At 50.6% G+C, this 71226-nt stretch overlaps 2 protein-coding genes across 2 annotated transcripts; both read left to right on the top strand.

Moving 5' to 3' along the window:
* Nucleotides 1-22375: 22375 nt before the first annotated feature.
* On the top strand, nucleotides 22376-27551 carry CCT3 (chaperonin containing TCP1 subunit 3). Its single transcript, XM_073566930.1, has 14 exons — nucleotides 22376-22538; nucleotides 24431-24492; nucleotides 24563-24613; nucleotides 24684-24746; nucleotides 24833-24929; nucleotides 25006-25123; nucleotides 25228-25414; nucleotides 25490-25639; nucleotides 25840-25972; nucleotides 26210-26291; nucleotides 26362-26542; nucleotides 26671-26916; nucleotides 26993-27124; nucleotides 27208-27551. The coding sequence occupies exons 1-14, from the start codon at nucleotides 22511-22513 to the stop codon at nucleotides 27313-27315; spliced, it is 1638 nt and encodes a 545-aa protein (XP_073423031.1). The 5' UTR covers nucleotides 22376-22510; the 3' UTR covers nucleotides 27316-27551.
* Nucleotides 27552-52710: 25159 nt separating this feature from the next.
* On the top strand, nucleotides 52711-57203 carry GLMP (glycosylated lysosomal membrane protein). Its single transcript, XM_073566928.1, has 6 exons — nucleotides 52711-52890; nucleotides 54841-55098; nucleotides 55186-55389; nucleotides 55482-55700; nucleotides 55799-56076; nucleotides 56248-57203. Exons 1-6 carry the CDS (start codon nucleotides 52810-52812, stop codon nucleotides 56414-56416), a joined length of 1209 nt encoding a protein of 402 aa, XP_073423029.1. The 5' UTR covers nucleotides 52711-52809; the 3' UTR covers nucleotides 56417-57203.
* The last annotated feature ends 14023 nt before the right edge of the window (nucleotides 57204-71226 follow it).

Here is a 71226-nt window from a genome sequence, read left to right as displayed (position 1 = left end):
ATACATTTTTTTACTTTTATTATTTTTCCCTAACTAAGGTGGTGGTAAAAGGGGTTTGACTTACTATTTATGGTGGTTTTTATGTTTGGCAGCTGTCACACGCTAAAAGACGCTTTTTATTGTAAAAATAGTTTTTGCATCACCACATTTTGAGAGCTATAATTTTTCCATATTTTGACTCACCGAGTCATGTGAGGTCTTATTTTTTGCGGGACGAGTTGACATTTTTTTTGGTACCATTTTCGGGCACGTGACATTTTTACAGTGCGTGGCAGACAATCACTGCATGTTGACTGGCGCTCTAAAGAGTGCCAAACTTGCAGGGCGGAGACCCAAGCTCCCGCTGAATAATCCCGGAAATGCTCGGCACTCGCCGAGTATCGCGAGTACAGCGATACTCGGGCGAGTAACATGCATTACCGAGCCTGGTCGGTCATCACTAGTGAAGACACAGTGAGTGGGGGGATAGGTGCAGACAGTATGGGGAGCGAACGGGGGAATGTAAGCAGACACAGTATGAGTAGCGATGGGAAAAATGTATGAGGACACAGTATGGGGAGTAAGGGTGATGGGATGTGTGCAGACATAGTATGGGGAGTCAGGGGTATGTGTGAGCAGGCAGTATAGAGAGTGAGGGGGTAAATATATGAGGAAACAATAAGGTGAACAGGGGGGATGTGAGAGGAGACAGTATGGGGGTGGGGGAATAGTGTGAGGTGACAGTATGCGGGGAGAAAAGTGAGTGGGCACAGAATAGAGACTGGGTAGTGGGGGTGTAGCATAGGGGGACAGTATAAGGGTACAGCCAGGAGGGGACAGTATACCAAGGAGGGGGAGTGTGATGAAAGGGTACAGTATAGAGACTGAGCCCTAAAGGAGAGAGACAGTATGAGATGACAGTGTGAAAAGGGGTCCAGTATGTAACGGAGAGGTCAGTGTGAAGAGCATGTACCATATGAGGGACAGCGTGGGGCCATATTTTGTGCAAACAATATAATGAGGGGTAATTATTTATTCATGGGCTCAGCGTAGGGCAAATATTTTTAATTCAGGAGCACTATAATAACACTGCAGTCTTTCAGAGCATCATGTGGAGATTTTCTACAGAAGACCGGAGAAGAAGTCTGCAGAGACAGCTGTGGATGAGAAAACTCATGACATTGACATTTACAGTATAAGGTACCTGGATGTAAATATTATTTGTGATACTGACTAATTTTCATGTTTTTATGTTAGGAGCATAAAAGGGGTTGTCCAGGTTTCTGCTGAGTCTACAGTCATTCTATATGACTGCAGACTTCTGAATTGTCACAGTGCACACTGCACGCTGTCAGTATTCTCTCGTGCCAGTGATTTACATAAATGCGGTCACATGCTGACTAGACGTGTGTGGCCTTACGCAATGAAAATGAACGGAGCGAGGCCGGGCACATCTAGTCAGAATGTGGCCAGTAGTATATAAATCACATGCTTGTGCTGACACGATTGTCCACTCTTGCCACCAGCAAGGTAAAATTCTAAAAGCGTGCTGTGCATTCATTGTGAGAGTTCAGAAGCCTGCTATGTCAGGATTCAACTCTGTAGGTTCCAGTAGTCATCATTCGGACACTTCACTCATATGCGATTTTCATACTTACGTTCCTGTGACAACAAGCTTCTCTTCTGCTTCCCTCAGTTTTTCACTGAACATTGACAGCATTAGGGAGTGCAGCTTGTCGGTACATGACTAAGTGTGCAAATCGAATATGTACTTGTGGGGGGGGCACCGAACTGAATTCTTGCCCTGGGTGCCAGAATGCCTAGATACATCTCTGCCCTCATCATTTCCCGCCTTGACTACTGCAACCTCCTGCTCTGTGGCCTCCCCTCTAACACTCTCGCACCCCTCCAATCTATTCTAAACTCTGCTGCCTGACTACACCTGTCCCCCCACTATTCCCCAGCCTCTCCCCTCTGTCAATCCCTGCACTGGCTCCCCTTTACCCAAAGACTCCAGTTCAAAACCCTAACCATGGCATACAAAGCCATCCACAACCTGTGTCCTCCATACATCTGTGACCTCATCTCCCGGTACTTACCTGCACGCAACCTCCGTTCCTCACAAGATTTCATTCTCTACTCCCCTTTTATCTCCTCTTCCTACAATCGTATACAAGATTTCTTCCGCTCATCACCCCTAATCTGGAACTCTCTACCCCAACACATCAAACTCTCGCCTACCATGGAAACTTTCAAAAGGAACCTGAAGACCTACCTCTTCTGACAAGCCTACAACCTGCAGTAACCACCAAACTGCTGCACGACCAGCTCTACCCTCGCCTACTGTATCCTCACCCATTCTTTGTAGATTGTGAGCCCTCATGGGCAGGGTCCTCTCTCCTCCTGTACCAGTTGTGACTTGTATTGTGTAAGATTACTGTACTTGTATTTATTATGTATACCCCTCCTCACGATTAGCGCCATGGAATAAATGGCGCTATAATAATGAATAATAATAATAGCGTGTAGCTGGCCAAGCTTGCACAGTGTGTAGCGTGGAGCTGGCCAAGCTTGCGCAGTGTGTAGCGTGGAGCTGGCCAAGCTTGCGCAGTGTGCAGCGTGGAGCTGGCCGAGCTTGCGCAGTGTGTAGCGTGGATGGACAAGCTTGCGCAGTGTGTAGCGTGGAGCTGGCCGTACTTGTGCAGCATGTAGCGTGGAGCTGGCCAAGCTTGCGCAGCGTGTAGCATGGAGCTGGCCGTGCTTGCGCAGCGTGTAGCTGGCCGAGCTTGTGCAGTGTGTAGCGTGGATCTGGCAGAGCTTGCGCAGTGTGTAGCGTGGAGCTGGCTGTACTTGCGCTGCGTGTAGCATGGAGCTGGCCGTGCTTGCGCAGCGTGTAGCTGGCCAAGCTTGTGCAATGTGTAGCATGGATCTGGCTGAGCTTGCGCAGCGTGTAGCTGGCCAAGCTTGTGCAGTGTGTAGCGTGGATCTGGCCGAGCTTGCGCAGTGTGTAGCGTAGAGTTGGCTGTACTTGCGCAGTATGTAGCGTGGAGCTGGCCGTACTTGTGCAGCGTGTAGCGTGGAGCTGGCCAAGCTTGCGCAGCGTGTAGCGTGGAGCTGGCCGAGCTTGCGCAGCGTGGAGCTGGCCGTGCTTGCGCAGCGTGTAGCTGGCCGAGCTTGTGCAGTGTGTAGCGTGGATCTGGCAGAGCTTGCGCAGTGTGTAGCGTGGAGCTGGCTGTACATGCGCAGCGTGTAGCGTGGAGCTGGCCGTGCTTGTGCAACGTGTAGCTGGCCAAGCTTGTGCAATGTGTAGCATGGATCTGGCTGAGCTTGCGCAGCTTGTAGCTGGCCAAGTTTGTGCAGTGTGTAGCGTGGATCTGGCAGAGCTTGCGCAGTGTGTAGCGTAGAGCTGGCTGTACTTGCGCAGCGTGTAGCGTGGAGCTGGCCGTGCTTGGCAGCGTGTAGCTGGCCAAGCTTGTGCAATGTGTAGCATGGATCTGGCCGAGCTTGCGCAGCGTGTAGCGTGGAGCTTGCCGTGCTTGCGCAGCGTGCAGCTGGCCGAGCTTGAGCAGTGTGTAGCGTGGATCTGGACGAGCTTGCGCAATGTGTAGCGTGGAGCTGGCCGAGCTTGTGCAGTGTGTAGCGTGGATCTGGCCGATCTTGTGCAGTGTGTAGCGTCAAGCTAGCCATGCTTGCGCAGCGTGTAGCTGGCCGAGCTTGTGCAGTGTGTAGCGTGGATCTGGCCGAGCTTGCGCAGTGTGTAGCGTGGAGCTGGCCGAGCTTGCGCTGCGTGTAGCATGGAGCTGGCCAAGCTTGCGCAGCGTGTAGCTGGCCGAGCTTGTGCAGTGTGTAGCGTGGATCTGGCCGAGCTTGCGCAGTGTGTAGCGTGGAGCTGGCCAAGCTTGTGCAGTGTGTAGCGTGAATCTGGCTGAGCTTGCGCAGTGTGTAGCATGGAGCTGGCCGTGCTTGCGCAGCGTGTAGCTGGCCGAGCTTGTGCAGTGTGTAGCGTGGATCTGGCCGAGCTTGCGCAGTGTGTATCGTGGAGCTGGCCGAGCTTGCGCAGCATGTAGTGTGGAGCTGGCCAAGCTTGCACAGTGTGTAGCTGGCTGAGCTTGTGCAGTGTGTAGCGTGGATCTGGCCGAGCTTGCGCAGTGTGTAGTGTGGAGCTGGCCGAGCTTGCGCTGCGTGTAGCATGGAGCTGGCCAAGCTTGCGCAGCGTGTAGCTGGCCGAGCTTGTGCAGTGTGTAGCGTGGATCTGGCCGAGCTTGCGCAGTGTGTAGCGTGGAGCTGGCCAAGCTTGTGCAGTGTGTAGCGTGAATCTGGCTGAGCTTGCGCAGTGTGTAGCATGGAGCTGGCCGTGCTTGCGCAGCGTGTAGCTGGCCGAGCTTGTGCAGTGTGTAGCGTGGATCTGGCAGAGCTTGTGCAGTGTGTAGCGTGGATCTGGCCGAGCTTGCGCAGTGTGTAGTGTGGAGCTGGCCGAGCTTGCGCTGCGTGTAGCATGGAGCTGGCCAAGCTTGCGCAGCGTGTAGCTGGCCGAGCTTGTGCAGTGTGTAGCGTGGATCTGGCCGAGCTTGCGCAGTGTGTAGCGTGGAGCTGGCCAAGCTTGTGCAGTGTGTAGCGTGAATCTGGCTGAGCTTGTGCAGTGTGTAGCGTGGATCTTGGCCGAGCTTGCGCAGTGTGTAGCATGGAGCTGGCCGAGCTTGTGCAGTGTGTAGCGTGAATCTGGACAAGCATGCGCAGTGTGTAGCGTGGAGCTGGCCGTACTTGCGCAGCGTGTAGCGAGGAGCTGGCCGAGCTTGCGCAGTGTGTAGCGTGGATCTGGCCGAGCTTGCGCAGTGTGTAGCGTGGAGCTGGCCGAGCTTGCGCTGCGTGTAGCATGGAGCTGGCCAAGCTTGCGCAGCGTGTAGCTGGCCGAGCTTGCGCAGTGTGTAGCGTGGAGCTGGCCGAGCTTGTGCAGTGTGTAGCGTGAATCTGGCTGAGCTTGCGCAGTGTGTAGCATGGAGCTGGCCGTGCTTGCGCAGCGTGTAGCTGGCCAAGCTTGTGCAGTGTGTAGCGTGGATCTGGCCGAGCTTGCGCAGTGTGTATCGTGGAGCTGGCCGAGCTTGCGCAGCATGTAGTGTGGAGCTGGCCAAGCTTGCACAGTGTGTAGCTGGCTGAGCTTGTGCAGTGTGTAGCGTGGATCTGGCCGAGCTTGCGCAGTGTGTAGCGTGGAGCTGGCCGAGCTTGCGCTGCGTGTAGCATGGAGCTGGCCAAGCTTGCGCAGCGTGTAGCTGGCCGAGCTTGTGCAGTGTGTAGCATGGATCTGGCCGAGCTTGCGCAGTGTGTAGCGTGGAGCTGGCCAAGCTTGTGCAGTGTGTAGCGTGAATCTGGCTGAGCTTGCGCAGTGTGTAGCATGGAGCTGGCCGTGCTTGCGCAGCATGTAGCTGGCCGAGCTTGTGCAGTGTGTAGCGTGGATCTGGCCGAGCTTGCGCAGTGTGTATCGTGGAGCTGGCCGAGCTTGCGCAGCATGTAGTGTGGAGCTGGCCAAGCTTGCACAGTGTGTAGCTGGCTGAGCTTGTGCAGTGTGTAGCGTGGATCTTGGCCGAGCTTGCGCAGTGTGTAGCATGGAGCTGGCCGAGCTTGTGCAGTGTGTAGCGTGAATCTGGACAAGCTTGCGCAGTGTGTAGTGTGGAGCTGGCCGTACTTGCGCAGCGTGTAGCGAGGAGCTGGCCGAGCTTGACCACGTCACGCATGCACATTGCATCGCTAAGGCTACTTTCACATTAGCGTTTTTTAGTGCTGCGCTTCGTGTGCAATAGAAACGCATGAAAAAACGCATCATGCGCTTTGCATGCATTTGCTTTTTTTAGGTGCATGCGTTTCTTGCCATGTTAATGTGGCGCCCCTGCGGGTCCAGTAGCCACAGAGGTACTGCAGCTCATCCAGAGGTGTGGTATCTCACGACCGGGTAAGATTGGGGCACTTTACCACACTCCTAACACTGCACCCAACACACACACTAGTTAGTCAGGGCATCTGGGTGTACCCTTCGGCAGGATGGCCTCATCCCAGACTGGCTAGGAAAGGGTGTTGGGGGGTTAGTGGGGAAGGTATGTAAAAGGGGAGGATGTTATGATTGTCACCGTAGGAGGCAAAAACAAAAATGCTAGCTAAGTCCAGAAAACCAGAGAGGTTGGCAGCTATCGGATTGCAGACCCCTGATCCTATCACAACAACTAACAGTAGCCGTGGGGGGTTCCTACGATGCCCTAGACCCCTCGATCACAGACGGAGAATTAAATAGGCCTAAAGAAAGAAAGGGGAAATCTAAACTGCCCCAGAGCAGACCCCAAAGCAATAGGCAGCCCCCAACATATAATGACGGTGAAGCAAGATGAAAACACTAACACAGACAGAAAGATAGACTGAGCAAAGACGGGGCCCAAACTACCTAGATAGGAAAGGACAGGAAGGCTGCTGTCTGCAATCCGTGAAAAACCCTATGAAAATAAGAGCCAACAGACTGACAGTGAAAAAGGCCCTGAAGACGCTAGGCTTCAAAAAAGCTATGTCAGTACTCAGGAATATTCTGAATACAGAGCAACCGGAAAAAGGAGATTCAGCTCATCCCAGCAGGGAATGGCAGAATCCAGAAAAGCAAGGAAAACAAACACAAAACATAAATGCAAACAGGCAAAACAGAAACTTAGCTTTAGGGAAGCAGGAATCAGACTGGTGTCTTAGAAGTCCACAGAGAAATCACCCGCAGGGCAGAAGGGCGTCGGCAGCCTTATATCCAGTCAGTGACTCCACTCAGCCAGTCATCCTCATTAGACTCAGGTGCCTGATAATTAGGCTCATTACCTTCCTTTACCAGAATAGGGAGTTCACCAGACCTCAGTGACGAAGGGGAAAATGAACTCACAACAGTACCTCCCCCTTGAGGAGGGGTCACCGAACCCTCAACCACGCCACCAGGGCGATCAGGGTGAGCCTGATGAAAGGCACGCACCAATCTTTTGGCATGAATATCAGAGGCAGAGACCCAGGAATTATCCTCCTGACCATAACCCTTCCACTTAACCAAATACTGGAGTCTCCGTCTAGCCAGACGGGAATCCAGTATTTTCTCTACCTCATATTCCATGTTACCTTCAACCAATACAGGGTCTGGAGGTGCCACCCCAGGAACAACTGGTTCAACAAACCTCTTCAACAAGGACTTATGGAACACATTATGGATTTTAAATGTGACAGGAAGAGCCAAACGAAAAGAGACCGGATTAATAATCTCCAAAATCTTGTAAGGTCCAATAAATCTAGGCTTAAACTTAGGAGAAGCCACCTTCATAGCAATATTTTTTGAAGATAACCACACCATATCACCAATCTTAAACTGGGGACCAATGGTCCTATGTCGATTGGAAAACCGCTGGGCCTTTTCCTGGGAGAGAGATAACTTATCCACCACTTGGTCCCAGATCTGGTGCATTCTCTCCACCACAGTGTCAACACCTGGGCAGGCAGAAGGCTCCACCTGCCCTGAAGAAAATCAAGGATGAAACCCAAAGTTACAAACAAAAGGTGACATCAAAGTGGCAGAACTAGCTCTATTATTTAAAGCAAATTCGGCCAAGGGCAAAAATGAAACCCAATCATCCTGATCAGCGGAAATAAAACATCTCAAATACGACTCCAAGGTCTGGTTTGTTCTCTCTGTCTGCCCATTGGTCTGAGGGTGAAAAGCAGAGGAGAAGAACAACTGAATTCCCAGCTTGGAACAGAAAGTCCTCCAAAATCTAGACACAAACTGAACTCCTCTGTCAGATACAATGTTCTCAGGAATCCCGTGCAAGCGAACCACCTGTTGAAAAAACAGGGGCACCAACTCAGAGGAAGATGGCAACTTAGGGAGTGGTACAAGATGAACCATCTTAGAGAACCTATCACAAATCACCCAAATAACAGTCATTCTTTGAGAGACCGGCATATCAGAGATGAAATCCATTGAAATATGGGTCCATGGCCTCCTGGGGACCGGCAAAGGCATCAACAACCCACTAGAGCGAGAACAAGATTTAGATCGGGAGCAAGTCCCACAGGACTGCACAAAATTCCTGACATCATGAGACAAGGTGGGCCACCAAAAAGAGCGACTCACCAGATCTCTAGTACCAAAAATACCTGGATGACCAGCCAATGCAGAGCAATGAACTTCAGACATCACTCTCTTCTTCCACTGGTCAGGAACATACAACTTTACACTGGGACAACGCTCAGGTTTGTCCTGGAACTCTTGCAGAGCAAGTCTCAAATCGGGCGAGATGGCAGAAAGAACTACCCCTTCGCCTAAGATGGTAGCAGGCTTGGTCACCACAGGAGAATCAGCAAAGAAAATCCTAGAGAGGGTGTCTGCCTTGACATTCTTAGTTCCAGGAAGAAAAGAGACCACAAAATCAAAACGTGTAAAAAACAAGGCCCACCTAGCCTGTATAGGGTTCAAGAGTTTAGCCGACTCTAGGTAAATCAAATTCTTGTGGTCAGTGAGGACCACAACTTGATGTTTAGCTCCCTCCAACCAATGTCTCCACTCCTCAAATGCCCATTTCATGGCCAACAGTTCCCGATTCCCCACATCATAGTTACGTTCAGATGGAGAGAACTTTCGGGAAAAGAAAGCACAGGGATTCATTTTAGATGTTACAGGATCCTTTTGGGACAAAAACAGCTCCTGCACCAATCTCAGAAGCATCCACCTCTACCTGGAACGGGAGTGAGACATCCGGTTGCCGCAAAACCGGGGCGGAGGTAAATCTTCGTTTCAGCTCCTGAAAGGAAGCAACCGCCTCCGGAGACCAATTCAACACATCAGCACCCTTCTTAGTCAGATCAGTCAATGGCTTGGCAATACTAGAAAATTTTGCTATAAATTTCCGATAAAAATTAGCAAACCCCAAAAACTTCTGGAGGGCCTTCAAAGAAGTGGGCTGAACCCAATCATAAATGGCCTGTACCTTGGCCGGGTCCATTTCAATAGTTGACGGAGACAAAATAAATCCCAAAAATGAAATCCTCTGTACTCCAAAAAGGCATTTCGATCCTTTGACATACAGGGAATTCTCCCTCAAGATCCGGAACACAGTCCGAATATGTTCCACATGAGAATCCCAATCCTTGGAGAAGATCAAAATATCATCCAGATAGATAATCAAAAATTTATCGACAAAGTCTCGGAAAATATCGTTCATGAAGCACTGGAAGACAGAAGGGGCATTAGTGAGCCCAAAAGGCATCACCAGGTACTCAAAATGTCCCTCCGGAGTATTAAACGCCGTCTTCCATTCATCCCCCTGCTTAATGCGGATAAGATTATACGCCCCCCTGAGGTCAAGCTTGGTAAACCAGCAAGCACCTCTAACTCTAGAGAATAGATCCGAAATCAGGGGTAACGGATACTGATATTTAATAGTAATTTTATTGAGGGCACGATAATCAATACAAGGCCTTAAAGAACCATCCTTTTTGGCCACAAAAAAAAAAAACGGCACCTAAGGGTGAAGAGGATGGTCTAATATGACCCTTCTCCAACACCTCCTTAATATAGGACCGCATAGCCTCGTGCTCGGGTACAGATAAATTGAAGAGCCGACCCTTGGGAAATTTACACCCCGGGCTTAGTTCAATTGCACAGTCATAACTCCTATGAGGAGGCAAGGACGCAGACTCATTCTCACTAAATACATCATAAAAGTCCGCCAAATAGTCAGGAACATCATGCGACTGAGGAGAGGTGGAAAAAAACGGAGCCTCACTAAAGGCACACCGACAACCCCAACTCACCACAGACACAGACTTCCAATCCAAAACTGGATTATGAATTTGCAACTAGGGAAACCCCAGAACAACGGCATCATGCAGACCATGCAACACCAAAAATCTGCAATTTTCTTGATGGTCTGGGGCGACCCGCATGACCACCTGGGTCCAAAACTGAGGTTTATTTTTAGCCAAAGGAGTAGCATCAATCCCCCTCAAAGGGATAGGTGTCTGCAGAGGTGTCATCGGAAATCCACAACGTTTAGCAAAATCCAAGTCCATTAGGTTTAGCGCTGCTCCCGAATCCACAAAAGCCTTGGCGGAAAATGTGGACAGGGAGCAGATCAGAGTAATTGCCAGAAGAAACTTAGGTTGAACACCACCAACAGAAAACGTGTGTGCAAAGCATTTCTCTCATTTAGGACAAACAGAAATAATATGCGAGGCATCTCCACAGAAAAAACACAGCTTATTACGCCTTCTGAACTCCTGACATTGCGCCTTAGACAAAACTCTATCACATTGCATAGGTTCAGACATTTGTTCAACAGGTGGCAACATCTCTCGTGTAATTTTGCTTTCACGTAAACGCCGATCCACCTGAATGGCTAATGACATAGAATCGTCAAGACCAGAAGGAACAGGAAATCCCACCATAGTATCTTTTACAGTTTCTGACAAACCCTTCCGAAAGAGGGCTGCCAAGGCACCATCATTCCAGGTAGTAAGGACCGCCCACTTTTGGAATTTTTGACAGTACAACTCGGCCGAATCCCGACCCTGGCTTAATGCCAACAGGGTCTTTTCAGCCTGATCAATAGCATTAGGTTCATCATACAACAACCCCAAAGCTTGAAAGAATGCGTTCACATTAGTCAGAATAGGATCATCTAGTTTCAAAGAAAACGCCCAATCCTGGGGATCGCCACGCAGCAAAGAGATGACAATTTTAACCTGCTGCGCGGAGCTCCCTGATGAGTTAGGCTTCAAGGCAAAAAATAATTTACAATTATTTTTGAAACTCAAAAATTTAGATCGATCCCCAAAAAATACATCAGGTGTAGGGATCTTTGGTTCAACAGCATGCGAACGAGCAAGGTAGGCGGAAATTCCCAGCACTTCCGCAGCGAGCTGCTCCACACGATCAGACAATTGCTTTATCTCCATTGAGAGAAAAAAAAATTCCCCCTACGGCCTCAGAGATATAGAGGAAAGAATATACACACACTTTTTTTTTTTAAACACAATTCTTTCCTGCTATTGAGTACCCTAGGATCTGCGGTATGGCGGGTGATTCTGTTATGATTGAGTCACCGTAGGAGGCAAAAACAAAAATGCTAGCTAAGTCCAGAAAACCAGAGAGGTTGGCAGCTATCGGATTGCAGACCCCTGATCCTATCACAACAACTAACAGTAGCCGTGGGGGGTTCCTACGATGCCCTAGACCCCTCGATCACAGCCGGAGAATTAAATAGGCCTAAAGAAAGAAAGGGGAAATCTAAACTGCCCCAGAGCAAACCCCAAAGCAATAGGCAGCCCCCAACATATAATGACGGTGAAGCAAGATGAAAACACTAACACAGACAGAAAGATAGACTGAGCAAAGACGGGGCCCAAACTACCTAGATAGGAAAGGACAGGAAGGCTGCTGTCTGCAATCCGTGAAAAACCCTATGAAAATAAGAGCCAACAGACTGACAGTGAAAAAGGCCCTGAAGACGCTAGGCTTCAAAAAAGCTATGTCAGTACTCAGGAATATTCTGAAGACAGAGCAATCGGCAAAAGGAGATTCAGCTCATCCTAGCAGGGAATGGCAGAATCCAGAAAAGCAAGGAAAACAAACACAAAACATAAATGCAAACAGGCAAAACAGAAACTTAGCTTTAGGGAAGCAGGAATCAGACTGGTGTCTTAGAAGTCCACAGAGAAATCACCCGCAGGGCAGAAGGGCGTCGGCAGCCTTATATCCAGTCAGTGACTCCACTCAGCCAGTCATCCTCATTAGACTCAGGTGCCTGATAATCAGGCTCATTACCTTCCTTTACCAGAATAGGGAGTTCACCAGACCTCAGTGACGAAGGGGAAAATGAACTCACAACAGGAGGAGCTTAGAAAGTGGAGTGATTTAGAGCAGCCAATGAGTGATAGCGAGTGAATGGAGCATAGAGAAAGAGTGGGAGATTTGAAGACTGTTGAGGGAGTTCCCTCAGGGGGAGAGCAGATGGAAAGATGCGCTTGGAGCAGCTCCTGACAGGAGCGGCTGCTAGATTGGTTTTGAAGGGAAACTCCCTGAAGGAAGGAGTGAAATTTCTAGAGTCCCACACTGATAGCCATCAGGTGGGGGAAGAAATTAGGTCACAGAAGGGTCTCAGCCCCTAGCCTAGCGAAGTGAACATCGAACTTAACTAGCAATCTGACAGTTGTGGTTGCTGTATGGGCCACAGCGAATCCCACAGTTACCTTCCCAGAAAGGCGGCCATATAGGAGCAAGAAGCCGCCTGAGTGACGAATTCTGACAGGAATATACTGACAGGGAGTGTTGGAGGGGTGTCTCATCTACCCGGGAGTTTACTGGACCCCTGACCTGGAGGACTCAGCACTGAAGTGGGCGTTTGTGTGCACCAGACAGTGAGTAAAGCCCTTTTGAACTGCATTCAACTGTGTCCTTGTCTCGTTTCCACATCCAGCACTCAGCACTGCTACATCCTCCACTCTAAAGATGGCCGCCAGAGCGGTGAAGAGGGGCGTGTCATCACAGGTGACACTCAAGGAAGTGCACGAAAAACCGTTACGTCCCCCTGCCTGTATTATTATGTGACTGTGCCATGGTCAACGCCCAGGGGAGTGCAGGCCCTAGCCTGGAATGGTGGAAAAGGGAAGTGACGCCGCCCCCAAGGGGAGGAGAGAAGCTCAGTGGCGGGAAAAGCCTTGAAGGAAGAATCAGGACACCAGGCAGCCATGATGGAGAAAGAGCAACCAGAGGAGTGTGGGGAAGCATGTCATCCTTTGCCCAGCCCTACGGTGCTTGGCTCCAGCCCAGAGGAGGAGTTGAATGTGGCCCAGCTGGAGCAGGAGATCCGCCGCTTACACCAAGATCTGCGGGACCGCCAGGCTCAGTTGGAGCTAATGAAACGGCAAGCCCAGGAGGGGTCTGGGTCCAATGTACCACCAATAACGGTACCCGATTCCAGCACTCCACCACCACCAGATCCGGAACCAGTGACCGCAATGACACCGGAGGTCACCACTGCCAGTCGGGAAGGCTCTGCGCCAGTTCCAGGAAGCAGCCCGCTTGCACCCTCCATCTTGGAACCAACTGCTGCTTCAGTGTCCCTGCCCAGGGAGTCTGAGGAGGATGCCAGCTGTGCAGCAATATCAGGTACCGCTGGCGCCCTTGTGTCCTGGGAGGCCCTACTAGGCCCGGTTAGGTCCCCATCACCCCCGAAGTCTGGCCAGGTGGTGTTAGATCTGGTCTGGGACCGGAAAGTGTCACAGGGCAGAAAACAACAAAACCAGCCCCCATACCACCAGCAGGTGGTGACGAGCCTGTGCAGGAGGCAGATGACTTTTGTACAAAACAGCTACGCCAGTATGCTAAAGAGTGAGGGGAGAGGAGACGGCATCTGGCACTGGAGGAAAAAGACCTCCAGATTAAGAGGTGGACCCGGAGTGTTACAATCAAAGACCCGGAACGAGTGGGCTGGGCTAAGGTCCTGGAGTTTGACAATAACCAGGGCTATGGGTTTGTCTCCAATTCCAGGGGCTCCCAGACCTCTTCGATAATCGCCGTGATGTGGAGGCCCACCTAGTAAAGGGACATCCAGGCCGCAATCTGACACCAGGTGACCTGGTTTCCTTCACCCGGCATCTGGGGCCATGAGGCTGGTACGCCCTCAATGTTAGGAGAATCCTACCAGAACTGGCCACTGCATATGAACAGCAGGAGGCAGCCAATAAGGTGGCAGCAGAGATCCACAGGCTGGTTACATTCTATCCTGGAGGGAAGATAATAACCACTCTAGCCCCTGCATCTGGAGCAGCTACACCCCAGGCTGCTATTGCCCCCACCACAGCAAGCACCAAACCAGCCCCACCAGGAGGGGCTCAATATGTCAGGCCGCCTATAAGGGGCCATCCAGATCATTTACCCTGGAAGCAGAAGGGTTATAAGGCTTCCATCACCCCAGGGGGTGAGTACAATTGAGGAGTTCTTTTAAAGTACTGAACAGTTACCCAGGAGGGTATAAGTACCGTTGTGCCACGTTGATTTTTCATGTTTACAGTTCTGCCCCAGTTAGGCATCAGTTCATTTGCAATCAGAAACTGAGAGATCTTATCTGGTCGAGACAAATTTCTCTACAAGACATGTCGAGGGGGAGTAGTCAGGTGAGTTTTGGGTCCGTAACTGTGGCTTCTTTTAACGTGAGAGGGCTTAATTCCCCTGCTAAATGAAACCAAATCCTTACGCTCTTAAAAAAAACAGCACTCACAAATTGTCTTTTTCCAAGAGACTCATTTCAAAGTAGGTAGAGTCCCCAACACTTCCTTTTCCGCATACCCTACATGGTTCAATAGTTGTAGTACTTCCTCCTCCAAGGGTGTCAGTATAGTCTTAAGGAAGGGTCTGCCTTTTTCTCTCAAGGATAGCTTAAGTGATCAAGAGGGCAGATATATTTTTGTTAAAGGGACTTTAGCTAACACAACAGTTACTTTTGCCAACTTATATGCTCCTAACAACCACCAGGTCCTTTGGATTGCCAAAACTCTTGAAGTATTACACTTATTTAAGGAGGGACTATTGATTGTGGGAGGTGATCTCAATTTGACTCTCAATCCTGAATTAGACGCATCTAGCGGCTCATCACCCATCTCCCAATGTCTAAGAAGGAGTCTTCTAAACAAGTTGAATTCTCTACACCTTGTCGATCCCTGGCGTATTCTCCATCCCACTACCGAGGACTACATATTCTTTTCTCCCCCGCACTTCTCTTACCACCGAATTTACCTCCTTCTAATACAATCCCAAGCCTTGCATTTAATCAAATCTGCTGATATAGGTTCGATCACGTTTTCTGACCACGCCCCAACCTTCATCGATATCATCATTAATACCTTACCCCACCCCGCAACATCCTGGAGATTAAATGAATCTTTATTGGACACTCCGCAGAATTATGAAAAAATAAAATCTAGCATTTCACATTATTTTGAGGAGAACATCACAGAAGGCACTCTCACATCTAATATTTGGGAAGCGCATAAGGCTGTAAGGCTGTACTTAGAGGAGAACTTATATCTATTGGTTCTTATACCAAGAAACAGAGGGAAAAAGAGATTATGTCCCTTTTACTTCAAATAAGTACCCTAGAGCGACTCCACTAAAAGTCTGGCGCACAAAGATTTCAGCTAGACCTCTCCTCCCTTCGTAGTAAGTTAAAAGACCTACTCAATGTCATTTCTGCAAAAATGTTTTTTCACTGTAAACACAGATGTTATGTCCATGGGAACGAGAGCAGTAAGCTCACTTCCCGATTGCTTAAAAAATCAATTTGGAAATAAATTTATAAACCATATACATAAAAATTCCAATACGAGGGTGGAGAGATCGGATGGGATTGCGGAGGCATTTAGACTTTATTATGAATCCCTTTATAATTTAGACCCACCTAAACTAATGAAAGATCCACTGTCTGCGGATGAAAGGATCCAGAAATTTTTGACCCCCCTCTCTCTTCCAAAAGTACAATCCGAAGATTTCCCAGCTTTACTTTCCCAAATCACTCCTCAAGAAATTTGTTAGCGTGGGTGATCTGGAGCAGGAAACTCCAGGAGTGGACCCTCTGGACCGTGGCACCGAGGGTCCCCGGGCGAGCTGCCAGGTGGAACCGACCCCTATACAGGGACTGTTAGGAGCAGGCCCAGGGGTTCGAGTACCACGGTAGCCGGTACCGAGAGGGGCGGCTCAGGATGGACCGGAGTAAGACTGAGCCTGGAGTAGGACGGCAGGAACACTGAAGGCAGGACTGGAGTAGGACAGCAGGAACACTGAAGGCAGGACTGGAGTAGGATGACAGGAACACTGGAGGCTGGACTGGAGTAGGACAGCAGGAACACTGAAGGCAGGACTGGAGTAGGACGGCAGGAACACTGAAGGCAAGACTGGAGTAGGATGGCAGGAACATTGAAGGCAGGACTGGAGTAGGATGGCAGGAACACTGAAGGCAGGACTGTAGCAGGATGGCAGGAACACTGGAGACAGAACTGCGGAAAAGAACAAGGAACACGGGTAGCAGGACTGAGAAGCTGCTGCGAGGAGCAGCCGACACTGGAACTGCCGGAGCAGAGTGCACACAATGAAGCGAGGCCAGAGTGTTAGGAAACACAACGATCAGGCGCCTCCCTCAGGGGGAAGCGGCCTGATATGGCCCCGTCTGGTCAGCCATTGGTCCAAAGGTGCTTCCGGGTCAGGGCACAGCCGGAGCATAAGAAGCAGGAAGGAGGCGCGGCCGCTGCCTATGGCGCATGCGCATAGCATGCAGGGAAGGCATCGGTCGCGAGCCCGTCTCAGGTGACCTCCGCGGCCGTCGGGTGGAGAGAGGCTGCGGTGTGGGAGCGGAGGCCGACTGCGGCGTGGGAGCGGAGGCCGGGTGAGTATGGCGGAATTGTGTAACAAAATTAAAGACACTATACAATCAATGGCAAACAATAAAACTCCAGGACCAGATGGTTTCCCTTTGAGTTACTATAAGAAATTCTTGGACTTGCTCCTCCCTCAGCTAGTATCTCTCTTTAATGCATTCCTGGCAGGAGACACTCCACCTAAACAGACTCTTGAGGCTCACATCACTGTTATCCCTAAGGAGGGGAGAGATGGCGATTTTTGTGGTAATTATAGACCTATCTCACTGCTTAACACGGATATAAAATTATGGGCAAAAATCCTTGCTTCCAGAATTAGCACTGTTCTAAACTCTTTGATCCACCCTGACCAAGTTGGCTTCGTCAGGGGTCGGGAGAGTAAAGATAATGCCACAAAAATTCTCTTAGCCATTTCCTAGGCGAGGCGCTCGGGTTCATCCCTGACCATTCTATCAACTGATGCCGAGAAGGCCTTTGATAGAGTCAGTTGGCATTACATGGTAAGCACCTTACGGAAATTTGAATTTCCCCCTCCTTTTATTGATGCCATAATGACTCTTTACTCAGCCCCGACTGCTAAGGTTAGAGTAAATGGTCTGCTCTCGGACTCCTTCACGATTGGAAATGGTACCAGACAGGGATGCCCTCTCTCCCCTACCCTTTTCGTGCTAGTGATGGAGACCCTGATTCAGAAGCTAAGACAGGAGACTGAGGTTAGAGGTATAGTAATAGACCATTCCAAATTTAACAGCAGCTTTTGCAGATGACCTCTTACTCCTTGTCTCGAATCCTGAGACAGCTTTCCCCAGTCTCCTAACCCTGCTTGAGGAGTTTGGAACTGTCTCTAACTTCAAGGTCAACATGGACAAATCCGAAGCCTTGAATGTCTCGTCCCCAGAGTCGGTGGTCTCTAGACTTAAACAAATAACCCCTTTTAAATGGCCTTCTGAAAAGCTGAAATACCTTGGAGTGTTCCTAACAACAGATCCATCTACACTATATGAACATAATTTCCCTCCTCTGTTAGATAAATTGCAATCATTACTCAAATCATATGATTTGCCCTACCTTTCATGGATCAGCAGGATCAATATAGTGAAATCTTATATTCTCCCTAAAATTTTCTATCCCATGAATATGATCCCCATTGCTGTCCCTGAGTTGTTCTTTTCCTTGTTAAATAAACTGATATCTAAATTCGTTTGGAGAGCTAAGAGAGCCAGACTCCCCTTCAAAATCCTCTCCTCACCTAAAAATGCTGGGGGTCTTGGCCTTCCCAATTTCAGGACATATTACCATGCAATACACATAGCCCATGGTTAAACCTGGTAAGACCTAGACCAGACAGCAAAGTACCCAATCTTGAACTTACTCAATTAGGTAAGAAAGCGGAGATCTATCTTTGGACCTTCTCTTCCCACCCTATTCAATAGATGCAATAACGAGCAATACTCTAGCCATTAGACGTAAACTTATCCCCAATGGACTACCACAGTGCCTATTTTTAGACAACATCCCTGTAAAAATTATCCCCTGGCTTACGGACTCGAGTTATGTAGATGTATTCGATTTGTGGGAATCCTTACCTAACCTACCTATCTCGCATCTTCTCTCCAGTCAGAATAAATGTGATGACGAGTGGCCACGAGGTGCTAAAAAAAGACCTTGTGACTTCCTACAAAAATACCACATACAACATATCATCTCTAAATTCAAGTCCGAAGTCACACATAACACCGATTGGCTCTGGCTAGAGCTTCTTCTTAGGTTAAAATCCCTACCTCCAAAACTTATCTCTAAAATATATGCCAACCTTGTTTCTCCTTCCCCTCATTTTAAACCGCTTTATCTATCCTCATGGGAAACACAACTTATCTTGTCTTTATCCCCTGCTGAGATGAAGCAGATTTTGAGTAAAGGGGGTTTAACACTAAGCAATATCGCTAGCAATATCGCTAAAACGTCACTGGTTTTGTGACGTTATAGCGATATTGCTAGCGATATCGCTATGTGTGATACTTACCAGCGACCGGCTCCCCCGCTGCTCATCGCTGATCGCGCGAGAATGTCCGGCTCCATTTCTCGTCGGGCGCTTCCTGCTGAGACTTCCTGCTGTGACGTCCAGCGACGCGTGGAGGCGGGCGGGAGGACGCAGGATCGCTGTGTGTGAATGGTAAGTATCGTGCGCTGCGTCGCTGCTGCATCGCTGTGAGATCTTTCTGTATGAAAGCTCACTAGCGATCATTTAGCGATGCACCAGCGATCCTGACCGGGTCGGATCGCTGGTTGGATCGCTGGTGCATCGCTAAATGTAAAAGGGCCTTAACTCTCATGGTTTTTCCAGATGTGTTCTGCTGCAGGAAAACGCCTTTAAAATTCTATCACGCTGGTATAAAACCCCTGAAAAACTATAGCATCTAGGCCTTTCAGAGTCCCCTCTATGTTGGAGATGTTTGAGTTCGGTGGGTTCCTTCCTCCACATCTTTTGGCAATGCCCAAGAATTGCTACTTATTGGGACGAAATATTCAAGTACATTCACCAGTTGGGTTTAATTAAAAAAAATGTAACTCCCCAGTAGGTTCTGTTATCACTCCCCACAAATTCCTAAAAAACATGACTTGCTCCCTCTTTTGGTAGCTGCAGCAAAACACCTGATCTCGTTACATTGGAGACAAACGTCCCCTCCATCTTTAGGGGAATGGATAGCTAAAGTACATGAAATCCGTAGGATGGAAGAACTGTCTAGCTGGGACTCTCATACACATGACAAGTTTATTACTACATGGCTTCCCTGGATAAGCTCTACTTCTCAACCTACATGATTCTTGTGCTCTCCTCCCCATTAGTCTGGTTACTCTCGTCTTTGGTGTTACCCCACAGCCACAGTGACTGGACCCGAACTCTTAGTTTAAGTTCTCTATCTCAACCTAGCTCACATTGTACTCTCCTTTACTCGCCATATGTCTATTCAGAATTTATGTGCCTTGATTGGGCTAACATGTCTCGGCCCTGTTAACGGTTCCGGGTTTCGTACTTCTGTTATCCGGAGCTATTGCTCTTAGATTATTCTAACATTACTAAATACCTGAACTGTTAATGATGTTGTGTTATGTTCTTTCATGGAACTACATCTGATGCTATCTATCTCATTGAGGGTTTGGATACCCTTTTACTTCATTTATTGTGATTGTTTACAGATGTGAGTACATGTTTGTTATATTTTCTGTAATTGAAAATTCAAAATAAAGAATTTAAAAAAAAAAAAGAAAGAAACTGAGAGATCTCGAACTGGAAGTGGTCTCAAACTTTTTGTAAATAGTTTGCATCTCTTCTGTTGCTCTCTCTTGGTTTTACTAGAACCTTTGATAAAAAGACCACCTTAGACCAAAACAAAAACCCATGGGTGTGGCCGAAAACTAGGTCTAAAAGAAAGGACAGCATCAAGTACGTCCTGCAGACCACCCAGGACCACCGTTGGAGGTTTAGAGCGGGTCCTCCACCAGCAAAAGAACACTTCAAGATACCCCAGCTGGAGTTACCAAGAATTCCGTTGGATTTATGATAAAATGTTGCTAGTATTTATATATTGATAGTATTTATTTATTGATAGCATTTATTAAAGATAGAATTAGAAGTATCTTAGTATAGAATGAATTGCAAAGATAGTATTATTATTAAACAGAAAAGAGAGAATAAAAATGTGAAGTTTTATAAATAAAAATTTGAACCAGGTGGCGAACCATAGCTAGTGGTTGTCACCAGTTAGCACTTTGAGTTATAGGTAGCTTAAATAAAGTTATAAAAAGATATTTTAGGTAATGTTAAAAGCAAAAGTACCTCTCTCTGGAGAAGTTTTATTGTGAAATGTATTGTTAATTACTGCAGTAATGTTTGCAAAATGACTTTTGTATGTTCCTCTGTAGCATCTGTGCTTTAATTTTCAGCCCGCGGACGTGCTGGGTTTAACAGGGGGGAATGTGGTGCCCCTGTGGGTCCAGTTGCCACAGAGGTACTGCAGCTCATCCAGAGGTGTGATATCTCATGACCGGGTAAGATGGGGGCACTTTACCACACTCCTAACACTGCACCCAACACACACACTAGGTAGTCTGGGCATCTGGGTGTACCCTTCGGGAGGATGGCCTCATCCCAGACTGGCTAGGAAAGGGTGTTGGGGGGTTAGTGGGGGAGGTAGGTAGAAGGGGAGAAGCTTAGAAAGTGGAGTGATTTAGAGCAGCCAATGAGTGATAGCGAGTGGGTGGAGCTTAGAGAAAGAGTGGGAGATTTGAAGGTTGTTGAGGGAGTTCCCTCAGGGGGAGAGCAGGTGGAAGGATGCGCTTGGAGCAGCTCCTGACAGGAGCAGCTGCTAGATAGGCTTTGAAGGGAAACTCCCTGAAGGAAGGAGTGAAATTTCTAGAGTCCCACACTGATAGCCATCAGGTGGGGGAAGAAATTAGGTCGCAGAAGGGTCTCAGTCCCTAGCCTAGCGAAGTGAACAATGAACTTAACTAGCAAGCTGACAGTTGTGGTTGCTGTATGGGCCACAGCGAATCCCACAGTTACCTTCCCAGAAAGGCGGCCACATAGGATCAAGAAGCCGTCTGAGTGACGAATTCTGACAGGATCCGCGGCAGCTAGCCTGGGACACTGACGGTGAAGGTGCTGGGTAGGAGAGTGGAAACCAGCACAGTGAGACGGCCTAGGAAGGAACATACTGAGGGAGTGTTGGAGGGGTGTACTCATCTACCAGGGAGTTTACTGGACCCCTGACCTGGAGGACTCAGCACTGAAGTGGGCGTTTGTGTGCACCAGACAGTGAGTGAAGCCCTTTTGAACTGCATTCAACTGTGTCCTTGTCTCGTTTCCACATCCAGCACTCAGCACTGCTACATCCTCCACTCCGCTTGACAACATCACCCCTAAAAACAACTCTCAACAGCCCTGGGACTATTGCTCTACCTGTAGAGAGCCATTGTCACCTGAGCTGCGTCACACCAACAGTCTCAGGGGAACAACATAGCAGCGCTGGTCACCTCTGACCAGAATACCACAGGTGGCGTCATGTATTTATCTATAAACCTTTATTCCCAATTTATTACACCCAAACAACTTCCTTTTTCATGACCACCTGGGGCCACGGACCGGGTCGCGGCCACTGTGACACCGTCCCCCATTGAAGTCGACGGACCCAGTAATGAGTACCCCACGGCCCCCGGGGCGCGTTATTAACTCTTAAAACGCATACAATTTTAAACGCAGGCGTGCGCATATCCATGTGCACGCCTGCGTTCCCATAGACTGTAATGTGTTATTTTGGCGCATTCCGTGCGCATGCGTTTTTTTGACACAGGTTGGACGGACCAAAAATGCAACAGGTTGCATCCGGTGAGCCTAGGCGCACACAAGTAAACGCATGCGCACGAAAACGCATACAAACACATGCAAACACTAGAACATGCTCCCCCATGTCAAACATAGGGGCGCATGGAGCATGGACGCGCACGATGTGCTGTGCAAGAAAACGCTAATGTGAAACCAGCTGATAATGTAGAAGATTGAATTGACGTTACAAGTTCCCTGCAGAGTCGCCAACACTGCATTTAACAATATCACCACTGAGTGTCGCTGCCCAGCTGCTATCTGTGCTTCTCTTCACACACTGATTCTGCAGCATGTTTACTTAATTTGGTCCTATCCTATGTACGAGTATCCAGAAAGAAAACTACCACTCCCACCATGCATCGCGAATGCCAATGGCTTCTCGCTTCGCGCTGTGTGACTATAGAACCAAGAGCATGGACTACATTTCCCGGAAAGCTGTGCGATGAAACAGGCACCGCCGCTCATGCGTACAACACCAAATGGCTACCATGTGGATTCAACGGTAGTGTTGCGCCAACCTAGCTTACGCAGCCTAGCCCTGTTCGCCCCGCCCTCTATGAGGGGATTGGTGGAGGCGCAGCGGCTACTTCCGCTATTGGCTGACGGTCTGCACCTTCCGTTTGTGTGCGCTCAGAAGGCCCTGCTCTTTCTTTCTCCAGAATCTTCTGAACCCTGTTGCCGGCTCCGTGGTCTCCGCTCGCCTTTGCTGCCGCCAGGATGATGGGCCGCCCGGTACTCGTGTTAAGTGAGTGATGGAGGCAGACAGAATCTGCTCAGTCATAGTCTGGGCCACAAACGCTGGCAGCGCTGTTTCTCCTGTCAATAATGATAATTAGTGCAGTTATCAGAGAGTGTACTTATGCAAATAGAGCTGAATATTAATTAGGTCACCAGTAATGACTGTGATACGTCAAAAAAGTTTCCTTTGTTACCTAGCAACTGCTGTCATGTGTGGCTGGTGACTCCTTGTGTGACTGGTGCACAATGGTGTAGCTAGTCTGATGGACCCCGGTGCCAGATTAGGACCGCCACCATCTTAATTATATATCTATATCTCCCTCATTCTGGTACATATATTCATTTTGCTGCCCCCTATCCTAGTGTATAGATATCCCTTATCCTGGTTTATATCTATCTCCTATCCTGGTACATGTCCCCCGTTCTGTCGCTGTACTTTAATGTACATAAGAAAATGAATTATTAAACTCACCAGGGTTGTACATGGAAGCTATGGGGCTCCTTAGCAGATGTATAATACACTCCCCATAGTCCTCCCTATAGCGTAATGCACTCCCCATAGTCCTCCCTATAGCGTACTGCACTCCCCATAGTCCTCCCTATAGCGTACTGCACTCCCCATAGTCCTCCCTATAGCGTACTGCACTCCCCGTATTCCTCCCTATAGCGTACTGCACTCCCCGTAGTCCTCCCTATAGCGTACTGCACTCCCCGTAGTCCTCCCTATAGCGTACTGCACTCCCCGTAGTCCTCCCTATAGCGTACTGCACTCCCCGTAGTCCTCCCTATAGCGTACTGCACTCCTCGTAGTCCTCCCTATAGCGTACTGCACTCCCCGTAGTCCTCCCTATAGCGTACTGCACTCCCCGTAGTCCTCCCTATAGCGTACTGCACTCCCCGTAGTCCTCCCTATAGCGTACTGCACTCCCCGTAGTCCTCCCTATAGCGTACTGCACTCCCCGTAGTCCTCCCTATAGCGTACTGCACTCCCCGTAGTCCTCCCTATAGCGTACTGCACTCCCCGTAGTCCTCCCTATAGCGTACTGCACTCCCCGTAGTCCTCCCTATAGCGTACTGCACTCCCCGTAGTCCTCCCTATAGCGTACTGCACTCCCCGTAGTCCTCCCTATAGCGTACTGCACTCCCCGTAGTCCTCCCTATAGCGTACTGCACTCCCCGTAGTCCTCCCTATAGCGTACTGCACTCCCCGTAGTCCTCCCTATAGCGTACTGCACTCCCCGTAGTCCTCCCTATAGTACAAGGCACACCCCCGACGGTCCTCCATGCAGTGCGAAGCACCCACCACCGATGGTCCTCCATGTAGTGCGAGGCACATCACCCCACGGTCCTCCATACAGTACGAGGCACCCCCCACAGTCATCCATGTAGTAGTATGGCCACCTGGTGCTTACTGATTTTAAAATAACTACACATCTTCCCTCCTCTCCCCGCCGCACGGTTTCCTCTTCTGAAGCCGGCAGTTGAATTTGGCGTGCAAGCAGTGGGAGTGCATAATGTCACGGCCATATAGCCCCAGTCACGTGCACATCGACGTCAATTGCTTGCCTCTGATTGGCCGGCAGCGTTTGTTGCTGTGCAAGGACCTGAGTAGTAGATTTCCGCAATACACTGTAACTGGATGTGCATCTGAGGACATACATCCAGTTGAAGTTTCTGCTGGCGTTGGTGGGCCCACGCTGTTTCGACCTCTGCAATCCCAGTCGTTAAACTTCTGCCACTGCAAGGAAAATATGTCTGCTAGGCTCTGCCAGGCTCTGCAGTGGAAGAACAAGTGATTTATTTGCTGTATTCTGGACAGTGGGTGAAATGGGAGGTGGGTAGACACATTTTTGGTCCGATCTTGCCCCAATAATTTTGAGTGTGATGTTTGTGCCTCAGGTCAGAACATGAAGCGAGAGTCTGGGAGAAAGGTCCAGGCCGGGAACATCAACGCGGCCAAGGTAAGTACGCAGAGGTGAGCGTGCCCTCCTCATCTCGGATTAGTTTCTGACTTATCTCCGTCCCTTTCAGACCATCGCAGACATTATCCGCACCTGCCTGGGCCCCCGTGCCATGATGAAGGTGAGTGATTTCCCCCTACTGTAGACTGTCAGCCCTTTTGACTCCGTAGTAAATGCTTCTTACTTTACAGATGTTACTGGATCCCATGGGAGGGATTGTGATGACCAATGACGGAAACGCTATCCTGCGAGAGGTGGGTGATGGGGCAAGACCCCCAGGGGACGTTATTCACATTGTGTGGGCAGAAATATATGACAATTCTTCCTCTGTTGCCTCTAGATCCAGGTGCAGCACCCAGCTGCCAAGTCCATGATTGAGATCAGCCGCACACAGGACGAGGAGGTTGGAGACGGCACCACATCAGTCATCATCCTGGGTGAGGCTTGCGGCTACCTTCCCAAGTATCGATAGTCCTTGCTTCCTGTCCTCGTTACTGGCTCCTGTCTCCACAGCCGGGGAGATGCTCTCCGTGGCCGAGCAGTTCCTGGAGCAGCAGATTCATCCCACCGTGGTGATCAGTGCCTACCGCAAGGCCCTGGATGACATGATCAGCATCCTGAAGGAGATCAGGTGACCACAGTGATAAATTTGATATATGTGGCCAAAACTGTAAAATGTCAGGAGAGATGAAGAGGGTGGGGAGTTTTAGACTGAATCCTTGTATCCTGTTGCAGCACTCCTGTGGACACAAGTGATCGGCAGCTCATGCTGAAGATAATTAACAGCGCCATCAACACCAAGGCCATCAAGCGCTGGGCGGACATGGCATGTAACATCGCCCTGGACGCCGTCAAGACAGTGGAGTTTGAGGAGAATGGCAGGAAGGAGTTTGACATAAAGAAGTATGCCAAAGTGGAGAAGGTGAGTCCCGGGGCCTCCATCAGATATATCCTTTCAGATACTCCGGTGCTGACTTGCGTTTCCTGACGTCACCAGATTCCAGGTGGGATCATCGAGGAATCCTGTGTCCTGAGAGGTGTCATGGTGAACAAGGACGTCACACACCCCAAGATGAAGAGATTAATTAAGAATCCACGCATCGTCCTCCTGGACTGCTCCTTGGAGTACAAGAAGGGAGAGAGCCAGGTATAGAGTATGATGCATGACACCAGGAGGGGCTTTTGGACTAACCTTCTACAGATTAGAAACTCATTGCCTATCCTGTTAATGGTGTGTGCTTCCTAGTGGTGGCTCTGGGTAACTGTTCAGTCATGAGTGATGAGATTGAGATTGGTAGGTCGGGTTTGGACACTGGCCAGTGACACCTCTCCTCACTGTTCCCGCAGACTGAGATCGAGATTACCCGGGAGGAAGACTTCGCTCGAATCCTGCAAATGGAAGAAGAATACATCCAGCAGATCTGTGAGGACATCATCAGACTCAAGCCTGACCTAGTGATCACAGAAAAGGGAATCTCCGGTACGATCAGGATCCCTACTAAAGGGACACTGCTTCTAGTGTTTTCTGTTATCAGGTTGACTGCACACTACGACTGGTGACTTGGACACCTTGGTCCAAGTTTATGAACTACTTAGAGGAGCTGTCTGCTTCTAGTGATTCTTATGATTGAGGCCGATTGTGTGTGGAGTCTGTTTAAAGTGATGCCCCCTTACTTCTTATAGTATATGTGAGCTCCTGTTATATCTTTTGTTCCAGATCTTGCTCAGCATTACCTGGTCAAAGCCAACATCACTGCCATCCGGAGAGTGCGCAAAACGGACAACAACAGAATAGCCAGGTAACGTTTGTGGTTGTGTAAGAACCTCCATGTGGGGGAGGTTTCTGGTGACATATTCTCTTCCCACCAGGGCTTGTGGAGCTCATATCGCCAGCCGCACAGATGAGCTCCGGGAGGAGGACGTTGGGACCGGTGCCGGGCTCTTCGAGGTCAAGAAGATCGGTGATGAGTATTTCACATTTATCACAGAATGCAAAGACCCCAAGGCCTGCACCATTATGCTGCGTGGGGCCAGTAAGGAGATCCTAGCGGTGAGTGTTGCAGGGGCCGGAGCGGCCATCATACTGCATCATAGTATGGTCACATCTTCTGTCGGTTCCAGAAAGGCTGAGTAATGAGCGTCGCCTGTAATCCTGACCATCCCTTATGATCCCTACAGGAAGTGGAGCGCAACCTCCAGGATGCCATGCAGGTGTGCCGTAATGTGATGATTGACCCATTCCTTGTGCCGGGAGGTGGAGCTGCCGAGATGAGCGTTGCCCACATCCTGACTGAGAAGTCCAAGACCATGACTGGGGTGGAGCAGTGGCCATACCGAGCCGTGGCCCAGGCCTTAGAGGTCATTCCAAGGACCCTGATTCAAAACTGTGGAGCTAGCACTATCCGGGTGCTGACATCGCTGCGGGTATGATGGCCAAGTCCTGGGGGTGGGCGACGACAGCCGAAAACCAAGCTAATCAACACTCATTATCCATCTACAGGCAAAACACACGCAGGACGGCTGCCAGACCTGGGGTGTGGACGGTGAGACCGGTGTGCTGGTGAACATGAAAGACCTAGGGATCTGGGAACCTTTAGCTGTCAAGCTGCAAACGTACAAGACGGCTGTGGAGGTAAGAAAAAAGCACTGCCTCGCCGAGGCCTCTGCTTATGAGAACGCTGCCTGTAGTGATGTGCTGTCCTCTGCCGCCCATAGACCGCCATCTTGCTGCTTCGCATCGATGACATCGTATCCGGTCACAAGAGGAAGGGAGACGATCAGGGGAAGGCACCGGCCGCAGCTCCGGGGAACCCCCAGGAGTGACTACCTCCCTGCTGGGAAGCAGGACACATGGTGTGCTGATCACCCAGGAAGCGCTTCCAGCATTCCAGACATATCGGCACTTGTCAAACACATTGGCGTGTTGTCTGTATGCCGCGCTTTGGCAGGGAGTCTAGTTTTTTTTATTTATTGCTGTCCAGGAGGATGAAGGGGAGCGGGGCCTCCATAAGTCGGCCATCTTCTGCTACCAAGAAAATAAAACTTTTCTTTCAAATCGATTCTGTCTGAGATCTGGTTCCTCTGCTGTAACCTCATTACTCCTGCAGGGGGTGCTGCTTCATAATGGCTCCTAATGCCAGCTCTTCTATTCTGTTATCAGCCACAGGAGGTGGATCTCTGACCTGTTAAAAAAAAAAAAAGTCTGATGCGAAGTGAACTCCATATTGAGCGTCCAAAAGCGGTAACCTCCAAGTACAACAAGGAGGATAGTAACCTACGGATAGCATGGTGGCTCAGTGGTCAGCACTGCTGCCGTGCTGCACTGGGGTTGTGTGTTAAAATCCCACCAAGGACAACATCTGCAAGGAGTTTGTATGTTCTCCCCGTGTTTGCGTGGGTTTCCTCCTACATTCCAGAGACCTACTGATAGGGAATGTAGATTGTGAGCCCCAATGGGGAAAGCAATGATAATGTCTGTAAAACAAAGTGGAAATAATGGTGCTATATAAGCAAAGCATAATAAATAAATCCCAGCGTGGGCATGATAAAGGTCCAACAAAGCCATGTGTATTAGGCCTGTTTCACACTTCCTTTTTTTCAAATCCGTCAAAATCCGTTGGTTTCCGTAAAAAAACGGATCCGCCATTTTTTTGCAGGATCCGTTTTTTTTGTCCCATAGACTTCCATTAGTGGTTACCGCGGATCCGTCAAAAAAACGGATCCGTTTTTTTAAAAACGGATCCGTTTGCATCAGTTTCCGTCAAAAAAACGGAAACGGATCCGTTTGGCGGACACAAAAACGGAAGTGTGAAACAGGCCTTAGGCAACAAGGAAAACTGAGTCCCCGTGAAATGTAATATCTTGTCCTCTGTCAGGAATAATAGCTTGTGGACGACTAGTCTGTCATTTTGTGCCAGGAATGATATTTCATGGTCTTCTAGTATTTGGTCCTGAGCCAGGAACGATATATCATAGTTGATCAGTCTGAAGATACATGTGGTTTTTCCTGAAGAAGAAATTATATACTTTGGAACGCGTTGCAATAGACCACCATCTTACTGTACCATACTGGGATATACATCTCCATTCTGTCAGCAGCACAGAATTTCTGCACGATGTCCCTTTACAGGCTGAGGAATATCTTGTCAGCGACCAGTCTGCCGTCCTGTGCCAGGAATGATATCTCGTCAGTGACCAGTCTGCCGTCCTGTGCCACCAATGATATCTCGTCAGCGACCAGTCTGCCGTCCTGTGCCAGGAATGATATCTCGTCAGGGACCAGTCTGCCGTCCTGTGCCACCAATGATATCTCGTCAGTGACCAGTCTGCCGTCCTGTGCCACCAATGATATCTCGTCAGGGACCAGTCTTATGTCCTGTGCCAGGAATGATATCTCGTCAGTGCCCAATCTGCCGTCCTGTGCCAGGAATGATATCTCGTCAGTGACCAGTCTGCCGTCCTGTGCCAGGAATGATATCTCGTCAGCGACCAGTCTGCCGTCCTGTGCCAGGAATGATATCTCGTCAGGGACCAGTCTGTTGTCCTGTGCCAGGAATGATATCTCGTCAGTGACCAGTCTGCCGTCCTGTGCCACCAATGATATCTCGTCAGTGACCAGTCTGCCGTCCTGTGCCACCAATGATATCTCGTCAGCGACCAGTCTGCCGTCCTGTGCCAGGAATGATATCTCGTCAGGGACCAGTCTGCCGTCCTGTGCCACCAATGATATCTCGTCAGTGACCAGTCTGCCGTCCTGTGCCACCAATGATATCTCGTCAGGGACCAGTCTTCCGTCCTGTGCCAGGAATGATATCTCGTCAGTGCCCAATCTGCCGTCCTGTGCCAGGAATGATATCTCGTCAGTGACCAGTCTGCCGTCCTGTGCCAGGAATGATATCTTGTCAGCGACCAGTCTGCCGTCCTGTGCCAGGAATGATATCTCGTCAGGGACCAGTCTGCCGTCCTGTGCCACCAATGATATCTCGTCAGTGCCCAATCTGCCATGCTGTGCCACGAATGATATCTCATCAATGACCAGTCTGCCGTGCTGTGCCACGAATGATATCTCGTCAGTGACCAATCTGCCATGCTGTGCCACGAATGATATCTCATCAATGACCAGTCTGCCATGCTGTGCCACGAATGATATCTCATCAATGACCAGTCTGCCGTCCTGTGCCAGGAATGATATCTCGTCAGGGACCAGTCTGCCGTCATGTGCCAGGAATGATATCTCGTCAGTGACCAGTCTGCCGTCCTGTGCCAGGAATGATATCTCGTCAGGGACCAGTCTGCCGTCATGTGCCAGGAATGATATCTCGTCAGTGACCAGTCTGCCGTCCTGTGCCAGGAATGATATCTCGTCAGGGACCAGTCTGCCGTCCTGTGCCATGAATGATATCTCGTCAGTGACCAGTCTGCCGTCCTGTGCCAGGAATGATATCTCGTCAGGGACCAGTCTGCCGTCCTGTGCCAGGAATGATATCTCGTCAGTGACCAGTCTGCCGTCCTGTGCCAGGAATTCTCTCGTCAGGGACCAGTCTGCCGTCCTGCGCCACCAATGATATCTCGTCAGGGACCAGTCTGCCGTCATGTGCCAGGAATGATATCTCGTCAGTGACCAGTCTGCCGTCCTGTGCCAGGAATGATATCTCGTCAGGGACCAGTCTGCCGTCCTGTGCCATGAATGATATCTCGTCAGTGACCAGTCTGCCGTCCTGTGCCAGGAATGATATCTCGTCAGGGACCAGTCTGCCGTCCTGTGCCATGAATGATATCTCGTCAGTGACCAGTCTGCCGTCCTGTGCCAGGAATGATATCTCGTCAGGGACCAGTCTGCCGTCATGTGCCAGGAATGATATCTCGTCAGTGACCAGTCTGCCGTCCTGTGCCAGGAATGATATCTCGTCAGGGACCAGTCTGCCGTCCTGTGCCAGGAGTGATATCTCGTCAGTGACCAGTCTGCCGTCCTGTGCCAGGAATGATATCTCGTCAGGGACCAGTCTGCCGTCCTGTGCCATGAATGATATCTCGTCAGTGACCAGTCTGCCGTCCTGTGCCAGGAATGATATCTCGTCAGGGACCAGTCTGCCGTCCTGTGCCACGAATGATATCTCGTCAGCGACCAGTCTGCCGTCCTGTGCCACGAATGATATCTCGTCAGCGACCAGTCTGCCGTCCTGTGCCAGGAATGATATCTCGTCAGCGACCAGTCTGCCGTCCTGTGCCAGGAATGATATCTCGTCAGCGACCAGTCTGCCGTCCTGTGCCAGGAATGATATCTCGTCAGCGACCAGTCTGCCGTCCTGTGCCAGGAATGATATCTCGTCAGCGACCAGTCTGCCGTCCTGTGCCAGGAATGATATCTCGTCAGCGACCAGTCTGCCGTCCTGTGCCAGGAATGATATCTCGTTAGTGACCAGTCTGCCGTCCTGTGCCAGGAATGATATCTCGTCAGTGACCAGTCTGCCGTCCTGTGCCAGGAATGATATCTCGTCAGGGACCAGTCTGCCGTCCTGTGCCAGGAATGATATCTCGTCAGGGACCAGTCTGCCGTCCTGTGCCAGGAATGATATCTCGTCAGGGACCAGTCTGCCGTCCTGTGCCACGAATGATGTTTTGTCAGGGACCAGTCTGCCGTCCTGTGCCAGGAATGATAACTCGTCAGGGACCAGTCTGCCGTCCTGTGCCAGGAATGATATCTCGTCAGGGACCAGTCTGCCGTCCTGTGCCAGGAATGATATCTCGTCAGGGACCAGTATGCCGTCCTGTGCCACGAATGATGTTTTGTCAGGGACCAGTCTACCGTCCTGTGCCAGGAATGATATCTCGTCAGTGACCAGTCTGCCGTCCTGTGCCAGGAATTCTCTCGTCAGGGACCAGTCTGCCATCCTGCGCCACCAATGATATCTCGTCAGTGCCCAATCTGCCATGCTGTGCCACGAATGATATCTCGTCAGCGACCAGTCTGCCGTCCTGTGCCACAAATGATATCTCGTCAGCGACCAGTCTGCCGTCCTGTGCCAGGAATGATATCTCGTCAGCGACCAGTCTGCCGTCCTGTGCCAGGAATGATATCTCGTCAGTGACCAGTCTGCCGTCCTGTGCCAGGAATGATAACTCGTCAGGGACCAGTCTGCCGTCCTGTGCCAGGAATGATATCTCATCAGGGACCAGTCTGCCGTCCTATGCCACGAATGATGTTTTGTCAGGGACCAGTCTGCCGTCCTGTGCCAGGAATGATAACTCGTCAGGGACCAGTCTGCCATCCTGTGCCAGGAATGATATCTCGTCAGGGACCAGTCTGCCGTCCTGTGTCAGGAATGATATCTCGTCAGTGACCAGTCTGCCGTCCTGGGCCAGGAATGATAACTCGTCAGGGACCAGTCTGCCGTCCTGTGCCAGGAATGATAACTCGTCAGGGACCAGTCTGCCGTCCTGTGCCAGGAATGATAACTCGTCAGGGACCAGTCTGCCGTCCTGTGCCAGGAATGATATCTCATCAGGGACCAGTCTGCCGTCCTATGCCACGAATGATGTTTTGTCAGGGACCAGTCTGCCGTCCTGTGCCAGGAATGATAACTCGTCAGGGACCAGTCTGCCATCCTGTGCCAGGAATGATATCTCGTCAGGGACCAGTCTGCCGTCCTGTGCCAGGAATGATATCTCGTCAGTGACCAGTCTGCCGTCCTGGGCCAGGAATGATAACTCGTCAGGGACCAGTCTGCCGTCCTGTGCCAGGAATGATAACTCGTCAGGGACCAGTCTGCCGTCCTGTGCCAGGAATGATAACTCGTCAGGGACCAGTCTGCCGTCCTGTGCCAGGAATGATATCTCGTCAGGGACCAGTCTGCCGTCCTGTGCCACGAATGATGTTTTGTCAGGGACCAGTCTGCCGTCCTGTGCCAGGAATGATAACTCGTCAGGGACCAGTCTGCCATCCTGTGCCAGGAATGATATCTCGTCAGGGACCAGTCTGCCGTCCTGTGCCAGGAATGATATCTCGTCAGTGACCAGTCTGCCGTCCTGGGCCAGGAATGATAACTCGTCAGGGACCAGTCTGCCGTCCTGTGCCAGGAATGATAACTCGTCAGGGACCAGTCTGCCGTCCTGTGCCAGGAATGATAACTCGTCAGGGACCAGTCTGCCGTCCTGTGCCAGGAATGATATCTCATCAGGGACCAGTCTGCCGTCCTATGCCACGAATGATGTTTTGTCAGGGACCAGTCTGCCGTCCTGTGCCAGGAATGATAACTCGTCAGGGACCAGTCTGCCATCCTGTGCCAGGAATGATATCTCGTCAGGGACCAGTCTGCCGTCCTGTGCCAGGAATGATATCTCGTCAGTGACCAGTCTGCCGTCCTGGGCCAGGAATGATAACTCGTCAGGGACCAGTCTGCCGTCCTGTGCCAGGAATGATAACTCGTCAGGGACCAGTCTGCCGTCCTGTGCCAGGAATGATAACTCGTCAGGGACCAGTCTGCCGTCCTGTGCCAGGAATGATATCTCGTCAGGGACCAGTCTGCCGTCCTGTGCCACGAATGATGTTTTGTCAGGGACCAGTCTGCCGTCCTGTGCCAGGAATGATATCTCGTCAGGGACCAGTCTGCCGTCCTGTGCCAGGAATGATATCTCGTCAGGGACCAGTCTGCCGTCCTGTGGCACGAATGATGTTTTGTCAGGGACCAGTCTGCCGTCCTGTGCCAGGAATGATATCTCGTCAGGGACCAGTCTGCCGTCCTGTGCCAGGAATGATATCTCGTCAGGGACCAGTCTGCCGTCCTGTGCCAGGAATGATATCTCGTCAGGGACCAGTCTGCCGTCCTGTGCCAGGAATGATAACTCGTCAGGGACCAGTCTGCCGTCCTGTGCCAGGAATGATAACTCGTCAGGGACCAGTCTGCCGTCCTGTGCCAGGAATGATATCTCGTCAGGGACCAGTCTGCCGTCCTGTGCCAGGAATGATATCTCGTCAGGGACCAGTCTGCCGTCCTGTGGCACGAATGATGTTTTGTCAGGGACCAGTCTGCCGTCCTGTGCCAGGAATGATATCTCGTCAGGGACCAGTCTGCCGTCCTGTGCCAGGAATGATATCTCGTCAGGGACCAGTCTGCCGTCCTGTGCCAGGAATGATATCTCGTCAGGGACCAGTCTGCCGTCCTGTGGCACGAATGATGTTTTGTCAGGGACCAGTCTGCCGTCCTGTGCCAGGAATGATATCTCGTCAGGGACCAGTCTGCCGTCCTGTGGCACGAATGATGTTTTGTCAGGGACCAGTCTGCCGTCCTGTGCCAGGAATGATAACTCGTCAGGGACCAGTCTGCCGTCCTGTGCCAGGAATGATAACTCGTCAGCGACCAGTCTGCCGTCCTGTGCCAGGAATGATATCTCGTCAGGGACCAGTCTGCCGTCCTGTGCCAGGAATGATAACTCGTCAGGGACCAGTCTGCCGTCCTGTGCCAGGAATGATAACTCGTCAGGGACCAGTCTGCCGTCCTGTGCCAGGAATGATATCTCATCAGGGACCAGTCTGCCGTCCTATGCCACGAATGATGTTTTGTCAGGGACCAGTCTGCCGTCCTGTGCCAGGAATGATAACTCGTCAGGGACCAGTCTGCCATCCTGTGCCAGGAATGATATCTCGTCAGGGACCAGTCTGCCGTCCTGTGCCAGGAATGATATCTCGTCAGTGACCAGTCTGCCGTCCTGGGCCAGGAATGATAACTCGTCAGGGACCAGTCTGCCGTCCTGTGCCAGGAATGATAACTCGTCAGGGACCAGTCTGCCGTCCTGTGCCAGGAATGATAACTCGTCAGGGACCAGTCTGCCGTCCTGTGCCAGGAATGATATCTCGTCAGGGACCAGTCTGCCGTCCTGTGCCAGGAATGATAACTCGTCAGCGACCAGTCTGCCGTCCTGTGCCAGGAATGATATCTCGTCAGGGACCAGTCTGCCGTCATGTGCCAGGAATGATATCTCGTCAGTGACCAGTCTGCCGTCCTGTGCCAGGAATGATATCTCGTCAGGGACCAGTCTGCCGTCCTGTGCCAGGAGTGATATCTCGTCAGTGACCAGTCTGCCGTCCTGTGCCAGGAATGATATCTCGTCAGGGACCAGTCTGCCGTCCTGTGCCATGAATGATATCTCGTCAGTGACCAGTCTGCCGTCCTGTGCCAGGAATGATATCTCGTCAGGGACCAGTCTGCCGTCCTGTGCCACGAATGATATCTCGTCAGCGACCAGTCTGCCGTCCTGTGCCACGAATGATATCTCGTCAGCGACCAGTCTGCCGTCCTGTGCCAGGAATGATATCTCGTCAGCGACCAGTCTGCCGTCCTGTGCCAGGAATGATATCTCGTCAGCGACCAGTCTGCCGTCCTGTGCCAGGAATGATATCTCGTCAGCGACCAGTCTGCCGTCCTGTGCCAGGAATGATATCTCGTCAGCGACCAGTCTGCCGTCCTGTGCCAGGAATGATATCTCGTCAGCGACCAGTCTGCCGTCCTGTGCCAGGAATGATATCTCGTTAGTGACCAGTCTGCCGTCCTGTGCCAGGAATGATATCTCGTCAGTGACCAGTCTGCCGTCCTGTGCCAGGAATGATATCTCGTCAGGGACCAGTCTGCCGTCCTGTGCCAGGAATGATATCTCGTCAGGGACCAGTCTGCCGTCCTGTGCCAGGAATGATATCTCGTCAGGGACCAGTCTGCCGTCCTGTGCCACGAATGATGTTTTGTCAGGGACCAGTCTGCCGTCCTGTGCCAGGAATGATAACTCGTCAGGGACCAGTCTGCCGTCCTGTGCCAGGAATGATATCTCGTCAGGGACCAGTCTGCCGTCCTGTGCCAGGAATGATATCTCGTCAGGGACCAGTATGCCGTCCTGTGCCACGAATGATGTTTTGTCAGGGACCAGTCTACCGTCCTGTGCCAGGAATGATATCTCGTCAGTGACCAGTCTGCCGTCCTGTGCCAGGAATTCTCTCGTCAGGGACCAGTCTGCCATCCTGCGCCACCAATGATATCTCGTCAGTGCCCAATCTGCCATGCTGTGCCACGAATGATATCTCGTCAGCGACCAGTCTGCCGTCCTGTGCCACAAATGATATCTCGTCAGCGACCAGTCTGCCGTCCTGTGCCAGGAATGATATCTCGTCAGCGACCAGTCTGCCGTCCTGTGCCAGGAATGATATCTCGTCAGTGACCAGTCTGCCGTCCTGTGCCAGGAATGATAACTCGTCAGGGACCAGTCTGCCGTCCTGTGCCAGGAATGATATCTCATCAGGGACCAGTCTGCCGTCCTATGCCACGAATGATGTTTTGTCAGGGACCAGTCTGCCGTCCTGTGCCAGGAATGATAACTCGTCAGGGACCAGTCTGCCATCCTGTGCCAGGAATGATATCTCGTCAGGGACCAGTCTGCCGTCCTGTGTCAGGAATGATATCTCGTCAGTGACCAGTCTGCCGTCCTGGGCCAGGAATGATAACTCGTCAGGGACCAGTCTGCCGTCCTGTGCCAGGAATGATAACTCGTCAGGGACCAGTCTGCCGTCCTGTGCCAGGAATGATAACTCGTCAGGGACCAGTCTGCCGTCCTGTGCCAGGAATGATATCTCATCAGGGACCAGTCTGCCGTCCTATGCCACGAATGATGTTTTGTCAGGGACCAGTCTGCCGTCCTGTGCCAGGAATGATAACTCGTCAGGGACCAGTCTGCCATCCTGTGCCAGGAATGATATCTCGTCAGGGACCAGTCTGCCGTCCTGTGCCAGGAATGATATCTCGTCAGTGACCAGTCTGCCGTCCTGGGCCAGGAATGATAACTCGTCAGGGACCAGTCTGCCGTCCTGTGCCAGGAATGATAACTCGTCAGGGACCAGTCTGCCGTCCTGTGCCAGGAATGATAACTCGTCAGGGACCAGTCTGCCGTCCTGTGCCAGGAATGATATCTCGTCAGGGACCAGTCTGCCGTCCTGTGCCACGAATGATGTTTTGTCAGGGACCAGTCTGCCGTCCTGTGCCAGGAATGATAACTCGTCAGGGACCAGTCTGCCATCCTGTGCCAGGAATGATATCTCGTCAGGGACCAGTCTGCCGTCCTGTGCCAGGAATGATATCTCGTCAGTGACCAGTCTGCCGTCCTGGGCCAGGAATGATAACTCGTCAGGGACCAGTCTGCCGTCCTGTGCCAGGAATGATAACTCGTCAGGGACCAGTCTGCCGTCCTGTGCCAGGAATGATAACTCGTCAGGGACCAGTCTGCCGTCCTGTGCCAGGAATGATATCTCATCAGGGACCAGTCTGCCGTCCTATGCCACGAATGATGTTTTGTCAGGGACCAGTCTGCCGTCCTGTGCCAGGAATGATAACTCGTCAGGGACCAGTCTGCCATCCTGTGCCAGGAATGATATCTCGTCAGGGACCAGTCTGCCGTCCTGTGCCAGGAATGATATCTCGTCAGTGACCAGTCTGCCGTCCTGGGCCAGGAATGATAACTCGTCAGGGACCAGTCTGCCGTCCTGTGCCAGGAATGATAACTCGTCAGGGACCAGTCTGCCGTCCTGTGCCAGGAATGATAACTCGTCAGGGACCAGTCTGCCGTCCTGTGCCAGGAATGATATCTCGTCAGGGACCAGTCTGCCGTCCTGTGCCACGAATGATGTTTTGTCAGGGACCAGTCTGCCGTCCTGTGCCAGGAATGATATCTCGTCAGGGACCAGTCTGCCGTCCTGTGCCAGGAATGATATCTCGTCAGGGACCAGTCTGCCGTCCTGTGGCACGAATGATGTTTTGTCAGGGACCAGTCTGCCGTCCTGTGCCAGGAATGATATCTCGTCAGGGACCAGTCTGCCGTCCTGTGCCAGGAATGATATCTCGTCAGGGACCAGTCTGCCGTCCTGTGCCAGGAATGATATCTCGTCAGGGACCAGTCTGCCGTCCTGTGCCAGGAATGATAACTCGTCAGGGACCAGTCTGCCGTCCTGTGCCAGGAATGATAACTCGTCAGGGACCAGTCTGCCGTCCTGTGCCAGGAATGATATCTCGTCAGGGACCAGTCTGCCGTCCTGTGCCAGGAATGATATCTCGTCAGGGACCAGTCTGCCGTCCTGTGGCACGAATGATGTTTTGTCAGGGACCAGTCTGCCGTCCTGTGCCAGGAATGATATCTCGTCAGGGACCAGTCTGCCGTCCTGTGCCAGGAATGATATCTCGTCAGGGACCAGTCTGCCGTCCTGTGCCAGGAATGATATCTCGTCAGGGACCAGTCTGCCGTCCTGTGGCACGAATGATGTTTTGTCAGGGACCAGTCTGCCGTCCTGTGCCAGGAATGATATCTCGTCAGGGACCAGTCTGCCGTCCTGTGGCACGAATGATGTTTTGTCAGGGACCAGTCTGCCGTCCTGTGCCAGGAATGATAACTCGTCAGGGACCAGTCTGCCGTCCTGTGCCAGGAATGATAACTCGTCAGCGACCAGTCTGCCGTCCTGTGCCAGGAATGATATCTCGTCAGGGACCAGTCTGCCGTCCTGTGCCAGGAATGATAACTCGTCAGGGACCAGTCTGCCGTCCTGTGCCAGGAATGATAACTCGTCAGCGACCAGTCTGCCGTCCTGTGCCAGGAATGATATCTCGTCAGTGACCAGTCTGCCGTCCAGTGCCAGGAATGATAACTCGTCAGGGACCAGTCTGCCGTCCTGTGCCAGGAACGATAACTCGTCAGCGACCAGTCTGCCGTCCTGTGCCAGGAATGATATCTCGTCAGTGACCAGTCTGCCGTCCTGTGCCAGGAATGATATCTCGTCAGGGACCAGTCTGCCGTCCTGTGCCAGGAGTGATATCTCGTCAGTGACCAGTCTGCCGTCCTGTGCCAGGAATGATATCTCGTCAGGGACCAGTCTGCCGTCCTGTGCCATGAATGATATCTCGTCAGTGACCAGTCTGCCGTCCTGTGCCAGGAATGATATCTCGTCAGGGACCAGTCTGCCGTCCTGTGCCACGAATGATATCTCGTCAGCGACCAGTCTGCCGTCCTGTGCCACGAATGATATCTCGTCAGCGACCAGTCTGCCGTCCTGTGCCAGGAATGATATCTCGTCAGCGACCAGTCTGCCGTCCTGTGCCAGGAATGATATCTCGTCAGCGACCAGTCTGCCGTCCTGTGCCAGGAATGATATCTCGTCAGCGACCAGTCTGCCGTCCTGTGCCAGGAATGATATCTCGTCAGTGACCAGTCTGCCGTCCTGTGCCAGGAATGATATCTCGTCAGCGACCAGTCTGCCGTCCTGTGCCAGGAATGATATCTCGTTAGTGACCAGTCTGCCGTCCTGTGCCAGGAATGATATCTCGTCAGTGACCAGTCTGCCGTCCTGTGCCAGGAATGATATCTCGTCAGGGACCAGTCTGCCGTCCTGTGCCAGGAATGATATCTCGTCAGGGACCAGTCTGCCGTCCTGTGCCAGGAATGATATCTCGTCAGGGACCAGTCTGCCGTCCTGTGCCACGAATGATGTTTTGTCAGGGACCAGTCTGCCGTCCTGTGCCAGGAATGATAACTCGTCAGGGACCAGTCTGCCGTCCTGTGCCAGGAATGATATCTCGTCAGGGACCAGTCTGCCGTCCTGTGCCAGGAATGATATCTCGTCAGGGACCAGTCTGCCGTCCTGTGCCACGAATGATGTTTTGTCAGGGACCAGTCTACCGTCCTGTGCCAGGAATGATATCTCGTCAGTGACCAGTCTGCCGTCCTGTGCCAGGAATTCTCTCGTCAGGGACCAGTCTGCCGTCCTGCGCCACCAATGATATCTCGTCAGTGCCCAATCTGCCATGCTGTGCCACGAATGATATCTCGTCAGCGACCAGTCTGCCGTCCTGTGCCACAAATGATATCTCGTCAGCGACCAGTCTGCCGTCCTGTGCCAGGAATGATATCTCGTCAGCGACCAGTCTGCCGTCCTGTGCCAGGAATGATATCTCGTCAGTGACCAGTCTGCCGTCCTGTGCCAGGAATGATAACTCGTCAGGGACCAGTCTGCCGTCCTGTGCCAGGAATGATATCTCATCAGGGACCAGTCTGCCGTCCTATGCCACGAATGATGTTTTGTCAGGGACCAGTCTGCCGTCCTGTGCCAGGAATGATAACTCGTCAGGGACCAGTCTGCCATCCTGTGCCAGGAATGATATCTCGTCAGGGACCAGTCTGCCGTCCTGTGCCAGGAATGATATCTCGTCAGTGACCAGTCTGCCGTCCTGGGCCAGGAATGATAACTCGTCAGGGACCAGTCTGCCGTCCTGTGCCAGGAATGATAACTCGTCAGGGACCAGTCTGCCGTCCTGTGCCAGGAATGATAACTCGTCAGGGACCAGTCTGCCGTCCTGTGCCAGGAATGATATCTCGTCAGGGACCAGTCTGCCGTCCTGTGCCACGAATGATGTTTTGTCAGGGACCAGTCTGCCGTCCTGTGCCAGGAATGATAACTCGTCAGGGACCAGTCTGCCGTCCTGTGCCAGGAATGATATCTCGTCAGGGACCAGTCTGCCGTCCTGTGCCAGGAATGATATCTCGTCAGGGACCAGTCTGCCGTCCTGTGGCACGAATGATGTTTTGTCAGGGACCAGTCTGCCGTCCTGTGCCAGGAATGATATCTCGTCAGGGACCAGTCTGCCGTCCTGTGCCAGGAATGATATCTCGTCAGGGACCAGTCTGCCGTCCTGTGCCAGGAATGATATCTCGTCAGGGACCAGTCTGCCGTCCTGTGCCAGGAATGATAACTCGTCAGGGACCAGTCTGCCGTCCTGTGCCAGGAATGATAACTCGTCAGGGACCAGTCTGCCGTCCTGTGCCAGGAATGATATCTCGTCAGGGACCAGTCTGCCGTCCTGTGCCAGGAATGATATCTCGTCAGGGACCAGTCTGCCGTCCTGTGGCACGAATGATGTTTTGTCAGGGACCAGTCTGCCGTCCTGTGCCAGGAATGATATCTCGTCAGGGACCAGTCTGCCGTCCTGTGCCAGGAATGATATCTCGTCAGGGACCAGTCTGCCGTCCTGTGCCAGGAATGATATCTCGTCAGGGACCAGTCTGCCGTCCTGTGGCACGAATGATGTTTTGTCAGGGACCAGTCTGCCGTCCTGTGCCAGGAATGATATCTCGTCAGGGACCAGTCTGCCGTCCTGTGGCACGAATGATGTTTTGTCAGGGACCAGTCTGCCGTCCTGTGCCAGGAATGATAACTCGTCAGGGACCAGTCTGCCGTCCTGTGCCAGGAATGATAACTCGTCAGCGACCAGTCTGCCGTCCTGTGCCAGGAATGATATCTCGTCAGGGACCAGTCTGCCGTCCTGTGCCAGGAATGATAACTCGTCAGGGACCAGTCTGCCGTCCTGTGCCAGGAATGATAACTCGTCAGCGACCAGTCTGCCGTCCTGTGCCAGGAATGATATCTCGTCAGTGACCAGTCTGCCGTCCAGTGCCAGGAATGATAACTCGTCAGGGACCAGTCTGCCGTCCTGTGCCAGGAACGATAACTCTTCAGGGACCAGTCTGCCGTCCTGTGCCAGGAATGATATCTCGTCAGGGACCAGTCTGCCGTCCTGTGCCACGAATGATGTTTTGTCAGGGACCAGTCTGCCGTCCTGTGCCAGGAATGATAACTCGTCAGGGACCAGTCTGCCGTCCTGTGCCAGGAATGATATCTCGTCAGGGACCAGTCTGCCGTCCTGTGCCAGGAATGATATCTCGTCAGGGACCAGTCTGCCGTCCTGTGCCAGGAATGATATCTCGTCAGGGACCAGTCTGCCGTCCTGTGCCAGGAATGATATCTCGTCAGGGACCAGTCTGCCGTCCTGTGCCAGGAATGATATCTCGTCAGGGACCAGTCTGCCGTCCTGTGCCAGGAATGATATCTCGTCAGGGACCAGTCTGCCGTCCTGTGCCAGGAATGATAACTCGTCAGGGACCAGTCTGCCGTCCTGTGCCAGGAATGATAACTCGTCAGGGACCAGTCTGCCGTCCTGTGCCAGGAATGATATCTCGTCAGGGACCAGTCTGCCGTCCTGTCCCAGAAATGATATCTCGTCAGGGACCAGTCTGCCGTCCTGTGCCAGGAATGATAACTCGTCAGGGACCAGTCTGCCGTCCTGTGCCAGGAATGATAACTCGTCAGGGACCAGTCTGCCGTCCTGTGCCAGGAATGATATCTCGTCAGGGACCAGTCTGCCGTCCTGTGCCACGAATGATGTTTTGTCAGGGACCAGTCTGCCGTCCTGTGCCAGGAATGATAACTCGTCAGGGACCAGTCTGCCGTCCTGTGCCACGAATGATGTTTTGTCAGGGACCAGTCTGCCGTCCTGTGCCAGGAATGATATCTCGTCAGGGACCAGTCTGCCGTCCTGTGCCAGGAATGATATCTCGTCAGGGACCAGTCTGCCGTCCTGTGGCACGAATGATGTTTTGTCAGGGACCAGTCTGCCGTCCTGTGCCAGGAATGATATCTCGTCAGGGACCAGTCTGCCGTCCTGTGCCAGGAATGATATCTCGTCAGGGACCAGTCTGCCGTCCTGTGCCAGGAATGATATCTCGTCAGGGACCAGTCTGCCGTCCTGTGCCAGGAATGATAACTCGTCAGGGACCAGTCTGCCGTCCTGTGCCAGGAATGATAACTCGTCAGGGACCAGTCTGCCGTCCTGTGCCAGGAATAATATCTCGTCAGGGACCAGTCTGCCGTCCTGTGCCAGGAATGATATCTCGTCAGGGACCAGTCTGCCGTCCTGTGGCACGAATGATGTTTTGTCAGGGACCAGTCTGCCGTCCTGTGCCAGGAATGATATCTCGTCAGGGACCAGTCTGCCGTCCTGTGCCAGGAATGATATCTCGTCAGGGACCAGTCTGCCGTCCTGTGCCAGGAATGATATCTCGTCAGGGACCAGTCTGCCGTCCTGTGGCACGAATGATGTTTTGTCAGGGACCAGTCTGCCGTCCTGTGCCAGGAATGATATCTCGTCAGGGACCAGTCTGCCGTCCTGTGGCACGAATGATGTTTTGTCAGGGACCAGTCTGCCGTCCTGTGCCAGGAATGATAACTCGTCAGGGACCAGTCTGCCGTCCTGTGCCAGGAATGATAACTCGTCAGCGACCAGTCTGCCGTCCTGTGCCAGGAATGATATCTCGTCAGGGACCAGTCTGCCGTCCTGTGCCAGGAATGATAACTCGTCAGGGACCAGTCTGCCGTCCTGTGCCAGGAATGATAACTCATCAGCGACCAGTCTGCCGTCCTGTGCCAGGAATGATATCTCGTCAGTGACCAGTCTGCCGTCCAGTGCCAGGAATGATAACTCGTCAGGGACCAGTCTGCCGTCCTGTGCCAGGAACGATAACTCGTCAGCGACCAGTCTGCCGTCCTGTGCCAGGAATGATATCTCGTCAGTGACCAGTCTGCCGTCCTGTGCCAGGAATGATATCTCGTCAGGGACCAGTCTGCCGTCCTGTGCCAGGAGTGATATCTCGTCAGTGACCAGTCTGCCGTCCTGTGCCAGGAATGATATCTCGTCAGGGACCAGTCTGCCGTCCTGTGCCATGAATGATATCTCGTCAGTGACCAGTCTGCCGTCCTGTGCCAGGAATGATATCTCGTCAGGGACCAGTCTGCCGTCCTGTGCCACGAATGATATCTCGTCAGCGACCAGTCTGCCGTCCTGTGCCACGAATGATATCTCGTCAGCGACCAGTCTGCCGTCCTGTGCCAGGAATGATATCTCGTCAGCGACCAGTCTGCCGTCCTGTGCCAGGAATGATATCTCGTCAGCGACCAGTCTGCCGTCCTGTGCCAGGAATGATATCTCGTCAGCGACCAGTCTGCCGTCCTGTGCCAGGAATGATATCTCGTCAGTGACCAGTCTGCCGTCCTGTGCCAGGAATGATATCTCGTCAGCGACCAGTCTGCCGTCCTGTGCCAGGAATGATATCTCGTTAGTGACCAGTCTGCCGTCCTGTGCCAGGAATGATATCTCGTCAGTGACCAGTCTGCCGTCCTGTGCCAGGAATGATATCTCGTCAGGGACCAGTCTGCCGTCCTGTGCCAGGAATGATATCTCGTCAGGGACCAGTCTGCCGTCCTGTGCCAGGAATGATATCTCGTCAGGGACCAGTCTGCCGTCCTGTGCCACGAATGATGTTTTGTCAGGGACCAGTCTGCCGTCCTGTGCCAGGAATGATAACTCGTCAGGGACCAGTCTGCCGTCCTGTGCCAGGAATGATATCTCGTCAGGGACCAGTCTGCCGTCCTGTGCCAGGAATGATATCTCGTCAGGGACCAGTCTGCCGTCCTGTGCCACGAATGATGTTTTGTCAGGGACCAGTCTACCGTCCTGTGCCAGGAATGATATCTCGTCAGTGACCAGTCTGCCGTCCTGTGCCAGGAATTCTCTCGTCAGGGACCAGTCTGCCGTCCTGCGCCACCAATGATATCTCGTCAGTGCCCAATCTGCCATGCTGTGCCACGAATGATATCTCGTCAGCGACCAGTCTGCCGTCCTGTGCCACAAATGATATCTCGTCAGCGACCAGTCTGCCGTCCTGTGCCAGGAATGATATCTCGTCAGCGACCAGTCTGCCGTCCTGTGCCAGGAATGATATCTCGTCAGTGACCAGTCTGCCGTCCTGTGCCAGGAATGATAACTCGTCAGGGACCAGTCTGCCGTCCTGTGCCAGGAATGATATCTCATCAGGGACCAGTCTGCCGTCCTATGCCACGAATGATGTTTTGTCAGGGACCAGTCTGCCGTCCTGTGCCAGGAATGATAACTCGTCAGGGACCAGTCTGCCATCCTGTGCCAGGAATGATATCTCGTCAGGGACCAGTCTGCCGTCCTGTGCCAGGAATGATATCTCGTCAGTGACCAGTCTGCCGTCCTGGGCCAGGAATGATAACTCGTCAGGGACCAGTCTGCCGTCCTGTGCCAGGAATGATAACTCGTCAGGGACCAGTCTGCCGTCCTGTGCCAGGAATGATAACTCGTCAGGGACCAGTCTGCCGTCCTGTGCCAGGAATGATATCTCGTCAGGGACCAGTCTGCCGTCCTGTGCCACGAATGATGTTTTGTCAGGGACCAGTCTGCCGTCCTGTGCCAGGAATGATAACTCGTCAGGGACCAGTCTGCCGTCCTGTGCCAGGAATGATATCTCGTCAGGGACCAGTCTGCCGTCCTGTGCCAGGAATGATATCTCGTCAGGGACCAGTCTGCCGTCCTGTGGCACGAATGATGTTTTGTCAGGGACCAGTCTGCCGTCCTGTGCCAGGAATGATATCTCGTCAGGGACCAGTCTGCCGTCCTGTGCCAGGAATGATATCTCGTCAGGGACCAGTCTGCCGTCCTGTGCCAGGAATGATATCTCGTCAGGGACCAGTCTGCCGTCCTGTGCCAGGAATGATAACTCGTCAGGGACCAGTCTGCCGTCCTGTGCCAGGAATGATAACTCGTCAGGGACCAGTCTGCCGTCCTGTGCCAGGAATGATATCTCGTCAGGGACCAGTCTGCCGTCCTGTGCCAGGAATGATATCTCGTCAGGGACCAGTCTGCCGTCCTGTGGCACGAATGATGTTTTGTCAGGGACCAGTCTGCCGTCCTGTGCCAGGAATGATATCTCGTCAGGGACCAGTCTGCCGTCCTGTGCCAGGAATGATATCTCGTCAGGGACCAGTCTGCCGTCCTGTGCCAGGAATGATATCTCGTCAGGGACCAGTCTGCCGTCCTGTGGCACGAATGATGTTTTGTCAGGGACCAGTCTGCCGTCCTGTGCCAGGAATGATATCTCGTCAGGGACCAGTCTGCCGTCCTGTGGCACGAATGATGTTTTGTCAGGGACCAGTCTGCCGTCCTGTGCCAGGAATGATAACTCGTCAGGGACCAGTCTGCCGTCCTGTGCCAGGAATGATAACTCGTCAGCGACCAGTCTGCCGTCCTGTGCCAGGAATGATATCTCGTCAGGGACCAGTCTGCCGTCCTGTGCCAGGAATGATAACTCGTCAGGGACCAGTCTGCCGTCCTGTGCCAGGAATGATAACTCGTCAGCGACCAGTCTGCCGTCCTGTGCCAGGAATGATATCTCGTCAGTGACCAGTCTGCCGTCCAGTGCCAGGAATGATAACTCGTCAGGGACCAGTCTGCCGTCCTGTGCCAGGAACGATAACTCTTCAGGGACCAGTCTGCCGTCCTGTGCCAGGAATGATATCTCGTCAGGGACCAGTCTGCCGTCCTGTGCCACGAATGATGTTTTGTCAGGGACCAGTCTGCCGTCCTGTGCCAGGAATGATAACTCGTCAGGGACCAGTCTGCCGTCCTGTGCCAGGAATGATATCTCGTCAGGGACCAGTCTGCCGTCCTGTGCCAGGAATGATATCTCGTCAGGGACCAGTCTGCCGTCCTGTGCCAGGAATGATATCTCGTCAGGGACCAGTCTGCCGTCCTGTGCCAGGAATGATATCTCGTCAGGGACCAGTCTGCCGTCCTGTGCCAGGAATGATATCTCGTCAGGGACCAGTCTGCCGTCCTGTGCCAGGAATGATATCTCGTCAGGGACCAGTCTGCCGTCCTGTGCCAGGAATGATAACTCGTCAGGGACCAGTCTGCCGTCCTGTGCCAGGAATGATAACTCGTCAGGGACCAGTCTGCCGTCCTGTGCCAGGAATGATATCTCGTCAGGGACCAGTCTGCCGTCCTGTCCCAGGAATGATATCTCGTCAGGGACCAGTCTGCCGTCCTGTGCCAGGAATGATAACTCGTCAGGGACCAGTCTGCCGTCCTGTGCCAGGAATGATAACTCGTCAGGGACCAGTCTGCCGTCCTGTGCCAGGAATGATATCTCGTCAGGGACCAGTCTGCCGTCCTGTGCCACGAATGATGTTTTGTCAGGGACCAGTCTGCCGTCCTGTGCCAGGAATGATAACTCGTCAGGGACCAGTCTGCCGTCCTGTGCCAGGAATGATATCTCGTCAGGGACCAGTCTGCCGTCCTGTGCCAGGAATGATATCTCGTCAGGGACCAGTCTGCCGTCCTGTGCCACCAATGATATCTCGTCAGTGACCAGTCTGCCGTCCTGTGCCACCAATGATATCTCGTCAGGGACCAGTCTTCCGTCCTGTGCCAGGAATGATATCTCGTCAGTGCCCAATCTGCCGTCCTGTGCCAGGAATGATATCTCGTCAGTGACCAGTCTGCCGTCCTGTGCCAGGAATGATATCTCGTCAGCGACCAGTCTGCCGTCCTGTGCCAGGAATGATATCTCGTCAGGGACCAGTCTGTTGTCCTGTGCCAGGAATGATATCTCGTCAGTGACCAGTCTGCCGTCCTGTGCCACCAATGATATCTCGTCAGTGACCAGTCTGCCGTCCTGTGCCACCAATGATATCTCGTCAGCGACCAGTCTGCCGTCCTGTGCCAGGAATGATATCTCGTCAGGGACCAGTCTGCCGTCCTGTGCCACCAATGATATCTCGTCAGTGACCAGTCTGCCGTCCTGTGCCACCAATGATATCTCGTCAGGGACCAGTCTTCCGTCCTGTGCCAGGAATGATATCTCGTCAGTGCCCAATCTGCCGTCCTGTGCCAGGAATGATATCTCGTCAGTGACCAGTCTGCCGTCCTGTGCCAGGAATGATATCTTGTCAGCGACCAGTCTGCCGTCCTGTGCCAGGAATGATATCTCCTCAGGGACCAGTCTGCCGTCCTGTGCCACCAATGATATCTCGTCAGTGCCCAATCTGCCATGCTGTGCCACGAATGATATCTCATCAATGACCAGTCTGCCGTGCTGTGCCACGAATGATATCTCGTCAGTGACCAATCTGCCATGCTGTGCCACGAATGATATCTCATCAATGACCAGTCTGCCATGCTGTGCCACGAATGATATCTCATCAATGACCAGTCTGCCGTCCTGTGCCAGGAATGATATCTCGTCAGGGACCAGTCTGCCGTCATGTGCCAGGAATGATATCTCGTCAGTGACCAGTCTGCCGTCCTGTGCCAGGAATGATATCTCGTCAGGGACCAGTCTGCCGTCATGTGCCAGGAATGATATCTCGTCAGTGACCAGTCTGCCGTCCTGTGCCAGGAATGATATCTCGTCAGGGACCAGTCTGCCGTCCTGTGCCATGAATGATATCTCGTCAGTGACCAGTCTGCCGTCCTGTGCCAGGAATGATATCTCGTCAGGGACCAGTCTGCCGTCCTGTGCCAGGAATGATATCTCGTCAGTGACCAGTCTGCCGTCCTGTGCCAGGAATTCTCTCGTCAGGGACCAGTCTGCCGTCCTGCGCCACCAATGATATCTCGTCAGGGACCAGTCTGCCGTCATGTGCCAGGAATGATATCTCGTCAGTGACCAGTCTGCCGTCCTGTGCCAGGAATGATATCTCGTCAGGGACCAGTCTGCCGTCCTGTGCCATGAATGATATCTCGTCAGTGACCAGTCTGCCGTCCTGTGCCAGGAATGATATCTCGTCAGGGACCAGTCTGCCGTCCTGTGCCATGAATGATATCTCGTCAGTGACCAGTCTGCCGTCCTGTGCCAGGAATGATATCTCGTCAGGGACCAGTCTGCCGTCATGTGCCAGGAATGATATCTCGTCAGTGACCAGTCTGCCGTCCTGTGCCAGGAATGATATCTCGTCAGGGACCAGTCTGCCGTCCTGTGCCAGGAATGATATCTCGTCAGTGACCAGTCTGCCGTCCTGTGCCAGGAATGATATCTCGTCAGGGACCAGTCTGCCGTCCTGTGCCATGAATGATATCTCGTCAGTGACCAGTCTGCCGTCCTGTGCCAGGAATGATATCTCGTCAGGGACCAGTCTGCCGTCCTGTGCCACGAATGATATCTCGTCAGCGACCAGTCTGCCGTCCTGTGCCACGAATGATATCTCGTCAGCGACCAGTCTGCCGTCCTGTGCCAGGAATGATATCTCGTCAGCGACCAGTCTGCCGTCCTGTGCCAGGAATGATATCTCGTCAGCGACCAGTCTGCCGTCCTGTGCCAGGAATGATATCTCGTCAGTGACCAGTCTGCCGTCCTGTGCCAGGAATGATATCTCGTCAGTGACCAGTCTGCCGTCCTGTGCCAGGAATGATATCTCGTCAGCGACCAGTCTGCCGTCCTGTGCCAGGAATGATATCTCGTTAGTGACCAGTCTGCCGTCCTGTGCCAGGAATGATATCTCGTCAGTGACCAGTCTGCCGTCCTGTGCCAGGAATGATATCTCGTCAGGGACCAGTCTGCCGTCCTGTGCCAGGAATGATATCTCGTCAGGGACCAGTCTGCCGTCCTGTGCCAGGAATGATATCTCGTCAGGGACCAGTCTGCCGTCCTGTGCCACGAATGATGTTTTGTCAGGGACCAGTCTGCCGTCCTGTGCCAGGAATGATAACTCGTCAGGGACCAGTCTGCCGTCCTGTGCCAGGAATGATATCTCGTCAGGGACCAGTCTGCCGTCCTGTGCCAGGAATGATATCTCGTCAGGGACCAGTCTGCCGTCCTGTGCCACGAATGATGTTTTGTCAGGGACCAGTCTGCCGTCCTGTGCCAGGAATGATATCTCGTCAGTGACCAGTCTGCCGTCCTGTGCCAGGAATTCTCTCGTCAGGGACCAGTCTGCCGTCCTGCGCCACCAATGATATCTCGTCAGTGCCCAATCTGCCATGCTGTGCCACGAATGATATCTCGTCAGCGACCAGTCTGCCGTCCTGTGCCACAAATGATATCTCGTCAGCGACCAGTCTGCCGTCCTGTGCCAGGAATGATATCTCGTCAGCGACCAGTCTGCCGTCCTGTGCCAGGAATGATATCTCGTCAGTGACCAGTCTGCCGTCCTGTGCCAGGAATGATAACTCGTCAGGGACCAGTCTGCCGTCCTGTGCCAGGAATGATATCTCATCAGGGACCAGTCTGCCGTCCTATGCCACGAATGATGTTTTGTCAGGGACCAGTCTGCCGTCCTGTGCCAGGAATGATAACTCGTCAGGGACCAGTCTGCCATCCTGTGCCAGGAATGATATCTCGTCAGGGACCAGTCTGCCGTCCTGTGCCAGGAATGATATCTCGTCAGTGACCAGTCTGCCGTCCTGGGCCAGGAATGATAACTCGTCAGGGACCAGTCTGCCGTCCTGTGCCAGGAATGATAACTCGTCAGGGACCAGTCTGCCGTCCTGTGCCAGGAATGATAACTCGTCAGGGACCAGTCTGCCGTCCTGTGCCAGGAATGATATCTCGTCAGGGACCAGTCTGCCGTCCTGTGCCACGAATGATGTTTTGTCAGGGACCAGTCTGCCGTCCTGTGCCAGGAATGATAACTCGTCAGGGACCAGTCTGCCGTCCTGTGCCAGGAATGATATCTCGTCAGGGACCAGTCTGCCGTCCTGTGCCAGGAATGATATCTCGTCAGGGACCAGTCTGCCGTCCTGTGCCAGGAATGATATCTCGTCAGGGACCAGTCTGCCGTCCTGTGCCAGGAATGATAACTCGTCAGGGACCAGTCTGCCGTCCTGTGCCAGGAATGATAACTCGTCAGGGACCAGTCTGCCGTCCTGTGCCAGGAATGATATCTCGTCAGGGACCAGTCTGCCGTCCTGTGCCAGGAATGATATCTCGTCAGGGACCAGTCTGCCGTCCTGTGGCACGAATGATGTTTTGTCAGGGACCAGTCTTCCGTCCTGTGCCAGGAATGATATCTCGTCAGGGACCAGTCTGCCGTCCTGTGCCAGGAATGATATCTCGTCAGGGACCAGTCTGCCGTCCTGTGCCAGGAATGATATCTCGTCAGGGACCAGTCTGCCGTCCTGTGGCACGAATGATGTTTTGTCAGGGACCAGTCTGCCGTCCTGTGCCAGGAATGATATCTCGTCAGGGACCAGTCTGCCGTCCTGTGGCACGAATGATGTTTTGTCAGGGACCAGTCTGCCGTCCTGTGCCAGGAATGATAACTCGTCAGGGACCAGTCTGCCGTCCTGTGCCAGGAATGATAACTCGTCAGCGACCAGTCTGCCGTCCTGTGCCAGGAATGATATCTCGTCAGGGACCAGTCTGCCGTCCTGTGCCAGGAATGATAACTCGTCAGGGACCAGTCTGCCGTCCTGTGCCAGGAATGATAACTCGTCAGCGACCAGTCTGCCGTCCTGTGCCAGGAATGATATCTCGTCAGTGACCAGTCTGCCGTCCAGTGCCAGGAATGATAACTCGTCAGGGACCAGTCTGCCGTCCTGTGCCAGGAACGATAACTCGTTAGGGACCAGTCTGCCGTCCTGTGCCAGGAATGATATCTCGTCAGGGACCAGTCTGCCGTCCTGTGCCACGAATGATGTTTTGTCAGGGACCAGTCTGCCGTCCTGTGCCAGGAATGATAACTCGTCAGGGACCAGTCTGCCGTCCTGTGCCAGGAATGATATCTCGTCAGGGACCAGTCTGCCGTCCTGTGCCAGGAATGATATCTCGTCAGGGACCAGTCTGCCGTCCTGTGCCAGGAATGATATCTCGTCAGGGACCAGTCTGCCGTCCTGTGCCAGGAATGATATCTCGTCAGGGACCAGTCTGCCGTCCTGTGCCAGGAATGATATCTCGTCAGGGACCAGTCTGCCGTCCTGTGCCAGGAATGATATCTCGTCAGGGACCAGTCTGCCGTCCTGTGCCAGGAATGATATCTCGTCAGGGACCAGTCTGCCGTCCTGTGCCAGGAATGATAACTCGTCAGGGACCAGTCTGCCGTCCTGTGCCAGGAATGATAACTCGTCAGGGACCAGTCTGCCGTCCTGTGCCAGGAATGATATCTCGTCAGGGACCAGTCTGCCGTCCTGTCCCAGGAATGATATCTCGTCAGGGACCAGTCTGCCGTCCTGTGCCAGGAATGATAACTCGTCAGGGACCAGTCTGCCGTCCTGTGCCAGGAATGATAACTCGTCAGGGACCAGTCTGCCGTCCTGTGCCAGGAATGATATCTCGTCAGGGACCAGTCTGCCGTCCTGTGCCACGAATGATGTTTTGTCAGGGACCAGTCTGCCGTCCTGTGCCAGGAATGATAACTCGTCAGGGACCAGTCTGCCGTCCTGTGCCAGGAATGATATCTCGTCAGGGACCAGTCTGCCGTCCTGTGCCAGGAATGATATCTCATCAGGGACCAGTCTGCCGTCCTGTGCCAGGAATGATATCTCGTCAGGGACCAGTCTGCCGTCCTGTGCCAGGAATGATATCTCGTCAGGGACCAGTCTGCCGTCCTGTGCCAGGAATGATATCTCGTCAGGGACCAGTCTGCCGTCCTGTGGCACGAATGATGTTTTGTCAGGGACCAGTCTGCCGTCCTGTGCCAGGAATGATAACTCGTCAGGGACCAGTCTGCCATCCTGTGCCAGGAATGATAACTCGTCAGGGACCAGTCTGCCGTCCTGTGCCAGGAATGATAACTCGTCAGGGACCAGTCTGCCGTCCTGTGCCAGGAATGATATCTCGTCAGGGACCAGTCTGCCGTCCTGTGCCACGAATGATGTTTTGTCAGTGACCAGTCTGCCGTCCTGTGCCAGGAATGATAACTCGTCAGGGACCAGTCTGCCGTCCTGTGCCAGGAATGATATCTCGTCAGGGACCAGTCTGCCGTCCTGTGCCAGGAATGATATCTCGTCAGGGACCAGTCTGCCGTCCTGTGCCAGGAATGATATCTCGTCAGTGACCAGTCTGCCGTCCTGTGCCAGGAATGATAACTCGTCAGGGACCAGTCTGCCGTCCTGTGCCAGGAATGATATCTCGTCAGTGACCAGTCTGCCGTCCTGTGCCAGGAATGATATCTCGTCAGTGACCAGTCTGCCGTCCTGTGCCAGGAATGATATCTCGTCAGGGACCAGTCTGCCGTCCTGTGCCAGGAATGATATCTCGTCAGTGACCAGTCTGCCGTCCTGTGCCAGGAATGATATCTCGTCAGGGACCAGTCTGCCGTCCTGTGCCAGGAATGATATCTCGTCAGGGACCAGTCTGCCGTCCTGTGCCAGGAATGATATCTCGTCAGGGACCAGTCTGCCGTCCTGTGGCACGAATGATGTTTTGTCAGGGACCAGTCTGCTGTCCTGATGAATAGAAAAGACCAGACTTGTGGCTGAAGAATGGTTCCCTCTGCTGGTCATTCAGTGTAATGAGATTCACTGACCACCAGATGGAGCTTTTTACTATAGTAACACTCTCTCCTGACAAGTGCTCACGGTCACTTAAGAGCTCTGGCTCCTTTCGTCAGTGATCAGCTGACTGGGCGTCACGTGGCTCAGCCGGAAGCCGCTGCACTGCTTGGTCGCAGTTATGTGTGCGGCGGTCTGGTTGCAGCTTCTGCTGGCGGTGGTCGCGGCGCTGGGGACCCCTGACGACAAGGAGACCCGGAAGGTGAGAGAGTGATGGGCCCCTCAGTAATCTATGAGGAGACTACAACTCCCAGGATCCCCGGAGTGGCTGCAGAACCGCTGCCTCGCTGTTGTGTAGCGCGTCCTGATGGGACTTGTAGTTCTGTACTCGTTTGGGCTGTTGTTGAACGAGTGGCTGGGATTTGTAGTGTACAGCTGCTGGTTATTTTCTTAAAGGGTCCACACATGATGTATAAAGTATCAGTCCTGCTGTGGTAATGCTGGGAGCTGTAGTTCTGCCACACATATAGGGTGTATTATTGCTGAGGAGGAAGGGAGGGATCTGAGCCTGACTCACCTCTAGAATTGAAAGCTCAGCAACCCCTCCCCCACCAGTGGTGATCGCTGCCACCAGGGCTGACCCCTCCCCCACCAGTGGTGACTCCTCCCACAAATCCCAAAACAAGGGGAACTGAGAATTCTGTTGATGTGTACAGGAAACGAGCCAAGCAGCCGTCTGACTCCCGTACTGGCACTTTAAGGTGCAGAACGTGTGAAGATTGTTCCTGGGGTGCCAGACATTAGGGATCTGCTATCAGTCCATGAATTATGGGACCTTACAGATAGGGATCTGATATCAGTCCATGAGAATTATAGGACACTACAGATGGGGATCCGCTCCCCTCCTCTAGTTATAGGATAGTACTGATGTGGATCCGCTCCCTTCCTCTAGTTGTAGGACATTACTGATGGGGAACCGCTCCCCTTCTCTAGTTGTAGGACATTACTGATGGGGATCCGCTCCCCTCCTCTAGTTGTAGGACATTACTGATGGGGAACCGCTCCCCTTCTCTAGTTGTAGGACATTACTGATGGGGATCCGCTCCCCTCCTCTAGTTGTAGGACATTACTGATGGGGATCCGCTCCCCTCCTCTAGTTGTAGGACAGTACTGATGGGGATCCGCTCCCCTCCTCTAGTTGTAGGACATTACTGATGGGGATCCGCTCCCCTCCTCTAGTTGTAGGACAGTACTGATGGGGATCCGCTCCCCTCCTCTAGTTGTAGGACAGTACTGATGGGGATCCGCTCCCCTCCTCTAGTTGTAGGACAGTACTGATGGGGAACCGCTCCCCTCCTCTAGTTGTAGGACATTATTGATGGGGATCCGCTCCCCTCCTCTAGTTGTAGGACAGTACTGATGGGGATCCGCTCCCCTCCTCTAGTTGTAGGACAGTACTGATGGGGAACCGCTCCCCTCCTCTAGTTGTAGGACATTATTGATGGGGATCCGCTCCCCTCCTCTAGTTGTAGGACATTACTGATGGGGAACCGCTCCCCTCCTCTAGTTGTAGGACATTACTGATGGGGAACCGCTCCCCTCCTCTAGTTGTAGGACAGTACTGATGGGGATCCGCTCCCCTCCTCTAGTTGTAGGACAGTACTGATGGGGATCCGCTCCCCTCCTCTAGTTGTAGGACATTACTGATGGGGAACCGCTCCCCTCCTCTAGTTGTAGGACATTACTGATGGGGAACCGCTCCCCTCCTCTAGTTGTAGGACATTACTGATGGGGAACCGCTCCCCTCCTCTAGTTGTAGGACATTACTGATGGGGAACCGCTCCCCTCCTCTAGTTGTAGGACATTACTGATGGGCAACCGCTCCCCTCCTCTAGTTGTAGGACATTACTGATGGGGAACCGCTCCCCTCCTCTAGTTGTAGGACATTACTGATGGGGAACCGCTCCCCTCCTCTAGTTGTAGGACATTACTGATGGGGAACCGCTCCCCTCCTCTAGTTGTAGGACATTACTGATGGGGAACCGCTCCCCTCCTCCAGTTGTTGGACATTACTGATTAGGATCCGCTCCCTTCCTCTAGTTGTAGGACATTACTGATGGGGATCCGCTCTCTGCGGGGACAGATCATGGTCCTGTCAGTTGTCGGGCATCACTCCTCCTTTCGTCCATATTGATGGTTTTCTTTCTTGCAGATTTACCTTCAGTTTAACCCCGGCTTTTCCAACTCTTCTGTGAACTTGCTGCACACCCGGGCGGTGGGAAATGGCAGCACAATCCACTACATCTGGAGCACCATCGGGGCCCCTACTGTGCTGCTCATCTACACGGAGGACGAGCACAGCGAGCTGCAGGTCAACTGGACCAAGCTGCTGTCTGCAGATCCCTCCGGAGCCATCACTATGGATCCAGCTGACAGCGTGCTCTACTCCACCGCCCTCACTTTCACCAGGGTAAGTGATCAGGGATTCTTAGAACGCCCCCTTAAAACTAATTTCCCATGATGCTTTACTTGCTCACATGTGTGGCTTTTCTTCCAGATATTCGAGTATAACGATGTGAACAACACGGCCAACTTCTCCGGCACCGCAGAGCGGTATTTCTACCCCGCCTACGACCTGTCCAACTTTGTCTGGAAGAATGCCAATAACACCCTAAATTCTTCCTCTTTCTCTTTCCGCCTGTCCGGAGTGGACGCATCTGATCCCACAGGGAGTTTCAGAAATGGAAGTGTCAGCTTTAGGGTGAGTGGAGATGGCGGCTACGTTCCTCTGTACAGATCACTTTAGGTTAGTGGACCTTTAAGAACCGCAATACCTGTCGCTCGTTTCCTCAGGTTTCTGCATATGACAGACCCGGACGGGACACCTCCGCGCCACGGCTTCTCCACACCGCCAACTGCACAAAGCTGGAGTTCAGCATCTCGGGGGTCCTGCCCCGAGGAAACCAGTCCCGGTTTGCTCTAGAGATGGTCACACTAGAGAAGAAGTCAGGGCGTAAGATGTTACAGTCTGTCCGCTCCATCGATGATGAGTACACGCCGACCATCTTTAAGGTATGAGGCATACCAGCTCCAAGGTAGAAACCAGGTGAGGCTGGGCAGATGTCAGTGTATGATGTCGTCATGTGTGTCTTTGCTCTGTTTATCCACAGATGATGGAGCTGGTGCCCAACTCTCCCAATGCCAGCTATGCCCAGGGCTATTTCCAATGGAAATCTGTGGCGTACGGATCAGTGAATGGCACTAGGTCAAACTCGCTCCCGTGTGTTGTATATGACCCTAAGGACGTTAACGGGACCCTGAGTGTCCCTCATATCATCCAGGCCTTCTATGGGGAGCAGCTGATCCACCAGTACAACATGGAAGTTCTGAACGTGTCTTTCGGGATCGCAGAAGGCGACTTCTACGATAAAAACATGTTCCTTGGATGGTGAGTGTACTCCTATTGTTTGTGTCCTACCTCACCCTTCTCAGACTCTGTGTCCTATATCCTCTGCGTCGAGCCTCCCCCTCTGACCTCGCGCCCTGCGTCTGTCCTTCCTTCTCTCCTCCTCCCGTGATCTCTGGGACCAGCTTCTTACTGATGGATTCCTGGTTGCAGGTCAGCTCTGGTGGGATACGGGGTTCCACCTCGTGACTCTTTCTCCATCCTGGTGATCTGTATCATGGCGGTTGCGCTGGGGACTCCATTGCTGCTGTTGATAGTTGGATCCATTGTTGTCTCATTTAAGAAGAAAAGCGTTTACTCCAGCTATGAGCCCATTAACTAGAGGCTGGAGATGGACAACTCCTCAAATCATTTGCACATACGGACGTTCACACAGCAATAACCCTGGTCTGGTGGCGCCAATTCAGGGACCTACGACCTTGATGGGACAATTGAAATGACCGGTTCAATCAACGCACAGGAGCCTGCTCCATCCATTACTTTTATTTTCCAGTAATCTTGCCTTCCTCCTTGCTGTAGTTACGCACATACAGCTGCCAAATTATGAGATATTTCCCATAATGCATTGGAGCGCAGTGCATTCTGGGACCTCAGCGTCGTACTTGCTTTGGATGTGACTGGAGTAGGAATAATGTTACCGATACATTGTATGTAACACATTCTTCACCTGTGTCACATGACATTCCAGCCTTCTAATTGGCTGATCTAAAATAGGGCGATCACTTTGATTTGCTCTCATTATTGCACTGTTCAGGGTTTGTTTTTTTTCATTGCTGCTGTTTAATATTTTTTTTTACATCCTTTTACTTGAATTTTTTTTTTTTTTGTGGTTTTGACTCTGTAAACGATGATTTAGGTTTTTTTAAAACTTTGCTTTCAATAAAAAAGGAGAAGGAGAACAGCCGACCAATATCTTACTGGTGCTCTAGATCAGTCACAGCCAGAGCTGCAGGCACCCATAACTTTTTGCCATCTTGTATGTGTAGTTGTTAAATTTGCAGGCTTATACATTTGGATTGCAGCTCTGGGTGTGACTGGAGATTAAGAATAGAAAGATTTACACCTATGTGTTTTTACATTTCGGAGATTAAAAAAAAAGTTATACAATGCTTCATAAGGCTAAATATTTTATTTTCCCCTCTGTAAATCCTAGGGTGACACAGTACACAGCATAAAAAAAACAAGTTACCGGTCAGGGAGCGTTGACACTGCTTTCTTAGCGCGATTGTGCGAAGAAGAGCAACAAAACCATCAATCTTGCTAAACTGTGGTGAAAATAGTGTAAACACAAACTAATTTATGGTTTACATTGTAAAATGCTTGCACATGTTTATTGAAATCTGCACATCCTGGAGGTGAGTTTGGTGCCCATAGCGGTCCCCAGAGATCAAATTCTCACAGGACGTGCAACACACAATATGATCACCAGATGTGCTTCTTTCAATAAAGGATTTCTCGCTTTAAATTATAATTTTAGTCTTGAGATATGAAATGGATATAGGCCACCTGCCTGCTTTTTGTAACAAACTTAAGAGCTCATGGTCTGAGCACAGTCTGTCTGCCGCCCTCCTGATGCTGTCAAGTTGAGATCTTGAGACCTGCAAATAGATTGTGCTCGGACCAAGATCAACAGACGTCTGTATGAGCCATTAGAAAAACTTTTCATCTTCTCTCCACCGAAAGCAAAATGTTCAACAAAGTGCCCTCTTTTGTCCAAGTCTGATCACTTATGGTAACCAGAATTCATATAAATTTGACTGGTTTTCATAGAGGCAACAAGGACCATTTCTGCCCTGATGTAGTGCATATACATGAGGCCTATTTACTATTACTCCCTTTTTCTACATAAACGCATCTGACTGTGGTCATTATTTTAGTTAATGGCCACCTATAGATAGTCTGTAACAAAGTCTTAGAAAAAGCACATCTTGAAGGTTTCATGCAGGTTCCTTCTGCCGTCTAATGGGGAAACTGCTTCCTTAAAAGGCAAAATTTGTCAAAATGATTAATATCCAGTGTGTGAAAATGGCATCTCACAAGAAGCAAATGTACCCATTGTTCCTTTGCAGGTGGATGTTTTGCATTATCATGTTTGAAGTCTCATTGAGTTTTATGCTCAGGAATGTTATTCTCGATATTCATCCAACTTTCCTGCATTTCACTGTTATTCCATGGCGCGTTCCCCTGTCTCGGGATCGACTCCCACATCTGTCTCTAAAAGTCCAGCAAAAAATTGGTTAGACATTGACAAATAATAGGATATAAAACAGAAGAAATCAAAGTAGATGACTGCCTAAAAACTTGACTAGGGGTGCAAGTGGACCCCATTGCAATGCCCTGAATATAAATAGTGATGGGTGAGTAGCATCGTTGCTCGGGTCTCCCCGAGCATGTCGGATGACCGCCAGTATTTTGGCGTGCTCGGATTTAGTTTTCGTGCTCAGATTTAGTTTTCGTTGTCTTATCTGCATGATTTGTGACTTGTAGACAGGCTGAATACATGTGGGAATTCCCTAACAAACAGGCATTCCACACATGTACTCAAGATGTCCAGCAGTCGCAAATCATGTAGCTAAGGTGACAAAAACTAAATCTCTGAGCACGCCAAAATACTCGGAGCTCACCCGAGCAAAGAGTATACTCGCTCATCACTAAAAATAAAGTGTTGAACATCAGTAAATGAGATACATATTATTTTTTTTTATCTGACAGATACAATGTAATATATTCTAACGATTATACCAGTAATCTCTTCAGATATGCACAACATTGTTCTTGTCGCTTTCCCTTGTCAGATGCATGGAAATATTCTGCAGATTATTAAACATTTATAGAAATCAACATCCATATGCTGTAGACTCACCCATGCTGGAGATGCTGGGGGATGGAGGAGATATCACATGACGCTGATGATGTTCCTCACGGTAGGACACAGAAGAATAAGCAGAATCTGTGCCTGGGTCTAGGTCTGCATGGATCTGTATAGAGTCTATGACTTGATGAGGGAGGGGGAGATCTGGAGACAGCGGCAGGTCAGACACAGGATGGCTGGCTGGCAATGGTCCTAGCACTACCCCATCCTCAAATCCACCACTGAAAACACTGGCATTTGCCATCTGGGACTCATTGCTACTTGTTTGTTCCACTACATTAAATGTGGAAACTGGAGGGTAGGTGGGTGACCATTTTTCCTTGTTTTTCGATGGTAACATATCAGCATGGTGGACATCTAGAAGACAGAAGTCATTGCTCAGTCTGATACAGAACATTTTATTTCAAGCACCAAATCTGTGCCATTGGGTTGTGAATTTATTTATACTGGCCTGTATATCCCAGATTGTCCCGTGTGCCACAGGAGGGGGGGGCACATATTTATACTGCTTCTATTGCTTTCATTTCCAGCTGTATATATAGGCATGAAGTGAGCTCCCCCTAGCGGTGACAGGAGGCAGACAGAATATGTCTCTATTATATGGCTACAATAAGGTAAGTTCGCCTTGGGTAGAGTTTGTTTATGAGGGGCATTGCTTGTGGGGATCACTCTCATGTCACTTAATGTAAGCAGTACTAAGGTTGCATCCAGTACTTGTGTGCATTCTCAAGACTTATTTAAAGATCTTTCAGAATTTGAAAAACAGTGCCACACCTGTTGATAGGCTGGGTCTGGTATTGCAACTGAAAGCAAGAGATGGCATATAAGAGAAGAGGGTCACTAGGTGACCCCCTCCTATTTGCAGTCATGCAATGACGGCTGCATGTTCTGGCTGGGGCGATTAATGGAAATGTTCTTTTGTGTCTGATCGCAGCTGGAAAAACCAGTACAACTACTTTTACAAGGAATCAGTTCCATGACTGAGAGCATGCTATTAACTGTTTATTGCCCTGTGTCTAGTAGGATCTCATATCCTGTACAAGAATCCATATTAGGCCACCTACTGGTTGCCAGGGGATACTGCAATTCACACTGACTCACTAAACCCATAAATGAGCCTCCCACAGCCCGGCCCCTACACTACCCTCAGTGAAAACCCACAGTGTACAGCACCTGGTAGGTGCGGCTCACAGAGGACACTTGGCACCCCCTAGATTTATCCTGAGGGAGAGAAGTTATATAGTGTTAGATCTGCCCCAACCTGTCTGACTAATGAATGCAACATCATAGTATGTGAGGGAGCGCTGCAAATATTACATCAGATCTGTCTATTAATCTACAACTGGCCCCAGAGCCAGAGATAGTGTGGCCCTTGGCAAAGGATAAAAAAGGGGCCCAAATGTAAGACCCTTAAGTGCCGATTGCACTCGTTATCCGGGCTCTTTACAATGTGACGAGGAGTGATGGGCACAGAACTATGGCCAATACGATTGCTCTGTTCCCATACAGCAGCGTTATTTATTGACAGCATATCTCTGTACAACAAGCAATGTGCTGCCGAGAACCAAAATGTTTGTTCCTATACAAAAGATCCAATCACCAGATGAATGAGCAATTAAGGACGGACACACACACACAATGCTACACCCGTACTATCTTACCCACTGGTAGACACACACTCAGTGCTACACACACTGTTACAGACTGTTAGGCCTCTTACAGACTGTTAGGCCTCTTTCACACTTCAGTTTTTTACAATCAGTCACAATCCGCCAGGTTTTGAAAAAAAACGGATCCTCATATTTTTTTTGAGGATCCGTTTTTTTCCCCATTGACTTGCATTAATGGCGGATTGTGACGGATTGCCGTCCGTTGCATCCGTTTTTTTTGAGGATCCGCCAAAAGTTGCTGTCCGTCACCATCCTCAAAGATTTCAAAACGGAGCTTGTAACGTTTTTTTCTCTGGCGGATGATCCTCCAGACCAGACACTCATTTAACCCGAAATTCTTTGTGGGTGCCGGCCAAAAAAAAAAAAAAAAATCTCTCTCTCTCGTTTCCTTTAAATTTCCTCATTTTCAGGATCCGTCTCAAAACGGATCCTGTGCCATCCGTTCACATCAGTTAAGAACGGATCCTCTTGTCTGACTTTTTGGCGGATTTGAACTGATGCAAAAAACTGAAGTGTGAAAGAGGCCTTAGACAAACTGTGTATGTTTCGCTATGTGTCATAGACACACACTATGCTACTCACATACACTATATGTTACACGGGAAACAGTGCTACACACACTGTATGTAGCATACAAATCTGCTATGTTTTCTAATACACCTGTATCCAGGCAGCAGCTCTGTGTTGTATCCAAGGGTCATTCTGGATGGATAAACAGTTATCTAGAAGTGTAAACACTAAAAGCACTGATACAACTTAACCAAAGGTAAAAACTTAAAATTAGAAGCAAAATTCTGATAAGTGAAGCAGAAGTCATTAATAACTCACATGCAAAATTATATAAAATATTTAGAATAATACTGCCCCCTATGTACAAGAATATCACTACTATAATACTGCCCCCTATGTATGAGAATATAGCTACTACTGTATAATACTGCCCCTATGTACAAGAGCATAACTACTATAATACTGCCCCCTATATACAAGAATATAACTACTATAATACTGCCCCCTATATACAAGAATATAACTACTATAATACTGCTCCCTATATACAAGAATATAACTACTATAATACTGCTCCCTATATACAAGAATATAACTACTATAATACTGCTCCTATATACAAGAATATAACTACTATAATACTGCCCCCTATGTACAAGAGCATAACTACTATAATACTGCCCCTATGTACAAGAATATAACTACTATAATACTGCTCCTATGTACAAGAATATAACTACTATAATACTGTCCCCTATATACAAGAATATAACTACTATAATACTGCTCCTATGTACACGAATATAACTACTATAATACTGCTCCTATGTACAAGAGCATAACTACTATAATACTGCTCCTATGTACAAGAATATAACTACTATAATACTGCCTCTATGTACAAGAATATAATTACTATAATACTGCTCCTACACTGGGTGCAGAATTATTAGGCAAATGAGTATTTTGATCACATCATCCTTTTTATGCAGGTTGTCCTACTCCAAACTGTATAGGCTTGAAAGCCAACTGCCAATTATGTAAATCAGGTGATTTGCATTTCTGTAATGAGGAGGGGTGTGGTCTAATGACATCAACACCCTATATAAGGTGTGCTTAATTATTAGGCAACTTCCTTTCCTTTGGAAAAATGGGTCCGAAGAAAGATTTGACGGACTCTGAAAAGTCAAAAATTGTGAGATGTCTTGCAGAGGGATGCAGCAGTCTTGAAATTGCCAAACTTTTGAAGCGTGATCACCGAACAATCAAGCGTTTTATGGCAAATATCCAACAGGGTCGCAAGAAGCGTGCTGATAAAAAAAAGGCGCAAAATAACTGCCCATGAACTGAGGAAAATCAAGCGTGAAGCTGCCAAGATGTCATTTGCCACCAGTTTTGCCATATTTCAGAGCTTCAACGTTACTGGAGTTTCAAAAAGCACAAGGTGTGCCACACTCAGAGACATGGCCAAGGTAAGGAAGGCTGAAAAACGACCACCTTTGAACAAGAAACATAAGATAAAACATCAAGACTGGGCCAAGAAATATCTTAACTGATTTTTCTAAGGATTTATGGACTGAAGAAATGAGAACGACTCTTGATGGGCCCGAGGCTGGATCAGTAAAGGGCAGAGAGCTCCACTCCAACTCAGACGCCAGCAAGGTGGAGGTGGGGTACTGGTATGGGCTGGTATCATCAAAGAAGAACTTGTGGGACCTTTTCGGGTTGAGGATGGAGTGAAGCTCCACTCCCAGACCTACTGGCAGTTTCTGGAAGACACCTTCTTCAAGCAGTGGTACAGGAAGACGTCGGTATCGTTCAAGAAAAACATGATTTTCATGCAGGACAATGCTCCATCACATGCATCCAAATACTCCACACTGTGGCTGGCCAGTAAAGGTCTAAAAGAAGGAAAAATAATGACATGGCCCCCTTGTTCACCTGATCTGAACCCCATAGAGAACCTGTGGTCCCTCATAAAATGTGAGATCTACAGGGAGTGAAAACAGTACACCTCTCGGAACAGTGTCTGGGAGGCTGTGGTGGCTGTGGCACGCAATGTTGATCGTAAACAGATCAAGCAACTGACAGACTCTATGGATGGAAGGCTTTTAAGTGTCATCGTAAAGAAAGGTGGCTATATTGGTCACTGATTTGTTTTGTTTTTGAATGTCAGAAATGTTTATTTCTAAATTTTGTGCTGCTCTATTGGTTTACCTGGTGAAAATAAACAAGTGAGATGGGTATATATTTGGTTTTTATTAAGGTGCCTAATAATTATGCACAGTAATAGTTACCTGCACAAACAGATATCCTCCTAAGATAGCCAAATTTAAAAAAAAACCACTCCAACTTCCAAAAATATTAAGCTTTGATATCTATGAGTCTTTTGGGTTGATTGAGAACATAGTTGTTATTCAATAATAAAAAGAATACTCTCAAATACAACTTGCCTAATAATTCTGCACTCGGTGTATGTACAAGAATATAACTACTATAATACTGTCCCTATGTACAAGAATATAACTACTATAATACTGTCCCCTATGTATGAGAATATAACTGCTATAATACTGCCCACTATGTCCAAGAATATAACTACTATAATACTGCTCCTATATACAAGAATATAACTACTATAATACTGCTCCTATGTACAAGAATATACTATAATACTGCCCCTAGGTACAAGAAAATACTATAATACTGCCCCCTATGTACAAGAATATAACTACTATAATACTGCCCCTAGGTACAAGAATATAACTACTATAATACTGCCTCCTAGCTGTGAGGTTGTATGTTTGTAGCTCTCCTGATGTCTGGAGCAAGCCCAGGGGGAGGCCACCCTGGGCGGGGTAACTCCCCAAGCAAGGCCCAGGCTTCCAGGCCTACACTTGGAAGTAACGCTCAAGTTGTGTCTAAGGCGGATGCAAGTCCCAAAGTTGTTTCTGAGGGAAAGAAAGCTCAGAATGGAAGTAGCAGCAGCAGCAAGAAAGATGAAGCTGTGAAAGTGCGTAAAGTAATGGAACAAGGAAAAGCCATGGCTGTGGGTAAGAAAGTTCCAGTTAAGCAGTCAGCCAGCCAAGGCAAGCAGAGTGAAGTGCAACTTGGAGAAATCCAGAAGAAATCTACTGGTGAGAAGCTGAATGGAGGAAAGCAGCCTGCAGCTCAGGAGATGCCATCACCGGCTTCAGGTGTGCAGCTGACTCCCAGCAGACAGAGGAGAACCTCACTGGAGAGACAGACGATCCAGGAGAACCTGCAGCAGAAGCATGTGGTGGCCAGCATGGCGAGCTCTGGGCGCACAAGGTCGCAGTCAGGTGGCAGCAGTAAAAGTGCTGTGGAGCCTGGAACCACGAAACCAGCGGTGGTGAAAACTAAGGAGTCGTCTGGTTTCAAGCATCCAGGGACATTGCTGAAAGCAGGATCCCAGGAGGAGACGCCATGTGCACCTGAGCTTCAGGTCGCAGAGGAGATGCCGGGACTGGTCAAGAGGCTCGGTGAGTTACAGCAGCACAAAGACTTGCTGCAGAAACAAATAGACATGGGCTATAATGTAAAGGCTGCTAATCCTGGGGATCACACCTTTTGTGATCAGACTCTGAACATGCTTGGTATACAGCTGGCAAAAGTGGTGACGGACATGGACTGTGTCCTAGAGAAGATGGGGCCCCTGGCAGAGACTTATAGGAACCAGGAACTGTTTATGGCACACAAGCAGGACTCTGCAGGTTCCAGCTCAGACATTGTCCCAGGTGGCCCCCAGAAGCCGGTGCGGCCAGTGCTGCAGCCTGCAAGTTTCTGCTTCCAAAAGGGTCAAATACTGCAGCCGCAGCAGCCTGTGGCAGATCCCAAGCAGCAGCATGTTGTGTAGATTCCAGCAGGAGTACCACAAGTCTCAGAATGCCCAGCAGAGCAGCTTGCAGCAGATTCCAAGCAGCAGCATGGACTGCACTTTCCAGCAGAGGGACTACAAGTCTCAGAATGCCAAGCACAACAGTTGGGCAGTGGACATATGCTGGTCATTACTGATGGTGCCCAGCAGGGCTCTGATGCTGGGGATAACCGTGCTGTATCTGAGGGGTTGGGGGAGCACAGTATCTTTGGTGGACGTTGCACAGTCTGATAATGACATTGGTGCTGATGATAACAATGTGCATGATAATGTCTGTGATTTCACCCCTTTAATTTCAAGCACACAAGGTGTGGCTGCCCCTCCTGCTGCAGACCTTCACCCTGTCAGTCAACCCAATGTGACCCCGCACGGTCCCCCCAGTAATGCCTGGAGTCGTGGTGCTCCGTCCTTTACCTCTGGTACCAATTATACAGGCCAGGCGTTTAAACGGAGAAACGTCGTGCTTTTCCGGCACAGAGGTGCCAAGGAGGACCTGCCAGACAGGAGGTTTGTCGTCAGGGAGCTCTTGTGCCACCAGATGGGGTTTGTGCCAGTCAGAATCCTGGCAGTGATTAATCTTCCAGACAGGCAGGGCTATGATGTCAGCTTTAAGCTCATGTCTGACCTGGATAGATTGTGGTCTAGTTTCCCCAAGTTTAGAGACACAGAGGGCTGGCGTAAGTTCAGCTTTATTCCTATCTCTAAGCCAGATACTGTCACCGTAAATGTCATCTTCTGGAATGAGTCTGTTCCCCCGCAGGACATTGTGGTGTGGCTCCGGAGGCATTGTGACCTGGTCTCTGACCTCACCAAAAGCAGAGACAGTGATGGTATCTGGACAGGAGGATGGCGGGTTTTGGTGAAACTGCGCCAATGCAATATCACTGCCCACTTACCCAACGCCTTCTTTATTGGGAGGGAGAGGGGTGTGTGTTTCTATCCTGGGCAGCCTCGTAAGTGCTTTAAATGTGGCAAGGCAGGTCACCTGGCAAATACCTGTACTGTGGTGAAGTGCAGCCTGTGTGGGGAGGTCGGCCATCTAGCTGCAGACTGCAAGAACATCAGGTGCAACCTCTGTGGGAAGATTGGTCACCCTTCACAGGGACTGTCCAGATGCCTGGCACAATATCTGTAAGGACTTTCCTGACGAGGACTTGGTGGCAGGGGCAGAGATTCTGGAGGAGGCAGCTTTACTCTCAGGGGAAATACTGACCAGACCAGAGGTCCACCAGGGGTCTACTCAGCTAACACCAGAGTAGTAGGGTTCAGAGAGAGAACAGGGGAGTATGGAGGTTGTACCTCAGGGGCAGCGGTCACAGGAAGGCATTACTTCAATACTACCATCTGTGTCTGAAGAGAATAGCAATAATCATAAAAGGAAGAAAAAGGACAAGGCCTCCCGTAAACCTGAGGAGTATGACACTGGCCAAGGAGCCGGGAAGAAATTCCAGAGTTCTGCAGGTGTAATGGTCATATCTAACAGGTTTGATGTTCTGTCTGAGTCTGACGGCGATTTTGAAGATGACCTTAAAAGAATTGACGCAGAGTGTGATAGGGACGTAGAGGACTGTCCTCCGCCAAAGCGGAAGCCCTTACCTGAGGGCACTCGGGTAGAGTCTGAGATGGAGACCGGTGGTGAACAGAATAACTCCGACTCGGATCTGTGACGCTGTCAACCAGATAATGTCCAAACTCAGATAGGGAAAATCATTAGGAGAAATTAGGAAATGTTAAGATATGGAAGGATGAGTCACTGGGTAGGAATATGATGAGCTCTGTTTGCAAAGTGGTTTTTTTTTTTTCTCAACTAGGAGTATGGACTCTAAGTTAATTTGATATGTATAAACTGGATATGTAATGAATGTATGCACAATCCTAGTGAATTTAGTTTTGCATTATTGGAGGAATGTTATTTGTATTTGTTTGGTTTTTACAATAAAAATTGCCCCCTATGTACAAGAATATAACTACTATAATACTGCCCCCTATGTACAAGAATATAACTACCCTAATACTACCACTACGTACAAGAATATAACTACTATAATACTGCCCCCTATGTACAAGAATATAACTACTATAATACTGCTCCTATGTACAAGAATATAACTACTATAATACTGCCCCCTATGTACAAGAATATAACTACCATAATACTGCTCCTATGTAGAAGAATATACAGTGGGTACAGAAAGTATTCAGACCCCTTTAAATTTTTCACTCTTTCATTGCAGCCATTTGGTACTGTGAATTAAAAAAAGTTGATTTTTTTTTCTCATTAATGTACTCTCTGCATGCCAACTTGACTGAAAAAACGTGACATTTTTGCAAATTTATTAAAAAAGGAAAACTGAAATATCACATGGTCATAAGTATTCAGACCATATGCTTAGACACTCATGTTTAAGTCACATGCTGTCCATTTCCTTGTGATCCTCCTTGAGATGGTTCTACTCCATCATTGGAGTCCAGCTGTGTTTAATTAAACTGACAGGACTTGATTTATAAAGGCACACACCTGTCTATGTAAGACCTCACAGCTCACAGTGCATGTCAGACCAACTGAGAATCATGAGGTCAAAGGAACTGGCCAAGGAGCTCAGAGACAGAATTGTGGCAAGGCACACATCTGGCCAAGGTTACAAAAGAATTTCTGCAGTACTCAAGGTTCCTATGAGCACAGTGGCCTCCATATTCCTTAAATGGAAGAAGTTTGGGACCTCCAGAAGTCTCCCTAGACCTGGCCGTCCAGCCAAACTGAGCAATCGTGGGAGAAGAGCCTTGGTGAGAGAGGTAAAGAAGAACCCCAAGATCACTGTGGCTGAGCTCCACAGATGGAGTAGGGACATGGGAGAAAGTTCCACAAAGTCACCTATCACTGCAGCCCTCCACCAGTCAGGCAGTGGCCGATGGAAGTCTCTCCTCAGTGCAAGACATATGAAAGCCCGCATAGAGTTTGCGAAAAAATACAGGAAGGACTCCCAGACTATGAGAAATAAGATTATATGATCTGATGAGACGAATATAGAATTATCACAAAAAAGTTCTAAGCGGTATGTGTGGAGAAAACCAGGCACTGCTCATCACCTGCCCAATACAATCCCAACAATGAAACAAGGTGGCAGCATCATGCTATGGGGGTGTTTTTCAGCTGCAGGGACAGGACGACTGATGGCAATTGAAGGAAACATGAATGCGGCCAAGTGCAGAGATATCCTGGATGAAAACCTCTTCCAGAGTGCTCTGGATCTCAGACTTGGTCGAAAGTCAGGGCCGGACTGGGACTAAAATTCAGCCCTGGCATTTGAAGTTACACAGGCCCACTAGTCACATGGTGACTATATAACATCTTTGTACACTTGTAGGTTACAAGAAGTGAGAGGAGATTAACACGACTATATAACATGTACCCTGCGTGCAGAATTAGTAGGCAAGTTGTATTTGAGAGGATTATTTTTATTATTGAACAACAACTATGTTCTCAATCAACCCAAAAGACTCATAGATATCAAAGCTTAATATTTTTGGAAGTTGGAGTGGGTTTTTTTTAGATTTGGCTTTTTTTAGATTTGGCTATCTTAGGATATCTGTTTGTGCAGGTAACTATTACTTCGCAGAATTATTAGGCAACTTCATAAAAACCAAATATATACCCATCTCACTTGTTTATTTTCACCAGGTAAACCAATAGAGCAGCACAAAATTTAGAAATAAACATTTCTGACATTCAAAAACAAAACAAATCAGTGACCAATATAGCCACCTTTCTTTACGATGACACTCAAAAGCCTTCCATCCATAGAGTCTGTCAGGTGCTTGATCTGTTTACGATCAACATTGCGTGCCGCAGCCACCACAGAATCCCTGACACTGTTCAGAGAGGTGTAATGTTTTCCCTCCCTATAGATCTCACATTTTATGAGGGACCACAGGTTCTCTATGGGGTTCAGATCAGGTGAACAAGGGGGCCATGTCATTTTTTCTTCTTTTAGACCTTTACTCGCCAGCCACGCTGTGGGGTATTTGGATACATGTGATGGAGCATTGTCCTGCATGAAAATCATGTTTTTCTTGAACGATACCGACTTCTTCCTGTACCACTGCTTGAAGAAGGTGTCTTCCAGAAACTGCCAGTAGGTCTGGGAGTTGAGCTTCACTCCATCCTCAACCCGAAAAGGTCCCACAAGTTCATCTTTGATGATACCAGCCCATACCAGTACCCCACTTCCACCTTGCTGGCGTCTGAGTTGGAGTGGAGCTCTCTGCCCTTTACTGATCCAGCCTCGGGCCCATCAAGAGTCACTCATTTCATCAGTCCATAAATCCTTAGAAAAATCATTCTTAAGCTATTTCTTGGCCCAGTCTTGACGTTTTATCCTATGTTTCTTGTTCAGAGGTGGTCATTTTTCAGCCTTTCTTAACTTGGCCATGTCCCTGAGTATGGCACACCTTGTGCTTTGATACTCCAGTAACGTTAGAGCTCTGAAATGTGGCAAAACTGGTGGCAAACGGCGTCTTGGCAGCTTCACGCTTGATTTTCCTCAATTCATGGGCAGTTATTTTGCGCCTTTTTTTATCAGCACGCTTCTTGCGACCCTGTTGGATATTTGCCATGAAACGCTTGATTGTTCAGTGATCACGCTTCAAAAGTTTGGCAATTTCAAGACTGCTGCATCCCTCTGCAAGACATCTCACAATTTTTGACTTTTCAGAGTCCGTCAAATCTTTCTTCAGACCCATTTTGCCAAAGGAAAGGAAGTTGCCTAATAAATAATCACACCTTATATAGGGTGTTGATGTCATTAGGACACACCCCTCCTCATTACAGAGATGCAAATCACCTGATTTACATAATTGGCAGTTGGCTTTCAAGCCTATACAGCTTGGAGTAGGACGAGATGTATATAAAGGATGATGTCATCAAAATACTCATTTGCCTAATAATTCTGCTGTATTTCAGCTCAGTCCTATTTATTGCTTTTAGGTACAGTACTCCTCCCAAAGCTCTGTCCCCTTTTGTATGCACGGTGGCAGAACTGCTATCCATTGGGCAACCAGACCCCCTGGTCATAGCCGCCCTGCAAATTTTAGGCCACGCCCCGGCCACATCCATTTCACAACTAGTCACACCCATGTCCACGCCCAACCACACCCATTTAGCACCGCTGATCACACTGACTGGTACTGAGGGCACAGTGGCTGGCATTATGGGCACAATGACTGGCACTTAAGGAAGAGAGAAAACAGAGAGAAAGAAAGGAGAGCGAGAAAGAAGAAAGAACAGAGAGAGATAAAGAAGGAAAGAAAAGAAAGAGAACAGAGAGAGAAAGAAGTAAAGAAAGGAAAGAAAGAGAACAGACAGAAAGAAAGAACAGAGAGAGAGAAAATGAGAGAAGAACAGAGAATGAGAAAGAAAAAGAGAGAAATAAAGATTCTATATACTATAGCAGCCCGGCTCCCACTGTAGTGCCCACCTGAGCCTCCCGGTGCAGGACATATCATGATCCGCTCACATGGCCGGCATCCCTGAGTCCAAGGCGATCCTGCTGTCTGCGCTGTCGGAGGAGGACACGGTGATGGATCTGAAGCATTCCTAGTTCCATCACAATCTCCTCATGAAATTACCTAATTTCCGGTCAGCTTCCAGCACAACACTTCCGGCGGAACGTCATGTGTGAGTTTTAAAATGCTCCTCGGGGCTCCACCGTGTACTCCTGTGTCCGTAGGAAAAGCCCGCTTTGTATGCTTTGTATACACTTGGCTCCGCTCCGTACATCCCGTACACACATGTTTCCACTCCGTACACATGCGGCTCCTCTCCGAACACCTCGTACACACACGGCTCTGGTCCGTACACCTCGTACATGCGCGGCTCCTCTCCGTACACCTCGTACACAGCCAGCTCCGCTACATCCACCTCATACACACAGCTCCGCTCCGTATACCTCGTACACACGCGGCTCCTCTCCGTACACACACGGCTCCGCTACATCCACCTCATACACACACGGCTCTGCTCCGTACACCTCGTACACACGCGGATCCGCTCCGTACACCTCGTACACACGCGGCTCCGCTCCGTACATCTCGTATACACACGGCTCTGCTACATCTACCCTGTAAACCCCTCCTGACCCCACACATACCTCATCCAGCAGAGTCCGGCAGACACCAAGAGGCAG

Source organism: Dendrobates tinctorius, unplaced genomic scaffold (genome assembly GCF_039654945.1).
Source record: "Dendrobates tinctorius isolate UK_male_01 unplaced genomic scaffold, ASM3965494v1 ptg000019l, whole genome shotgun sequence".
Taxonomy (NCBI): Eukaryota; Metazoa; Chordata; class Amphibia; order Anura; family Dendrobatidae; genus Dendrobates; species Dendrobates tinctorius.
This window is presented reverse-complemented; position numbering and strand designations above follow the sequence as displayed.

Coding starts and splice junctions, on each gene's coding strand:
- GLMP (XM_073566928.1), top strand. CDS start 52,810: ATGTGTGCGGCGGTCTGGTTGCAGCTTCTGCTGGCGGTGGTCGCGGCG. Junction 55,390..55,481: donor ATGGAAGTGTCAGCTTTAGG/GTGAGTGGAGAT, acceptor TCGTTTCCTCAG/GTTTCTGCATATGACAGACC. Junction 56,077..56,247: donor AAAAACATGTTCCTTGGATG/GTGAGTGTACTC, acceptor TCCTGGTTGCAG/GTCAGCTCTGGTGGGATACG.
- CCT3 (XM_073566930.1), top strand. CDS start 22,511: ATGATGGGCCGCCCGGTACTCGTGTTAA. Junction 24,747..24,832: donor GAAACGCTATCCTGCGAGAG/GTGGGTGATGGG, acceptor TGTTGCCTCTAG/ATCCAGGTGCAGCACCCAGC. Junction 26,292..26,361: donor GACAACAACAGAATAGCCAG/GTAACGTTTGTG, acceptor TCTTCCCACCAG/GGCTTGTGGAGCTCATATCG.